At 39.8% G+C, this 72,089-nt stretch overlaps 2 protein-coding genes and 1 long non-coding RNA gene across 4 annotated transcripts; 1 reads left to right on the top strand and 2 right to left on the bottom strand.

Moving 5' to 3' along the window:
* Positions 1-25,658: 25,658 nt before the first annotated feature.
* LOC119243296 (uncharacterized) lies at positions 25,659-51,475 on the bottom strand. Of its 2 annotated transcripts, none has more exons than XR_005124684.2 (3): positions 51,399-51,475; positions 37,269-37,490; positions 25,659-26,147 (listed from the first exon to the last, which is right to left on the bottom strand). It is a non-coding gene; the product is annotated as an uncharacterized LOC119243296 (long non-coding RNA). The 2 variants fall into 2 exon arrangements; XR_008551413.1 differs by lacking the exon at positions 25,659-26,147 and adding an exon at positions 43,521-43,543 and having other exon boundaries at positions 36,853-37,490.
* Positions 33,552-37,515, top strand: CUNH5orf46 (chromosome unknown C5orf46 homolog). The gene is made up of 2 exons (XM_037508998.1): positions 33,552-33,653; positions 37,295-37,515. The coding sequence occupies exons 1-2, from the start codon at positions 33,584-33,586 to the stop codon at positions 37,438-37,440; spliced, it is 216 nt and encodes a 71-aa protein (XP_037364895.1). The 5' UTR covers positions 33,552-33,583; the 3' UTR covers positions 37,441-37,515.
* Positions 51,476-55,776: 4,301 nt separating the features above from the next.
* On the bottom strand, positions 55,777-59,926 carry SCGB3A2 (secretoglobin family 3A member 2). The gene is made up of 3 exons (XM_037508214.2): positions 59,777-59,926; positions 56,326-56,525; positions 55,777-55,936 (listed from the first exon to the last, which is right to left on the bottom strand). The coding sequence occupies exons 1-3, from the start codon at positions 59,829-59,831 to the stop codon at positions 55,913-55,915; spliced, it is 279 nt and encodes a 92-aa protein (XP_037364111.1). The 5' UTR covers positions 59,832-59,926; the 3' UTR covers positions 55,777-55,912.
* Positions 59,927-72,089: the final 12,163 nt, after the last annotated feature.

A 72,089-nucleotide genomic window follows, 5' to 3' on the forward strand; every position in this document is an offset into this window, starting at 1 on the left:
ATAGAAACACCTACTCAATATAGAGAATACTTTTATGGCTCCTCTCAATAAGACACAATTACCTGTACTATCTAACCTAGTATCAGAAGTCTGCTTAGAAAACTCTTACTGAAGACTGTATTATCTCTAAAGGCAGATCTTTCTATTTTGGTAACTCTGGCTATTAGGAAATTATCGTATGTAAATGGGAAAAAATCTATTCACCTAAAACATTGTATTATACTATATTATACTACATTAAGTCATATTATTTTATATAGTATCTGGAATCATCTACAAAGAACATGGTTTTCCTTTTCTATAACAACCATTTAGGAATTTAAAGAATAACCATACCCCCACTGCTCTTCTTCTCTTTGCTCTCTTTAGGTATTGTAATAAACACACTTTGTTTGTCTTCTCCATAAAAAATATGATTTACTCACCTAATTCATTCACAAGCATCTTTAAGAAGACTTCCAACATCAAAATTGGATTGATTTCAATTCTGCCCTTCATTAGATGTACAACTCTGGAAAAAGTTATTTTGTATTATCACTTCCCTCATGAAAATTAAGCATAAGTCTATTCAATACAAAGGACCGTAAAGATTAAGTGGAATATTTTATGGGAAGACTATAGTACAGAATCTGCCACAAATTAGGCAATCAGTAAATGCTAGCCATCATTATCTTAAGGTATTACCAATACTTGTTATTATGATTAATTTTATCTAAAAATCTAGTCTTATTTGAAAATGCCAATGTAATATACAAAGGCAACATGTCAGTAGCTCTATGTGCTTACTATAAAGATGGATCAAGTAGCTTGTCCATGGTAATGGGCTAGTAGGTTGTATGGCAAGAATCTTTTCATCCTTTTTTTTTTTTTCAAAGATTTATCTATTTATGCATACAAGTACTAGGGTATAGGCCAGCAGTGGTGGGGGGGTGAGAGGATTCACCAGAGACAGAGTGGGGAACAGAACAGGCAGATTGACTGAAATACACTGCTGAGAGGAACAACGGGCAAGTCAGGAGTGGTCTGCTGCGCCATGTGGGATGCTCCGTGGCCGGCCAGGGAATCGAACTTATGCTGCAATGGCTGTCAATTGCTTCACAGGTTGCATCTTAACCCCTTTCATCACCAGGGAGGCCCCTCTTTTCATCATTCTTAATTATTTTTATCTTTTTACTGAGATAACATTAGTTTACAACTTGGTTTGTAATTTGGAGGTGTAGGCTCCCCCTTCAGTTGGTGTAACCAGACCTAATCCACCACCCAAACACCCACAGTATCTACCACAGTCCACTGTGCTCCGCCCCCACTTTGTTCTCTCCTTTCCCCCACCCTAGTTGCCTCAGTTTTACACTCAGATCTCTGAAGTTTGTTACTGGCTTGTCTTTACTTGATGCTTGTTTTTCTTTGTATTCCACATATAAGTGACACCATCTGTTATTTGTCTTTCCCCTTTTGACTTTTTTGGTAACATATCCCCTCCATTTCCATCCATTTGTCACAAATGACAAGAGTTTATCTTCTTTTATAGCTGAATAGTATTCCATTGTATGTATGTATGTATGTATGTATGTATGTATGTGTACACACACACAACACAAAACATCTTAGTTCTTTGGGCACTTACGCTGTTTTCATAACTTGGCAACTGTAAATAATGATGCGGTGAACACAGGAGTGCATCTATCCCCTTTGAATTAATGTTTGGGTATTCTGCAGGCAGCTACCTAAGAATAGATTTGCTGAATCATATAGTAGAGTCATCTGTAATATTCTGAGAAATTTTCATACGTTTTTCATAGGGATTGGGCTAGCCTACATTCCCATTAACAGTGTACAAGCGTTCCTTTCTCTTTACATCCTTGTCAAAATTTCAACTGGTCTTTGGATATGGGCCATTGCAGGTGTGAGAGGGTATCTCATTGCAGTTTTGATCTGCATTTGCCTTGTGATAAGTGATGATGAACATTTTGTCATGTTCCTGTTGGCCATCTGTATGGAAGTATACACTCTCAATTTTTTGGCAGAGTTTGCAAAAGACAGGGATTAACTCTACTTTGAAGGTTTGGTAGAACACACTAGTGAAACCATCTAGTCCTGGACTTTTCTTTTTGGGAGACTTTTGATTACATTCAGTTTCCTTGCTTGCAACTGGTCTCTTCAGGTTTTCTATAACTTTTTTATCCAATCTCAGATAGTTGTATGTTTCTAAGAATCTTTCCATTTCTTCTAGATTATTCAATTTACTAGCTTACAAATGTTCATAGTAATCTCTTGTGATCCTCTGAATTTCTGAGTTGTCATAACTTCTATTTAGTTTCTGATTATATTTATTTGAGTTTTCTCCCCGTTTTTTTCTTTGTGAGCTTAGTTAGAGATTTGTCTATTTTGTTTTTGTGCTTTTTTAAAAAATAACCAGCTTTTGGTTTCATGAATCTTTCGGACTGTTTTTTAAATTTATATTTCATTTATTTATGCTCTAATTTTTATTATATTGTTCCTTCTACAGGCTTTTGGTTCTGTTTATTTGACTTTTTCTAGTTCCTTAAGTTGGTAGACAACTTTATTTATTTGAGTTCTTTTTTGTTTCTTGATGTGGGCCTGTATTGCTCTATCTTTCCTTCCTAGTACTGGTTTCACTGTGTCCCATAGGTGTTGGTAGGTTATGTTCTCATTTTCATTTGTTTTGAGGTATTTTTAACTTTTTTCTTTGATTTTCTCATTAATCCAAAAGTCATTCAGTACTGTGTTGTTCAGTAACCACATATTAAAGACTTTTTTTATTCCTAATATTTTTATTTCTAGGTTAAAGCAGATGCTTGGTATAATTTCTGTCTTTATTGACTTTTTGACACTTGCTTTGTGACCTATTATATGGTCAATTCTGGAGAACTGTCCTATGTACAGTTGAGAAGAATGTGTATTATTCATACTGGAGGATGTAGTGACCTATAAATGTCTATTAAGTCCATGTGTTCTAATTCTTTGTCTAAAATTTTTGTGTCCTTGATTATTTTCTGTCTTGTTTATCTGTTCATTGGTGAAAGTGGGGTGCTGAAGTGCCTTTCCACTAATGTTTTATTCCTAATGTCTGTTTTCAGATTTGATAGTAATTGCCTTATATATTTTGATGCTCCCTTGTTTGGTTTGTACATATTGGCAGGGATTATGTCTTCCTGATTTATTATTCCCTTATTCATTATATAGAATCCATCCCTGTCTGTTTTCTTTTTATCTGGAAAGCTTATTAATCTTACATGAGTATGGCTGTCCCTGCCTTCCTTTTGGTCCCATTTGCTTATAGGATTATTTTACATCTCTTTAATCCAAGTCTATATTTATATTTGGAGCTCAGGTGCATTTCCTGGAGACAGAAGAAAGGTAGATTCTGTTTTCTGATGCAACCAGCCATTCTGTGTCTTTTGATTGATGAATTCAGTCCATTTAGAGTAAATATTGATATATGATGGTCTGATATTTCCACTGAGTCTTTAATTTAATGGTTCTATCTATTTCCTTATTCAGTTCTTTGTGGATGTTATTCTCTTTGTCTTAGATATGAAAGCTCTTTTCAACACTTCTTGGAGGGAAGGTGTGGTGTTTGCAAACTCCTTCAGCTTCTGTTTGTGAAGACCCTCATTCTCTCTCATATCTGAAAGGATAGAGTTTCAGTGATGGTAGCTTTTGACTTTAATTATTTTGGTCACAGTTCATGCTCTCCTTGCCTGAGTGTTTCTTCAGAGTACTCCGACGTAAGTCTGATCAGGGTTCCTTTACAGGTTATCTTATGTCTAACCCATAGCCAGCTTCAATAATCTTTTTTTGTCTTGAACTCTTGGAAGTTTCATTATTAAGTATCTTTCTGCAGGTTACATTATATTTAAGTAACCAGATGTTCTTTTAGTTTCAGAGATTTGTATATTTAGTTCCTGCTCAGGCTTGGGAAGTTTTCCCCTATTATTTCTTTTTTTTTTTTTTTTTTTTTTAAATATTAAATTTTATTTTTATATTCCCCCATACAATTGCAAACGCCCCATTCTGACCCCAATCCTTCCCCTCCCGCCCCCCACCCCCCAAAAAGTGTCTCTGTTCATAGTTTTTTGTTGATTTTGATTTTCACTTTCTTATATTCATTTTCCTGGTCCCTTATTTAAGTTTTCTAGATTCCTGCTATGAGTGAGACCATCCGGTATTTTTCTTTTTCTTTTTGGCTTATTTCGCTGAGCATGATCCCTTCCAGTGCCATCCATGTTGCTGCAAATTGCATGTGTTTATCTTTTTTGAATGCTGAGTAATATTCCATGGTATATATGTACCACATCTTCTTGATCCAGTCATCTATTTTTGGGCATTTGGGTTGTTTCCAAAGCTTAGCTATTGTAAACAGTGCTGCTATAAACATAGGAGTGCAGGTGCTCTTTGGAATTGATGTTTCTGTGTCCTTTGGGTAAATACCTAGGAGTGGAATTGCTGGATCATATGGAAGCTCTATGTTTAGTAGGTCCAGAAATCTCCACACAGCTCTCCATAGTGGTTGGACCAATTTGCACTCCCACCAACAGTGCACAAGAGTTCCTTTTTCTATTATTTCTTTAAGTAAGTTCTTTGTTCCCTTCTCTCTCTTTTCCCCTGTTGGGATACCCACTATTCTTACATTGTCTTTCCTAGTGGAGTTAAATAATTCTAAGTGTTTCTTCATTTTTTTTTTCTCTTTGTAATTCTCTTTCTTCATACGCCTAGATTCTTTGTACATGTCATCTTCAAGGTCACTGATTTGAAGTTCAAATTTTGTCTACTCTTCTTCCATAGCTTTTGCCAGAATTTTTTCTCTTATTGATATTTTTACATTATGCATCTCTGCAATTTTCATATCTAAAGTCTCAATTTTGATTTTTTGTTAATTTTATTTCTCAGGACAGCCATTCATTTCTCTGAGTTTTCTTGTATTCTTTAATGAGCTCTTCTGTGTTTTTTCCATTTCTTTGAATGTCTTCATAATGGCAATTTTGAACTCTGTATCTGATAGAAAGAAAAGATCTTCCATGTCTTTGTGGTAGGTTTCTGGAGATTTGTTCTCTCTCTGTGATGAAGCATTCCTTTGAGGACTCAAGAAGCCATTTGTTGTATTTTTCCATCTCCCCATTTTTGGTTTTAAGTTATTATTTTTTCATGTCTTATAGGTGCAGAGAGTTTCCACTTTTCCAGCAGAAGGTACTCTTTGTTAGGAGAACTAATTTGCACCTATCTCTTGTAGAGGTGGGGGAATAAACTGGAGGAATCTCTCACAAGTGAGCATGGTGTAGGGTGCCTGTGGTACCACTGATAGTTCTCCACTTTGGGTTTTTGACCCACATACCCTTTGTGGGCAGTGCTTTCATGTACTTTCAAGTGCAGATTCACTGTGTCAGCTCCAGTCTCAAGGGAGGTTGAGAGAGGGAGTTGTGCCTTTCTGCATTCTGTCTGTTTACTTGGGGCCTTGTTCATCTGGTTTAACCCGCACTTTTGCTTATATCACCTGAAGGTTAGCACCTCACTAAGTAGCTCTCCTCTCTTCAAGACAGCCATATTATGGGAGTGTGGATTTTCTTTGATACCATATTTTCTTTATTAGAATGTTATTAATTAGTGTTAAGGTTTGCTTGATTCTGTTAAACATTAACCAAAGGTTATATTGCAAAAAGATTGTTTTTAATTGTGCAAACAGTTGGTTTACAGCATTGTAGATGTTTCATAAGTACAGATTCACACCTCCTCAAATATATGTTATCAGACCACAGTCACCACCAAAGGAGCAAGGGGGTGCGGGGTCCCACTGGATTTTGGGAGTGTGCTTTTGAATCATGGTTTCTGTCCCTGCTGCTTTCTTCAAGAGCCCATCACCATGTCTCCCCATCCCCCACTGACCTTTTGTCAGTAGAGTTGAATTTCTTTACTATCTCTTTTGTCAAGTGTTGTTAATGTTGATCTCCATTGTTCAGAGAGTGCTGTAGTTTTGCTTCAAGGAACAGGATCTTATGAGTTGAGTGCCTGCCTGAACTTCTTCAGATTATTCTCCTGGGAACAAAGCAGGGACTCTCCTCTGATGCCATCTTCCAGAGCAATTTAATCCTTAATCCAACATCTTCCAGAAAAACTTAATCCAAGAATTCTGGTCCAAACACTGTGGCAACATGCCAATTATGCTATAATAGCTCTTTATTTATCCATAAGGTAGCATTCAGCAATAGAGAGAAGGTTGCCCTGCAAAACCCTCACAAACACAGGGATAAGCAACTCAAAATAATGCACCATGGTGGTGAGTCAGTGCCTATAACAAAGGCATTTTTCTCCTTTGTTAGGAGGAGGAACTAAAGCCCAGTATTTAAGAAGAGTAGCTAGATCATTTAATCAACATGAAGTAAATATGATGAAAAAGAAAACTTCCCCATTGTTTTATAAAGAATTCTGGGTTGCTGTGACTTTTCACTAGCTCTTAATCCCTACCCAACTTTAAAATATGGATTCATTTCATCTTTGGAGAAGTTTCTTTTTAGCTCTTTTGCCCCTTTTTTGACTGGATTATTTACTTTGTTTTTGTTGAGTCTCATCAGCTCTTAGTAGATTTTTGTGATCAGTCCTTTATCATTAGTACTGTGTGCAAAAATTTTCTCCCAATCGGTGGGGTGTCTCTTTGTTTTGGTTACTATCTCTTTTGCTGCACAGAAGCTCTTTAATTTGATGTAGTCCCAGCTGTTTATCTTTGCCTTCACTATCACTGCATTTGGTGATGTGTATTTAAAGATGTTAGTTACTGAGGTGTATGTCATGTAGCATTTGGTCTATATTTCCTTCTATATATTTTATGGTTTCAGGTCTTATGTCTAGTTCTTTAATCCATTTTGAGTTGGTTTTTGTGCATGGTGTGAGGTAGTAGTCAAGCTTGATTCTTTCGCATGTAGCGACCCAATTTTCCCAGCACCATTTATTGAACAAATTTTCTTTGCTCCATTGCATATTCTTTGCTCCTATGTCAAAGATTAATGCAAATGGGCAACAGGCATATGAAAAAAATGTTCAACATCACTTGTAATCAGGGAAATGCAAATCAAAATTACAATGAGATACCATCTTACACCAGTGAGAATGGCACATATTAAAAAAACTAGCAACAACAAATGTTGGTGAGGATGTGGAGAAAAAGGAACTCTCCTGCACTGCTTGTGGGAGTGCAAACTGGTCCAACCACTATGGAAAGCTGTGCGGAGACTCCTCAACCTGCTAAAGTTGGAGCTTCCATATGATGCGGCAATTCCACTCCTTGGTATTTACCCAGAGAACATAGAAACATTAATTCCAAAGGGCACCTGGACCCCTGTTTATAGCAGCACTATTTACAATAGCTAAGCTATGGGAACAACTCAAATGCCCCCAAATAGATGACTAGATAAGAAGATGTGGTACATATACACCATGGAATATATACAATATTACTCAGCAATCAAAAAAGATAAACTCATGCAATTTGCAGCAATATGGATGGAGCTGGAAGGGATCATGCTCAGTGAAATAAGCCAAAAAGTAAATAAACCATATCGCTGGTCTCACTCATAGCAAGAATTTTTTAGAAAACCTAAATAAGGGACCAGGAAAAAGACCATTTTTATAATAAAGTAAAAATCAAAATCAACAAGCAACTATAGACCAGAGACACACTACAGGAGTAGGATCAAAATAAGGGGGGTGGGAATTGTATGGGGACTATAACTAAGACGAAAATACATATATTGTGGAAAAAATGAAAAATGATGTAAAAAATGTATAAAATAAAAAAAAATAAGAAAAAAATTAAAAATTTAACAAAGGAGCTTGAAAACATTTACAAAAATTTAAAAATACGGATTCAGTCCCATATTTTACATAAATGGCGAATGAAAAGACAAATGAATGGAAAAATGAAAAGAGAGTGATTTTATCAGAAAGGCAAATATTTAATCAATTGAGAGCATAATATACAGAAACAAAAGGAAAAGAGAAGAGAGGAAAAGAGTAACTAAGGCTCAGTTTTGTTTTGTTTTTTAATTAGAGTGAATATTTTGGAGGATTTAAAGTGAAGGCTTAAAATAGAAGCTCGGGGAGGTGCGGCTTGTGAGAGAGGAGAATATTAGCAGGAACAAGGAAAAGGAGGTCAGTAGAATAACTGGGTATGAACTAGATTGCTGTTGTTTGCCAAGAGATTGAAGTAAAGATTGGTATTCAATTTCAATTACCTTTGGATTCTGATTTTGGTTTCTCTGAGGATGAATGCACAGAGCACTTCAGCCAACTGGAGTTCTCAAGTCTCTTATGGTTATACTAACATTTGTCAGCTATACCAACTCATCCACGGTTCTTATCCCATCTGCTCCAAGACACAGCATGACAAAGAAATCATTTTCAGAACACTAATAAAGCAGTTTTAAACCAATTATAATCCCTTGCAACTTTAAAGTATGTAAAGGTTTCCACTGTTATCCAAAATTATAGTGTTGCTATGAAACCTTTCAAATGCCAAATGGCTTAGGAAGGAGCTGAGTGGCCAGGTGAAGCTATATTACATGGAAGACAAGTGGGCTCTGGAGCCTCTTCTTTCTCTGGTTTTGACTTGCACCCAGGGACTCTGATGGAGACTTGTGGAGGAGCGATATATAGACACTTGGAAGAGACACATGAATGAGAGACACGGGAGGCTCGAAATGGTAGCCATTATCTTAAGGTGATATCTTCTTTTGTTCCAGCTTTCTGGGCCCCACCTTAACCCTTTCTTGCTGCTTCCCACCAGAAGGTACCTTAGGCTATGGCAAGCTTTTGGGCCTCCGCAGTCCCGATTTGGGTCAAGCCTATCTGGCCAGGAGTTTGCCCACTAGAAGATGGGTAATTTTGAAGCTTTTATTGGAAAACTTTTTTTTAAAGATTTATTTATTTATGCATTCAAGAACTGGGTACAGGCCAGAGATGTGGGGAGTGAGAGGATTCACCAGAGACAGAGTGGGGAAGAGAACAGGCAGACTGGCTGAAATACACTGCTGAGGGAGCAGCGGGCGAGACAGGAGATGTCTGCTGTGCCATGTGGTTGCTCTCCAGCCGGCTGGGGATCGAACTCATGCTGCAGAGGCTGCAGATTGCTTTATAGTGTGGTGCTTAACCCCTTGCACCACCAGGGAGGCCCAGTTCGGAAACTTTATTTATTTATTTATTTTTAAAGATTTATCTATTTATTTTTAAAGATTTATTTATTTATACAAGCACTGGGTACAGTCAGTAGCGAGGGAGGATGAGAGAATTCACCAGAGCCAGATCGGGGAACAGAACAGGCAGACCGACCAAATACACTGCTGAGGGAGCAGTGGGCACAGCAAGAGGGGTCTGTGCGCCATGTGGGACCCTTGTTGGTCCAGGGATCAAACCGGTGCTGCAGAGGCTGCGGGCAGTTTCTCAGCCCAGTGCTCAACCGCTGCGCCACTAGGGGAGGCCACGTAATTTTTTTAGGAATATCCATTCTTCTCCTTCTAATTCTGTTGAAGATCTATCACACTAGAACAGCTGCTATAAAACAAAGCTGAACCCTATTTTTGTTTTATACCTTCTTTAGCAAAAGTAAAAATTCTGTTTAGATTTCTTTGTTTAGCAAAAGAAAAAAAAGTACTAATATTGGTCCTTCATAAAAGCAAAGTGGTATAATGCAAACTTTCCAAAAACAGCTGCTATCTATAATATAAATAGTAACCCTTTACACATCTTTTGCTCTTTACAAACTTCTTTTTCATCTCATTTGAACTACACATTATCCTTGGAAAGCAAGCAAAGGTCACTGTCACCTGTGGGTCTGCTACTCCTAGGCAGCCTTTTCGGCCGCCATTTTGTCACCTAAATAAGGTCAAAGTGGTCCAGCCAGTTAGGAACAGGAGCCCAACCCTTCAGCCCTTCAAATCAAACAAGTGCACAAAGCTGGATCACATTGGGAAGATTATGCATCACAAGGTATGTCCGGAATGCCTGGGGGGCTGAGAACCGATGCATAACATGTGTATCAGGAGGTATGTCCGAAATGCCCAGGGGGCTGAGGACCAATGCATAACACATACTCCCTATTTATACATCATGAGGTATGACCAGGAACGCCGGGGGGCTGAGGACCGATGTATGACAAGGGACCCCAGAAGCTGATCAGTGGACCACCTTGTTGATAAGATTAGAACCATGGCTGGGGATTAGGGCGTATCATCAAGTAGATAAGAAGTGCCTGGAGGGCAGACTCACAATCCCTAATCTTCTACACCCTTCCCCTTTCTTTAATCTCCTTAATCTCCTTACAACCAATTACGTGTGTCAATAAAAGGGCCAGGATCTTGCTCTTCAGCAGCATCCTGCATTCTGTAGCCTGCTCCATGACTCCCATTTGCCAGTGTGGTGTTGTCCGACGCAACAGTCACCGTTTTACAAGATGAGGGAAAGGAGGCTCAGAGAAGTTGCATGGCCTGTGGGAGTTCAACAGCATGTGGTAGAGCTAGATAGTGACTTCAATCTCTGAAAGCAGGTCCACTGAGCTCCATTTTGTCACCAAACTTCACTGTTTGAAATATGCTTCATATACTACTTCATGGAGACTTCTGAATATGTAGAGGCAAAAATATTTGCTTGAAGACCTTGGCTCTGGCCCCTACCAGTCTGTAACTTCAAAAATCAATACATCACTTATCCACTGTGGTCTTTTGTATATTAACTTCTTCATTTATTATACTTTAGAATTCCAATATTCTACTTTAATAATGATAATGCTATTATTGTGGAAGGTTTATATAAGGTAGGCACAAATAATAAGTATCTTCATAACTCTGCAAGGTTTCAGAGAGGTTAAAACTATTTCCCCAAACTGGCAAGTAGCATAAGCAGGTATTGAACATAAGTCAGATTCAGAATATCCATGGTACCACATAGCTTCAAAATTTCTTGTCAGATTATCAAAATATGTGAGTGACCCTGTGACTAATTTCCTTTGATGTATCATGCTCACCTAGTTTATTTAACACCTGTACTAGAATGGTATCTGAAAATTATACTAATAACACTAACATAAAAATAACATCAATAGCAAACTGTATTAAGTATTAACTGTGCATCAGCTGCTAAGCATATTAATGCATATAAAGTACATGCATCATCTTGTTTAATACTTGAAACAACTTTTTGAAGTAGCTATATAAATAATCCACATAATAAAAACAAATCAAGAGCTATAGGGAGTAATTTGTCCTAAACTACCCAATAAACTGTAGAGCTTGGGTTTTGTTGGCTGGCAATCTTGGGGGTTCCCTGGGGGGATTTGAGACTGGCCCATACATGTAGGACAAGGAGAGACCTGAGAAAGAGGCAGACCACTCCAGATTGGTAGCAACCGGTGTTAATGAGGGAAATTATGAGGCTTGTCTTGGGCAGCTGCAAGTCAAGTGCATCTTCACACCCACCTGCCAGAATCTGAAGTGTATTTTATAGAGGCCTTACTGTTTAGTCACATATACAGTCTAAATGGTCTCAGTGACACATGAACCCTCTCAAGGCTTTGTCCTCAAACAACTCCAAGGGTGGGAATGGTGGGCAGAATGTACAATCTGAGCATAGGGGAATGGGAGGGGGGCCTAATTTTCAGCTGCCTTGCAGATGGAGCCATGATTATGTCATCTGGAGAACCTCTTCCAGCGAGTTCAGATCTGTGCTTGTCTTCCTTAGAGGCCATGTTTTGAAAAACTACATTGTTCTACCCAGATAAGTGGAACTTTTGTGTGGTTCCTATACATCTGACTTGAATCTAAGTAGGCAGAACTTTTCCATGAATGTGAAAACATCTGGTGGTGCAGATGTAAAGACACAGTGCTATCAAGCTATTGCCAGCGACTGCAGGATTAGTTTGATCCCTGGCCAAGGAGCAACCCACATGGCACAGCAGACCTCTCCTGTCTTGCCCACTGCTCCCCTCTACTGTGTATTTCAGTAGATCTGCTTGTTCTGCTCCCTGCTCTGTGGCTGGTGAATCATCTCACCCTCTCGCACCTCTGACCTGTACCCCAGTTCTTGTACACATAAATAAAATAAATCTTTAAAAAAGAAAAGAAACATCTTTAATTCCATTTCTTCAGTACCCTTTTCTCCACACCCACTTCTTCTCACCTGCTGAATTCCCTGTCCAAAATTGCAGGTGTGTCACCATCTCCCCTCCTTTCCCACTCCTCTAACGCAGGACATACTCACATATGCCATTTCTACTTAACATTATAGAGGGAAATGAACTTCAGGAAGCAGAACTTATTGAGAGATGCTTCTTTTCCGGTGTTATAATGCTAGTTTTAATGGTGTTATAATGTTAGGTCACTGAGATCTTGTGATTGGATTTTACTAATAATGCAAATATAAAATGTTGTACTCATTTAAAATCCAATTGTTTACCCACTAGGAAATGTTGTACTCTATTTTCTTTATTGATTTCTATTCAGCTATAGAAGATGATAAATTGAGAAAAAATTAGCGATAAACAGTGTTTACTTTCACCATGTATATTTTGACCTGGTCAGGAGGGACTTTCTTGACAATGTATAAAGGTCATTGATTGCTTTCTATATCTTAGTTTGGCTTCCTCTCCTCCTTTGTAGTCCCCTTCCACCTCCCCATGTTGTCTACAGCCTCTGTCCATGGTGGACACTATATTCTTAACTTGTTTTTATATCCAAGTGCAGCTTGTGCAGTGAGTAAAGCTATTTTCCTCAATGGCTTCATGTGAAATTGACTCTTTGTAACTATGTGATCCTGAGCAAGATACTGACCTTTGTGAACCTCAATTTTCCTTTAAATACAAATAATTATTGTATTTTTGTTCTGTTTTTCTTATGGAATTATTACTTTTTTCAGTTGACGTTACGTTACAACATAAGTTTAAGGTACATAGTCTGCTGGCTTGATTTATGTATATTGTGAATTGATTACCACAATAGGTTTAGTTACTATCCATTGTCTCATATAGATTGAAATGCTCCTTTTCTTCACACTAAAGGCTTGGGGATTTATCTGGAAGAATAGACAACCTCAAAGTACCTGTTGGGACAAGCTTCAGGCTTCCTTCCAGATTGTCACTGTATTTCTGAAACCCACATTTTAGCAAGTGGTACAGGTTTGGGCACTTAATCTAAGCTGGTAAGGTTTCTTCAAAACTAATGTAGGACTGTCCAATCTTTACGCTGGGAGAGGAAGGCAGCTTTCACTGGGGAAAACATTGTTTCCAAGTCAAATAAGATGAGCACTAGAATTCACCTCTGAATTTCACTGGGCACCAATACAAACAAATGGGCATTTTCAACTTTAGGCTGGAAAAGTATGAAGGTCAATGTTTGCTTTCTATGTCTTGGTTTGGCTCAAACATAACCCTAGAATTACAGTTCATGACCAAGTTGCCAGGCTGATCCCACACCCTCTTTACAGACACAGAAACTGAGGACCAGACTGGCTCAATGTCGGACGATTCCTAAAGACTGTGTTTCTAATCCATTGCCCTTTTATTAAACCTTGGTATTTCCTTTTGGGAAACCTGATAACCACTGGGCGTTGTCCTGAACAGAAGCTATAGAGTGATGAATGCCTTTGGCAATATTCCTCCTTCCCTCCAAACTTTTCTGATACAGATCCAGAAATTGTCCTATGCAGAAATGCTCTTTGAGAGTCAGTCTAATACCTCCCCCAAGTTACTGTGACAGAGAGTGAAAGAAAGAAAGGGAGAGAAGGATGGAAGGAAGAATGACATGACAAAAAGAAATCTTTGCTAATTAAGAGCCAGAAATGCCGAATGATACCAAGTTAAAGAGTTGTTTTTCTTGGTACTTCTTGAAGTCTTTAATATGTTCAGTGGGTATTGTGATCTCCTAATGGCAAGATTCCCAAATTATTTCACCACAATCTTTCTTCTCAAATTCATTTCTAAGTGTCTCTTTTTACATGTAATCATTTTTTTAAAATTGGTAATCCAGTATGTTCTCTTCAAAACCTTCATCCTCCTTTCAGACATTCTCAATTCCATCCTTCCAGTCCCATTTGCCACCTACCTATGGAGAAACTCCATCTAGATATTGAGGAACCCCTTTATTGTCAATGTTTACCCAACTAAACTTAACATCTTTCCACTGATGTTGTGCCTTTGTTTCCTTTCCATAATGAAGTCACCATCACTCTCCCGTTAATTACCCAGGCTCAAAGCCAAGTCCAGCAAATTCTAGCTTCAAATACCACTACGAGTTATTTCCTCTGCTTATTTCCCATTACAAGATTTTTTTTTTAACTCCTCACATAGTTTTTTTTTTCTGCCTAAGCTAATCAAATAATTTCTTAATTAATTCCTTGTTCTCCCCTCTCTAATCAAGTTCAAACATACCACTATCAGATTAACATTCCAAAAATAGAGTTCTCATCACATCTTTAAAAAAAAAAAATCACTCAAGTCTCTGAACATCCACTGATGGGAAGGAACGTGATTCTGATGGGGACAGGGAGGCCAATTTAGCATTCTACCTCTTTGGACACCACTTGCTATTCTATTCTTTACTCTCTACATTTTTCTGTTGGTGGTAAATGGCAAATTTAACTTCCTTCCATTCATTTTCAAACCTTATGAAAATTTTGGAACTGGAGAGAGTGTGAGAGAAAGAAAGTGAGAGAGTCTAGCTAAGTGCACAAACATTCTGTCTAAATAACTAAATTGGCTCTCAGGCGGCACTGTCCCAGCATCCTGTCTAAATGAGTGGACTAAATTATAGACTAATGGTTCTGCCTTTTACCCTGTTCAAACATTTTGGTCCACAAGACTGAACAAAGGGGCAAAGTGTTAAATCCTGATTAATAATTGTCTCAGATTCTTCAAGGGGAAAGGCTGAGATTCCTGCAAGCACAGTTGGCATGTAGGCAGTCTGCACATGCCCAGGCACAGCCTCACCAAGAGCCAATGATGACATGTCTCTCCTCCACCCCAGCATGTGGGCCTCACCCTTTAAAAAATTTCTTCCTGACTCCCTTCAGGAAGCCGGGCCAAAATTTTCCTTTTCTGGCACTGGTTTCTTCAGGCATGAGCCTCAAATAAAGGCTTGTCTGCTTCATCCAAAACTCTCCAGATAATTCTTTCTCTTAGAGCATCTCCAGACCCATACCTTTTTTCCCAGGGACGGTGGGGGTAATAGAAAAAAAGAAGTGATATCCCTAGCAGGAGAAGGTAATGGAGAGCTGAATGGTCCTTGATAATCATCATTCAATTGTCCTGGGAAATTGAAAGCATGAATGGTTAAAGAACCAGGATTTCTAAGTATGGATAAAGGTAGATATAACATCACCAATCAGTCTTAATAATTACAATGTTATTTCTGAGGGACTTGGAAGTTCTGGAAGGAAAATGCCCAAATCCTACTTATGGAACCAAGATCAAAGTTCTAAGTTCAGTAAATGTTCTGAAAAATGTTAAGAAAGAAAGAAAGAAAGAAAGAAAGAAAGAAAGAAAGAAAGAAAGAAAGAAAGAAAGAAAGAAAGAAAGAGAGAGAGAGAGAAAGAAAGAAAGAAGAAAGAAAGAAAGAAAGAAAGAAAGAAAGAAAGAAAGAAAGAAAGAAAGAAAGAAAGAAAGAAAGAAAGAAAGAAAGAAAGAAAGAAAGAAAGAAAGAAAGAAAGAAAGAAAGAAAGAAAAAGAAAAGTCACGATCTTTTTAACGCTGAGGTCCCAATCCTAAATGTCCTATATTTTTCAACTGCTGCAGCAAAAACAGACTTGGGATTTGATAAGAAAGATAATGAACCTCAACTCTGAAGAGGAAAAGGATAAGGATGGAAATAAAGATAATGAAGATATTGTGGAAGATGGAGTTGGTCCACTCAGAGGACTGAGGAAGGGGGAAGGAAGAAGATGAGATGAAGCCAACTTAGAACTGGGAAAGGGAGAAAAGAAAATAGAAATCTCAAATTCCAAGAAAGAATTTCAAAGTTGTATTATGAATACTATGTTGATAGATTAGAAGTCAAAGGAGAGAGTCCTCCCCTGGTGGCGCAGCGGTTGAGCGCTGGGCTGCAAAACTGCCCGCAGCCTCTGCAGCGCCGGTTCAATCCCTGGCCGCCAGGCTAGGGTCCCACATGGTGCACAGACCTCTCCTGCAGTGCCTGCTGCTACCCTCAGCAGTGTATTTCATCGGTCTGCCTGTTCTGTTCCCCGCTCTGGCTCTGGTGAATTCTCTCACCCTCCTGCACTTCTGACTGTACCCAGTGCTTGTATAAATAAAAATAATATCTTTTAAAAAAAAGTCAAAGGAGAAACTCATCAAGAAGAAAAAAAGAAACAAGTGCCAAGGATAAATGAAAATGTCTAGATCATTCTAAAATGAGACCCCCAATTCTACTGGTTTTGCAATAGAATGGTCATTCAAGTAATTTCGTCATAAAGTAAGATGTCACCTTTTATAGGAAAAATGTGCTTTACTATTTTCACATTATCTTCATTCAAAATAAGCTTTATAAATCTCGTAATGATATGGAAAAAAGTTTTCATTGATCTCATGGTCAAAGTCCATAGAAACATAATTGGAATTTAAAATTTTCTCATCTTATTGTTGTTTGCCATGATTAGCTATCACGATTAACCATCTACATGACTGATATCACACAGGCCATAATATTTTAAGCTTACTTTTAAAATAACTGATATGAAAGTGCTACAATATAAAAAAGCAACAGTTTTTCTTTCCAATGGTTATTTTCTTAGCTGACCAACAGATCTCTAGTATGAGAGCTCTTAGTTTTTATTTGCCTGTTTAGTAAGATTTTTTTAATTCATTTATGTGTTTGATTATGTTGTCACATGAGTAGTTTGGAGGGTAGCAGCATAATAATAAAGATTCTCTTCAACCACATAGATCATGGATTTTAATGCTCTCATGTATGACAGTATATCTATTATGTATTAAGTTCCTCATGATTCTATCCTTGAATCTTTGAAGTTACTACTTTTTGTGCAACCATGGAATTTTTCCAGCTTTAATGAGCTATGATTCACAATTAAAAATTATATATATGTAAAGTGTACAACTTAATGATTTTATATACAGATACAATGTGCAATAATCCTCACCATCAAGCTAAATAATATATCCATAATTCAGTTACCATCATTTTGTTTGTGGTGGGAATACTTAAGATCTGCTCTCTCAGCAGATTTCAAGTATACAATACAGTATTGTTAACTATAGTCACATTGTTGTTAAATTAACTCTCCAGGACTTACTCATCTTATATGTGAAACTTTGTATACTTTGTCAACTTTGTTGACCAACATCTCATTTCCTGCTACCTCCAGCCCCTGCAACCAACCACCATTCGAATCACTCCCCTGTTCAGCAGGTATATTGACCTGTAGTTATCTTTTCTTGTAATGCCTTTGTCTGGTTTTGGTATCAGTGTGATGATGGTCTCATAAAATGAGTTTGGAAGACTTCTCTCTTAAATTTCTTGGAAGACTTTAAGACTTTAAGAAGGATTAGCATTAAACCTTCTTTGGGTGTCTGATAGAATTCATCAAAAAAGAGACCTGGCCTTAGGGTGATCTTTTTTTTTCTCTCTTTAAAGATTTATTTATTTATGCATACAAGAGCTGGGGTACAGGCCAGCGGTGCAGGGCGGGGGGAGACAGGGTGAGAGGATTCACCAGAGACAGAGTGGGGAACAGAACAGGCAGACTGACCGAAATACACTGCTGAAGGGAGCAGTGGGAGAGTCAGGAGAGGTCTGCTGCACCCTGTAGGTTGCTCCCTGGCTGGCCAGGAATTGAACTCATGCTGCAGTGGCTGCAGATTGCCTCATAGATTGCGTCTTAACCCTTGCAACACAAGGGAGGCCCCATTAGGGTGTTCTTTGTTAGTAAATTTTCCATTTCTGATTCAAACTTCTTGTTATTCAGGCTTTCTATTTCTCCTAGATTGAATTTTGGTACATTGTATATTTCTAGGAATGTATTCATTTCTTCTAGGTTATCTATATATAATTGTTCATAGTAATCCTTTCTATTTCTGAGGCATCCACTGTAATGTCTCCTCCTTAATATCTGATTTTATTTCTTTGAGTCCTTTCCTTCTTAGTCAAGGGTTTGTCAATTTCATTTTTTTTAAACATAACTCAGTTTGTTGATTTTTCTATTTTTATTGTTTTTGTTTTATTTCTGCTCCAATCTGTTGTTATTTTCTTCCTTTTGTTAAATTTGGGTTTAGTTTTGTTCTTACTCTCTTAGTTCCTTGAGGGATAAATTTGGGTTGTTTATTTGAGATCTTTCTTCTTTTTTAATGTATATGTCTATTATATGTCTTTTTGTTTAATGTAGAAGTCTAGTATATGAGAAACTTCCCTGTACTGTGGCATCCCATAAATTAGGATATGTTGTCTTTTCCTTGTTTGTTTCAAGTTACCTTTAAAATTCCCTTTGATTTCCTCTTTGACCCAGTGTTGTTCAAGAGTGTGTTCTACAGTTTCTACATAATTTTGTAGCTGGGGTCTGGTGCACAGGCAAGCATGGAGCGGCAGCACAGAGAGCGCTGGGGAGCCAGGATCCAACACAACATGTGGTAGTACTGAGTAAGGCAGTAGGTTCTGGCACCAATGGAACTGGAAGTTTTGACTGCTCTGGCCTGGAGGGATTTGCTCTGGTTTGAACTATAAGTAGCAACACCAGCTTGGGTCAATGTCAGCAAAAATTGCAAGGGTTCCATGTAGCCAAAGCCAATGGTATCTGTAACAGTGACTAAGGTTACTGGGGTCCTCTGTGGTAAATGATGCTAAGATCTTCTTGCTCCCCTTTTTCTCCATGGGAAAAGGAGGGAAAAGACAAGGGGTACCTTTGCTTGTTGAGTTGTGCAAGGCTGGATGATGGGATGATGCAGGTAAAGTGCATCCTACACTTCTCCATGCAGTCATCCTTCATTTTTGTGCTCTACTGATTTGCTATGATTTCATCACTAAGCTTTAGAATTATTTCACAGATAGGTAGTTGTTCAATCATTGTTCATTGTCTCCAAGGATCCAAATATTGGGACCTCTTAGTCCAACATCTTGCTTCTGTGAAGCTATGTTTTCAAAAATTCATGACAGTGTTGTTGTTGTTGTTGTTGTTTTTTAAATACTGGTTATTTTACTATCTAATTTATCTGTGAGTATTAAAACAAAAAAATTAGACCAAATCAAATAAAATACAGTGGTGAGTTGTTTTTTCAAAAAAACACAAATGACAATGGTTTCATATGCTGAACTTCAGTGGGAAGTCTCATTCAGCTCCAGTCCAGGTAGGTGGCAGCCAGGTTACTTCTAGGTAAATGTGACCTCACCCTCAGCTGGAAGGTTCGCCCTGACCAGCCTACATCCATCTACTTCAGCCTGCCTCCCATGCAACACTGACTGTGTCAGGGATAAATGTGCACATGACACTCCCTTCTCCACAATAAAATAGTAGAGGAGTAGTGAGGGGCATAAATGGAGCTAATGTAGGAAAGAACAGGAATTTCCTTTCCTATGGTCCAAAAGACAATAATCTCCTTCTTCTAAATCATGAGATCTAGAATGATGGCGGCCATTTCCCTACATAGGAGGGAAGCCAGCCTGAGGAAAGCCAATACACTGAGGAGAAAACATGGGAGACAATGAAAAAGAACTGAGTGATAGCCCTGAGACAATTATATCTGCATCTGCCCAAGTTATTTCTGGATTTTTCAGGTACTTGAGCTGATAAATTCCATTTATTTTTTAAGCCAGTTTGAGTTGGTCTTTCTACTTCCCCTTGTAACCAAAATCATCCTACATAATACATCAACACAATAAAGTTCAAACTCAAAGTCTGGCATATGTTCACTCTTTGATAGTTAACCTAATATTATTTCTCTATATACATTTTTTAGTCTGACACTCCCAACAGAACTTTCTGCAATTAATGAAACGTTCCATATCTGTGCTGCCCAATACATAGCTACTAGTCACACATAACCACTAAATTCCTAAAATGTGACTAGCACACCTGAAGAATTGAACTTTTAAGTTAATTTAATCTGTCTTGGTGTTTAATGGCTACCATGTTGGACGACACAGATCTAACCTGATAATTCTTCTCTTGACTGTAACCCAGGATTTGCATCTCCCTTAGCTTATTTTGTCCTTTCCACCTGGAGAGCCTTAATGTCTCTTGTCATATACTTGAAACATGGTCGTCAGTTTAAGTCAAGCCTCTTGTTCCGGGAAGCTTTGTAGATCACATTATCCAGAACTGTGCACTTCCCCAATAGTTTTATTTTTTTATTCCCAGAATTTAAAAATAATTTTCACAAATTTAAATGATATTAGTGTACAAATATATGTACAAATATACCCTTACTCTATATTTTAGGAATCAGGGAAAGTTATTATGTTTCCTAATAATAGCTAAATTAGAACCTTACAGTTGTCCTTTCTCCCTCTTCTCAGCTCTAATAGCATTGGTTCTCATGTCACACACAAACACCATTGCCCATTCGCTTTTCCCTTACATTCACCATACTACCATTTCTAGAAAACTGTGCCAAAACGAGCATCTGATCATGGCTCACATTGACCCCAAAACCACAAAGGAATCCCTGTTGTCAACTGAATAGCATTCCTAATAAACTCCTTAAAAGCCATTTAAGCCTCTCCCTGATATGACCCCCTAATCTATAATCTCAAACTTAATTTCAAACCCTTCTCACTCTGTAGCCTCACTGCAGCTTAACTTAACTCTTCACCATCTCTAAATGTATCCCTTCAAGTTCTACCTCAGTGTTTTCTCAACCAGCAAACCCTTACATAATCTCCCACTCCCAAGCCCACATCTAAATTATTTCTTTTGCTATTAGTAATCCTTCAACTATGAGATCAAAAATCATCTCCCCTCTAGAGGAACAGGAACACCTTGCAGTGTTTGTTTTTGTTTTTGTTTTTAAATAGCACAATGATGGAGAGGGGCTTTAAAATCCTATGATAATTGTTTGAAGAAATGGAGATGTTTGTTACAGAGAAGATTTAATGATAAAAAACTACTATGGGGATGTGGATTGGACTTTCTGCTCAGCTCCAAGAGCAAAAACTGGAGTCAGTATCTGGGAATTCGAGGGAAACATTTTAGGCCAAAACAATTAGCTCAGGCCTATGAAGCTAATTGAGTCCTCACTTGTGGTTATGTTCTTTTCTGCCTCTAAATTTTTGCCTAACTCCTACTTTCATGTCTCAGCATGCTTTCTTTTGGAAGGATTTCACTGACCTTTCTTTATCTGCCTATAAAATTTTATTAAAGTGATTGTGGTGCCAAAGTATGATTCCATGATAAGTTTATCCAGGTCCCCACGTGTTTGTGGGTTTCATGGTGGCAGGGGCAGTGCTTATCCCATTTACTGTTTTATCTCTCATGCAGAGTCTGGATCCTGGCACTATATAGGTCAGAAAGCATCTGCTGATAAATGGGCAAAGGCAGGAATGAACAAGCAAGTACATGACAAGTAACCAGGCTGCCATATTTCAGACTAGCACCCATTTAAATGCATTCTTATCACTGGCTTCAGCATCAGATAGAAGTGAGTTCAAGTCCAAGTCCTGTCCCTTAATAGTAGAGTGATGTTAGATTAGTGAATTAAAATGCCCACACCTAGTTTGTTTTATTTTGTCATTGTTGCTATTAGTTTGTTTTTGTTTTTTTCTTTTTAATAATTTATAAAATGAGGATAATTATACCCATCCTGACCTACATTTCAGCTAGGGTAATTGTGAGGAATGCATGAGTTCTCACACGGGAGAGGGCCTCAGGAATGAGAACTATTCTTACTAAACTGCACTGAGCTACTAACGTGTATTGTACAATCAAGACAGGCGCTTGGCAGTGTGCAAGACTGACATCTTGTTTTGTTTTGCCCCCAGGCTCTGTTCACAGCACAGCCATAGTTAGTGAAGAAAACCTGTGAAGGACAAAGGGTGGTGACTGATTAGCTCCGGCCCTAAATGTCCTCCACACACCTACCTGTCATGTATGGTTAATGCCTCAGAACATTGACCCAACCCAGACCAGCCCAAGCACCTGGTCACAGATGGAGGGAATCAGAGATATGGCCTCTTCAACCAGCATACATGCCAAGGCTAGAGACATTCTAGTCATTAGCCCAGTCAACATCCTCATGGAAAAAATGGAGAAATTTGAGTCCAGGAAGGGAAACAGAAATGCCCACAGATCACCCAGCAAGTTAATGAGAGCTGGAAAACAAATTCAAGCCATCTGCCCACTGCATTCAATCTGCTCCCAGCACCACCAACACCCACAGGACTATTGTAGTGATTTTTTCTTTTCCTTTATAAGGGGCTAATTTGCATGGAAAAGTATTAAGGTATGATTTACATGCAGTTTAAATTTATCCTTTTAAATACAAAGTTCTGTAAGTATAGTCAAACAAAATTTTATAATTACAACCATACTCATGACAAAAAATTGTCTACATTTGTGAAAAATTCTCTCATGCATTTCTAGTAAACCCCTCCCTCTCTGCTCAATGCTTGGTACCCAGATTTATTTCCTGTCCCTATAGCTTTGCTGTTTGGGGATGTCACATATATCAGATTAGAATTCTACAGTATGCATTATTTTGAGCTTGGCTCTTTCACTTAGAATCCATTTGAAATTCATCCACACAGTTGCATGGATCAGGAGGTCATTCTTATAATCCTAGGTAATATTCCTTTCTGTGGATGTGCCATAGCATATTATCCATTCCTCGGTTGATGGATACTGCGTTATTTCATACATTTGGAGGCTGCTACCAGTAAAGTCACTACTAACATCCCTGCTGTTTTAGCACGAATATTTTGTATTTCACTTGAGTATACACCTAAGAGTGGGATTGCTGGGTCACATGGTTAACTGTTTTTATTTAACTTTATAGCAAACTGCCAAATTGTAGCAACCTATTAGAGTTTCAGTATGTATATTCTCTAGCATCAATTACAGGTTTTTTTTTTTTTTTACTTTAGTCATTCTAATAGACAGACAGGGATACCTCACTATGGTTTTAATTTGCATTTCTCTTATGACAAATGATGTGGATGTTTTTTCATGTACTTACTTGTCATCAACATATCTATTTTGGAGAAATAGTTTTTGATACATGTTGCCCTTTTTTTCTAATCAGGCTGTTTTCCTATTACCTAGTTTGAGACTAATTTAAATATTCTGGCTATAAATCCTCTAGCAGATAAATAAGTTTTCTCTTCCCCTGTGACTTGTTTTGGCTTTTTCTTGCGTCTTTCATGAGTGCAGATCATGTTTTTGGCATTAAATCTAAAAAAGGCTTTATCTAACCTAAAACACAAAGATTTCCCTTTATATTTTTTCTAGAATTTAAGTTTTTATATTTAGGTCTATACACAATGTTGAATTAATTTTATATATGATATCAGGTATAGATGAAGATCTATTCTGGGGGGGGGGTGGCATATGGATATCCAGTTTTTCAACATCACATGTTGAAAAGACTATCTTTTCTCCATTGCATTGTCTGTGCACTTTTGTTGAAAATCAGTTAACCATGTAAGTGTGAGTATACTTTTCAACTTTATTCTTCCCCAGTGATATGCTATTCTTTCTCCAATATAATACTGCTTTAATTACTGAGCTTTACAGAGGTCTTGGAATCCCGTGACAGTGACTCCTCAAACTTTGAATTTCATACTTTTATTTTTTTTCTTTTGTAACTTTTTTTTAATATTTTAGTTTTTATTTTACATAATTTTTGCATCATTTTTCATTTTTGTACAATGTATGTATTTACATCTTGGTTATATTCCCCATACAATCCCCACCCCCCTTATTTTGACCCTAATCCTTCCTCTCCTGTTCCCCGGCCCCGTAGTGTGTCTCTGATTTATAATTGCTTGTTGATTTTGATTTTTACTTTATTATAATTAGTATTTTTCCTGGTCCCTTATTTAGGTTTGTTCTAACATTTCCCCAAATGTGTCTCAGTACTTCCAATTCTTTGAGCTTTCTAGTTTAAAAAAAAAAAAAAATTATTTTATTTATTTATACAAGCACTGGGTACAGTCAGAAGCACGGGAGGGTGAGAGAATTCACCAGAGCCAGAGCGGGGAACAGAACAGGCAGATTGATGAAGAAATACACTGCTGAGGGGAGCAGCGGGCGCGACAGGAGAGGTCTGTCGCGCCATGTGGGACCCTCGCTGGCAGCTGGGGATCGAACCGGCGCTGGAGAGGCTGAGGGCAGCTTTGCAGCCCAGCGCTCAACCACTGTGCCACCAGGGGAGGCCCATCTAGTTTTTTTTTTAATCCAGTTCTAGTTCTTTTAAAATTTCCATATAAATTTCAAAATCACTTTGTTAGTTCTATACAAGATCACTTTGGGCAGGATTAATATCTTAATATCTCAAACAATGAACATAATAAATTTTATCATTTATCTAGGTGTTTTTTTATTTCTTTCCACAAAATTACAGATACTCAGTTTACATAATTTGCACATATCCTGTTAGATTTATAGCTGAGTACTTTTTTTTTGCACAAATATAAATGGTATATTTGAATTTCAATCTCCAACTGTTGCAATTGATTTTTGTATATTAACTTTGTGTTCTGAAGCCATATTAAATGCTCTTATTAGTTGGAGTAGCATTTTTGTAGATTTATTCAGGTTTTTCTACATAGTTATGTCTTATGTGAACAGAAAAAGCCTCATTTTTTCCTTTCTATCTGTATATACTTAAAGTCTTTTTTGTGACACACTGCATTAGGAAGGACCTACAAAAAAGAGTAATAAGACAAAATCATGTGTCATGTTCCTGATCTTATGGGAAAAGCATTCATCTTCAACAGTAAACGTGATGTTAGCTGTGGGTGTTTTATAGATACCTTGTATCAAGTTGAGGAATTTCAATTCTATTCCGAACTTGCTGAGAACTATATGCATATACTAAATATTAAATTTTGCTAAATGATTTTCAGTATATATTGGGATTATATTTTTCTTCTTTAGTATAGTCATGGTAAATTGCATTTACTGATTTCCATATATTGAATAAGCTTTGCGTTCCAAGTATAAATCTTGCTAAGCTGATTTGCTATAATTTAGCCAATAGGGAATGTAAATAAAAATCAAAATTAGATAGCCCTCTATACCTACTAATACAGTCAAAAGCAAAAAGGCATAATAACAAAAGTTATGATGTAAAGAAACTGAAAATTCTGCTAGTAGTAACGCAAATGGTGCAGTTGTTGGGGGAGAGTCTGGCAGTTCCTCAAAAGATTAAACATAGAATTTATGACATAAACTTATGATGCAGAAATATGCTTATGAGAAATGAAAACATCCATCTGTCCAAACACTTGTACAGGAATGATCACAGCAGCATTATCTATAAGTCCAATAGCAGGCACAACCCAAATTCCCATCAATTGAAGAATGAATAAATAAAATTCAGTATAATCTTACATTAGAATACTATTTGGTAATAAAAAGGAATGACGTACTAATACAGCTCTAGTAAGGAAGAACCTTGAAAACATTACCCTAAGTGAAAGATACTAGAAAAATGTCACAGACTGTATGATTGCATTTATTTATTGTTATTATTTTTTGGAGTTGGCTAACACCTTTATTGCTTGGGGGATGGGGGTGGGCCCAGGAACTCTCCATGGGGCAAGTCCTCCTCTTCACCATCAGGATTCTGGCTGCACAGGCCTGCAGATGGCAGTCATGCACAGGCTGGGGCAGTCTTCGTTCTTGTGGATCATGTGCCAGATGCTGATGGCCTGGGCTGGCTTGTGGGTGGTGGGCCACACAAAGGAGGTGGCAGTCTTCTGCTGGCCAGATTCTGCTGGCCAGATCGCCACATCATGACCACATCCACACCTTTGCCATTCACTTCAGTTCCACATCCACAGTCTCGAGGTCAATCAGCCCATGGTAGCGGAAGGAGTTGAGGATCTTGAGATGATTGGCTCAAGTGCTGCTTGTCTGCTTATTCCTCCTGATGAGGAAACTGGAGCAGTTCCAAACGACCATGCATTGCTGATGTGTGGAAATGGCTGCAGTTTCTCTCGAAGCAACCAGAGGCAGAAAGAAGGCAGGATTACATTTACATGAAATGTCCATATTAGGCAAATCTATAGAGCCTGAAAGCAGATTAATGGGAGCCTAAGGCTGGAGGAGAGGTGGATTAAGAAGAGAGAAGTGCTTGCTAACAAGTATGGGTTCTTTTTGGGGGTGATTAAAGGCTTTAAAATTGATTATGACAATTCACTGAGTATTCCAAAATCTATGTGGTATCTAAATTTTATCTCAATAAAACTCTTCAGCATTGATTCAATGGTGAAGTTATCTTATCCCAGAGTCTCCTCTCTTGAAAACTTCTTAAGTAGGAGTTCGGCCTTTAATAGATAGGGAATTATTCAAATGACCTATTTCTTATTGAATGACCTTTAGTTTGTGTCCAGGAATTTGTCCATTTCACCTAAACTGTCACACTTATGGATAAAGAGTTGGCTGTATTACTATTTATTATTCTTCATTATCTGTAAGATCGATAATGATGCCCCTATTTGATCCTGATATTGGTAATTTGTGTGTTCAATTTCTTTCTCTCTCTCCCTCTTTTTCTCTCTCTCCCACTTCCCCCTCCCTCCTCCTCACTATGCCCTTCAGGTTTGCCTAGATGTTCATCTATTTTATTACTATTTAAAGGGTTAGATTCTGGTTTCATTGGCTTCTCTCTTCTCAATTTAATTGATTCACACTCTGATCTTTATTCTGTTATTTCTGTTTAACTTTCTCTTTTTCTAGTTTCTTAAGGTGGAGGCTGAGGTCACTGATTTAGCTCTGTTTTTTTATACAAGTATTTAATGCTATGAATTGCTGCTAAGCATTGCAATAGCTTCCTCACAAGTTTTCAAATGTTTATTGTTATTAATTTTAACTATGTTTAACTATGGCATGGGATATTATGAATTACTTAAGATTCCATACATTTAATTTCCAAGTATGTGGGGACTTTGACATATTTGATTATTTGATTTCTAGTTTGATTCCATCACAGTTTAAAAAAAAATCCTTTGTATTATTTTAATTCTCTTGTTGAAGCTTATTTAATTACCCAGTAAAGTTCATCTTGAGCAATGTTTCACCACAAATGAAAAAAAACTTGTATTCTGCTGCTTGGGGTACTTTAAAATATTAAATTTAAATTAATTTGGTTAACATTAGAATTCAGGTTTACTGTACCCTTCTATATTTTTTATCTGCTTGTTCTATCAATAACCAAGAGATGATTTTGATAAAGCTACAAATATAATTGTAGATTTATATATTTCTCCTTTCTCATCTGCCAGTTTTTGCTACATACATTTAATTTTGTGGCCCAGTTGTTAAGGGCATATACATACAAGATTGTTATAGTTTATTAATGAACTGATCCCTTCATAATTATACAATGTCCCTCTATCTCTTGTAATATTCATTGTTCTGAATACTATATCTTCTGATATTAAAATAATCATGTTACATTTCTTTTGATTAGTGCTTAATAATAATGTATATTTTGCACTCACGCTTATCTATGTCTTTATATTTAAAGTAAATCTCTGTCTACAGTATAGACTGAAAACCTCTACTTTCAGATTGTTTACATTGAAAGTAATTATCACTATGGTTGTGCTAAATCTATAATGTTGCTTTTGTTTCCACCTATTCCTTATTTACCTCTCTTTTTTGTCTGTTTTTGAATTAAACGACTATTTTCAGAGGTCTATGTTATCACCATTATTGACTTAATAGGTAAGCTGCCTTAAATTAACCAGTTTTTCTTCAATTTATAGTTTAGAAATTTGTATTTTTGAATTGATTCTGTATCTACTACCTCATTTGATACCACAGAAACTTCCGATTATTCAGCACAAATTATATGACTGGCAGAGAACTATTTACATGGTGAATTTAATGCTAAAGTTTTAATAATTTGGGGGGAAGTCACTGTTTCCATGTATTAATTTATGCTAATTTGTGTTTTTAAGTCCCCCTCATCCCATTGCATGCACCCAAGTGAGGCATGAGTCAGTGTCTCTTCTGGAATGTTGCCTCCACCCTCCCCCAAACACTAACTGCTAGAAAAACAAAAGTCACTGGACTCTTAACTGCCTTGCTTGTTTATATCCGCTCTCTTGACCTCAGCTTTGGCCCTCATTTCAGTGGGACTCTGGAATCTTCACCGCTGGCCCCAATTGCCCATTCAACTCAACGGACACTGCATTTATTCAACATTGTCTACTGGCCAGCCATGGTTACCGGCAGAGGGTATCTAAGAATAAATAACGCATGTCTCGTGCTTCGAAGCCTATGGCTTAATGAAGGTGTTATTATGCAGAGTGAGCCCTCGGCCGAAGTGATTAATTCTGCTATGGATTAGGTCAGGGATGTGGTCACAATGTTTTTCTCAAGGATGTAATGTATGAAGGATGAGTTGGTAAGGGTTGGATATTCCAAACAAAACTAAGAGGATGACAGAATACGAAAAAGCCTGGAGATAAACTTGATAAGTATAAGGTCAGAGGGAAGCTATATGCTAAAAGAATGATGGGGTGCAAATGCAAATGATGACGTTTATTAGACACACATTGCGTGTCTTTTTAGTGCTTATAATAAAATTGTATTAAGGTTGATCCTCTTGGTATCATCACATTGAAGATGGAGAACTGAAGTTAGAGAGTATTAACAATTTGCCAAGTGGTATTCTTAGGCACTGGGAGGATGTGTATTATACAGCGAAGGGGTGCAGACACCAATCCTTCATAGCAGACTGGCTATAAACAACCAGTGTGAACATTCTGGTACATGCCCAGATAAACATTAACCTTGATGAAGTCAGAGATGGAATGCAGGCCATCTGTCTACAGACCTTGCACTCTAAGAATCATTCTATACCATGACCTAGATGCTACTGGAACTACTGGTTAAGAATAAAACATGAAGGGAGCCATGGAAATTATTAGAGAAGAGAAATGACAGAGGATGTAAACATAATTATGTTTTAGAAAGATAAAAATGACAGCAACATTGAGATGAGGGAGGCCTATACCAAGAAGACTAAGTTGTTATTGCAACAATCAAGACAAAGTCACAATCTAAGATACTTATTGTGGAAATGAGAAGTTGATAAATGTGAAGACTATATTAGTGGATATGACTTTGTGAGCAAATATGTTCTGTAATAAGAAAAGAGTTAAGGGAAATTTGCATCTTCCTTTATTGGAAGGATGGGTAATTGGATGGACGGCAACATGCTTATATGAAATTATAATAGGAAAAGAAGAACAGAGGAAAATCCAGCTCTGAGCATTAATACCTACTGATTTCCAATTTCTGATTCCCCTTCAATGCTCTCTGTTCTCTTATCCCTTTGTCTTTCTCTCCCCATTATTTCTTCTTAGCATACCCGTTAATTAAAATCGATTTCAAGATTCAATTAGTTCACTTTAATTTTAACTTCTAATATCAAAATTTGAGAACTGGAGGGTTCATTCCTAGAAATAGGCTGTGCTCTTTCAAGCCTTTGTGTCTTCGCAGATGTCCTTCCTTCCATGTAAGGTGTCTTCTCCACATCTGCTTACACAGACACCTACGTGTCCACTTTTCAAAGGACATGAACAAATAATTACCTCCATGACCACCTTCCCAGGTAATGTTAACAATTCCCTGACAGTCTCCCAAAGGAATCTTTCATAACTCCAATAGCATTTCTAATATTTAAATTTTAATTATTGATTACATATTCGCTTCCTCAACAAAAGCAAGGTCAAGGTGTTCCTGTCCCCAGCACTAGGCAACTGGTACAAGTTCAATAAAATGAATAAGCAATTAATTAATAAATTGATCTGTGGCATGAGGATTAGCCAAGTTATAAAATTCTGTGTAGAAAAGTGATTAGTATGACAGGGTATGACCACTCCTCAGTTCACTCACATGCCCCAGCATATAGACACTCCTCCCATATGGGATGGGACCCTTACCTGACGCCACATACACCGTTAGGTTTGAAACATTAGTTGAAAAGAACCAAGAACAAGACAGGGGCTAATTATTTCCTTATAAGGCACAGAGGGTGGAAACACGCTCCAGATGTGATAGTAAACTGTCAAAATATTAACAAGGATGTAACACAACAAATAATATTTTGGAAAAAAAAAAAAAGAGTATCTAGCACTGTTCAGTAATTTCCTCTTGCCACGTATGCTTTTAATTTCTCACATACTACCCTTTATTGACCCCCTAAGTCTTGTTTTTCTCTCTAACCTGAAGTTTAAAACAGGAAAATACTCAGCGGGCTTCTTGAGGTAGGGTGGCCAGATCCAGAAAATAAAAGTGTGGGATCCCATGTTAAATATAAATTTAAGCAACAAAACCTTTTAGCATAAACCTGTCCTGTAAAACAGCTGTGATATACTTATCCTAAAAAAATTACTATTTATCTAAAATTCAAATTTAATGGGTATCCTGTATTTTATTTAACAGTCCTAAGTCCAGTTCACGTTCTGTCAAGGATTAAGAAGATACTTGTAATCTGCATGCTTGATACACCAAACTGAGACAAAACAGAGGTGAATAATGTGGATCAGACCTTCACTCAGAGATCAATGGGAAATCCAGAGACTAATGAGAAAAAACAGAGCAGACACAGGTAAATTTGTGTTCTTCAAGGATTTTTTGCCAGCAGCAGCACTGAGCTCATGCCAGTTCGTAATGTAATTAATTAATACAATTAAGAAGAGGAACTTTATAATTACATGTCCTTAAGTTCGATTCCTTGTTCTGGCACACACAGAATTTGTGACCTTGGGCAAATTACATAATTTCTGAAAGCTTGACTTTCCTTATATAAAGTGAAGATAATAGTGGTAGCCTCCCAATAGCTTTTTTGATATGAACCTTGTTTAATACCTGGTCAGAGGGCCTCCCCGGTGGCGCAGTAGTTGAGCGCAGGGTTGCGAAGCTGCCTGCAGCCTCTGCAGCACCGGTTCAATCCCCGGCTGCTCCCCGGCCACCGGAGGAGGGTCCCACATGGCGTGCAGACCTCTCCTGCCGCCCGCTGCTCCCCTCAGCAGTGTACTTCAGTCTGCCTGCTCTGCTCCCCGCTCTGGCTCTGGTGAATTCTCTCACCCTCCCACGCTTCTGACTGTACCCAGTGCTTGTATAAATAAATAAAAATAAATCTTAAAAAAAAAAAAAAAAACCTGGTCAGAGTGAGCAGCATTAGCATATCATCATCATCGTCTTCGTCGTCATCATCATCATCATTATCTCTAATGCTGCTTGCATGGCTGTCATTCCTCCTCTGGGACAACCAAAGATAAACTGAGTTGAATAGGATAGCGCAGGATAGGTTAGCAAAGACTACGATCACAAGTCTATCACTTATTTTCACATAGTATGTAAACAGTACTGTGCTTTGGGCATGTAATTTTTCATCCAGACCTCACAACAACTCCAGGAGGCATCCTCATTCCTATTTTGTAGATACTGAATCATGGCATATAGAAATGGGAAATATTTCTAACATCACAAATGGCATATATAAAACTCAATCTCAGTTCTGTCTGATTTGAGAACCCATGCTTCTAACACAGCAAAATCTCTCTGAGATTGCCAACCCAAATTTCAATTCTTTCCTACCCTGAGAAAGAATGCTGATGTAGTTATGCAAGGAAATGTCCATAGGAATGAAAGCATCCCCTATTCCTTTCATTCTCATACCTTCTTACCAAGCGAGAATAGCATTATTATTTTTTTTAAAGATTTTTATTTATTTATTTATACAAGAACCAGGGTACAGGCCAGATGTGCTGCAGAGGCTGCAGAGGCTGCGGACAGCTTCACAGTGCTGCTCTCAATCACCTGCGCCACCAGGGGAGGCCCTAGGCATTATTGATGAAGGTCCTCATCGTCCTCTTCCCATCTTCGGTAAAAATGTCTTTCGTCATCTCAGATTCTCCTCTACCTAAAGTAAAATTCATTTGCTTATGCTAATGGAGGATAAGTGGCAGCTTCTTTTTTTTTAACTATTGTACTATCCCTAAGTTCTCCCTTGATTTTATTTTTTTAAATATTTACTTATTTATGCATACAAGAGCTGGGGTAGAGGCCAGAAGTGTGGGGGAATGAGAGGATTCACCAAAGACAGAGTGGGGACAGAACAGACAGAGTGGGAACAGGCAGACTGACCGAAGCACACTGCTGAGGGGAGCAGTGGGTGGCAGCTTCTTAATTAATATCAATACAGCACACATTAAATATCTTTATAGTTATCAGGCATTTTATCTTTATTTGTTGGGTGTTTTCTATATATAAGTGTTGGTCAATGTATAAGTTTAGTGTACCCTGAGTACATATTCCAATTAAATGAGCACATAAAATTCTGAGGATAACCCATATCATCTATAATAGATCTGAACCAAATTTTATCCCCTTGAGTGTATCCAAAAGGATAGGTATTTTACTTTGGCGATACATAGTGACATCTCAAAACCAATATGCCTTTTCACTGAGTGCAAATAATTTAATTGTTTTTTTTTTCTTTTTAAATGTCTGCTCTATGCCTTGGGTACTATGTATTCATCTATGAAAAAGATAATCTCACCCTCGGAGTCTACATCCTATTGCAAGCAACACCTAAACAGGCACCTCACAGGCACAGAGCGCCTATCTCTGCCTAGAAGAATCAGAAGAAGCTTCCTGAGCAGCTAAAGTCAAAGTTGAGGCCAAGGCCAAAACTGTATAAGCTTCCTTGTGGTTTCAGAAGTAAAATGCTCAGTTGTTAAGGTAGCCATAGGCGAAAGCAGAAGACAGCAAGCAAAGTCCTTGGTCCTCAAACATTAGGGCAAGGGCTCTCCATGGCTGAAAGGGCAACTTCTGGGGCAAAATGAGTGGTCTTTTCATGAAGACTCCCCAGAGAAAATGGCATCTGAACACAAGCCCACAAAACAGGGATGAACGCTCCAAGGGGAGATGATAGGGAGGGTACCCCAGGAAAAAGAAAGAGCAAAGGCATGGGGGTGAGAAAGGGCATGCCCAGGTGGGAATGGGTAATTAGCTCAGAGGGTGGGGAAAGAGGCAGGAGAACAGGGAGGGGGCAGGCACACCTCGCCAGTCTGATTTATTGCGTGCTCCTGGGCACCCAACAGTAATTCTGCCTGATGCCCATCTAATTATCAACACGAGCCATGGAATTACTGCCAGAAGAGTTATTCCAGTGCCATTTATAAATACGCATTAGAAAAATGAAAAAGGTTTTTCTTCCCCATATGAAAAACTTTAGGTTTGAATACTAGGGCAGGGCTCGTTATTAGAGATCCAGGAGCAAGCTATCTTGTGCAACAACCTGAATTCCACAGCAGGTGATGTCATCTATACATGACCTATAAATGGAGCGAACAAGGCTTCAGGTGCATCTGGACAATTTATCTACACCAGTACCCAGTGCTACAACATGGCTGTCTCAGTACTTCGGCTGACTGCTGTCCTTGGACTGCTTGTCTTAATCCTGACCTGCCATGCCGGTAAGTACTTCTGCTTTTGGCTTGCCCTGCCTGCTGAGATTGGAGGAAGTTGGTGGCACTAAACCAAAAGATAAAGGGAAGGGGATGCTTTGGGCACTGCAGAAAGAACAGTGGACTGGGAGAAAACATCTCCTAAAAAAGAAAGTAGATTTTTTTTTTTTTAATTGTGCTTCAGTTACGCAATTCAGCCTCTATCTTCAGTGACTGCATGAAGCTTGGAATTACTTTTTTATATATATTACATGATATAGTGACACTATAATATTAAAAATTTCTTGAGATTCGGTGTGGTTTTTTTTTTCAAATCATTTTAACTAATCATGTTCTGTATATACCCTAGAATAAGATTCCTAGCCTGGTTCCATGACTAATCAGAAATGTGACTTCAGGCATTTTATTTAATCTCTCTGGGCCTCACACACAAAAATGAGTATCAATAGTTATATAGTTCTCATAAAGTTATCATGAAAATTAAACAAAAGAGACAAAAGAAATTGGAAAAGCATAATAAGAACCCAGTAAAGATTAACTTATTATTATCACACATTATCAGCTCATTTGATTCTCATAAAATTCCTTTTATAGGTTAATAAAGCTGTAGAAGGAAAGTTACTTGAACTTGGATACAGGTAGACTGAAGTCTTAGTCTCTAGACTCCTTCCATTATAAGTAAACATCTGCTTGCTCATGTCTGTCCCAAGCACACAGGGGGCCACGAGACAGCTTGCAGCACTCTCATTAATTACTCTGGGTTTAGAAGACAGTGAGCTCTTGTCTCTATTCAGAGTGGCAGGTGAGAAAATACAGACAGGTGCAAAAATTTAGTAAATATTTAGTATAATTTGAACTCTTCTAAATGTAAGTTGGCAGAACTCCTACCCTTCAGCCATTTGCTGTCCACCAGCACAACATGCAGGCAGCAATGCAAAAGAATTTCTGTAGAGACAGCCTCAGACTAAACCTAAAGTAATTACCACAGTACACTGGAAGGTGAGACATGCCCTAAAGTCAAATCCAGCTCTCCCTCTCATGAGTGCTGAAATTGGCTAATTCATTTACTGCACTGAACCTCAGTTTCTTCATCTGCAGTGTATCAGCTCACCAGACAGACCAATGAATATGCTTCTGAAATCACTTTGTACATTATAAAAATTTAAATCTATCTATAGCACTATATTTTTTTGAGAATTTGACAATTACATTGACTAGGAAACTCAACCAGGCAGTTAATGTAAATAAAGGCTATCCCATGTTATATTTGGAAAGAGAAAATATTCAACTGTTAGATTTGCTAATTTGTTTCTGGTATGTATAATACCAATACTGGCACATATAACACAATTATATTAGTAGTAGCAGTAATAATAAAACAGAGAACTAACTGCGGGCTTACCTGGCACTGTAATATGCATGTATAGGTATGTATATGATTATATGATATATATGATAAAGATATAGATATATGTATATACATATAGGATATATATGAAAGATATAAAAAATATTTTTTACATTCTGACAATAGCACAATGTGGAAATGAGAGACAGAGTAGTTAGGATGATGTTAAAATATAAATTCAATAAAATGAAATGATTATGCAAGTAGGTGGATAGTAACATAGAAAAAAAGGAGTGTTCGTGCAAGAAATTGCTGCTTCGCACCTGGTAAACGTCTTCAGAGAACAACTGCTTGAAGGCAGTGTGAGTTTACATAAATAATGTGGCCAGTGGAATTAAAGAATAACTAGGTTGAAACCTTGGCTCAGTCACTTTCTAGATTTGTGAGTTTAAGTAAGTCATTCAATTTCTGTTTTCTCTGCTACAATACTATAATACCATCACTGAGCTAAATGAGGATTAAGGCAAATGACAAAAGCGCTGGCCTGGAACCTGCACAATCAGCGCGCCACAAACACCGCCTCCGTGATGAAAACAAAGCAGTTGCCTGAGCTCTGCGGCTGCCTTGCATTGTATGTGAGGGTCTCAACCACATGTGCGCTTTTCTACCGTAACTCCTAACATGGTCTACATACATGAGAGTAGGCTCGAGAAATACTCGTTGAACAAAAGAATCCACAATTGAATGAGTGAATTCTTCATGAGCAGTATATAGATTTTGGTTCTAGATCCCAGACTGGTAACCCTACCCAATCTTTGTTGCAACACAGCAAACAACAAATGTTTGCAGAATTGAAAATCTTTCCTCTTTTTTTTTTAAACTAAGAGTTTCTATTTCAAGAGACAATATAGATGCAAGGTTTAAGACATAATTTGACAATAAATACACAAAACATGCGGTACATTTCAAGAAGTTGGGACATCTTGAGTCAAAATTTGCAGTGGGGTCCCTAGGTAAAATACAGGATATGCAGTATTTTGAATATTAGAGAAAACTTGAATTTGAATTTCAGAAAAACAGTGAGCAATGTTTTAGTATAAGTATGTCTTAAATACTAGTATTTGTTGTTTATCTGAAATTAAAATTTGACTGGGCACTCTGCATTTTTACTTACCAAATCTAGAAATACTTGTGACTCTAGAGTAAAACTAAAAGGTCCCACTTCCATCCCATCACCAGGGTCCACAGGGGAGGCCACATGCAGCTGAAACTGCCACTCTGCCTTTCCTTCCAATCTACTGAAACATTTAGACCACTTAAAAAAACCAAAATCCTTCCAGGGACCTTGCATATAAGCAACCTCATTTTCTGGATCCTTGACCTTCAATCTAAAGGACACTTGATTCTCAGCCAAGAGTAAGCGGCCTGCCGTTACAGTCCCATGCCCTCACTTGGTATTTGTGAGGTCTTCTGCAAGGCAATTAATCTTGTCAGTTTCTTAGACCATAAGCTAATATCTTCATACTCGTTAAGATTGGCAAAGAGTAAATTTATACAATACTTGTTAAATAATTATTTACAGAAGTATGCAACACTAAACAAATGATAAAATGTATCCTTGTCTTTATTATTCTGTTACTGTTGATCTTATAACACAATAGGTTGAATCATAGTTTTCTGTCAGACTTGTGCAACTCATCAGAGGACTTAAGAATACAAATTTTAATATCAGACTGACATGGGGCTGAATTATGTTTCTGCCACTTACTATATCTGTGATTTTGAACCAGCTTCTAAACTTCTCTCAAAAACTTCTGTTTCTTTACCTTTAAATTGAGATTTTAAAAAAGCTGCCTCCTTTGTACAGTTGCTAAGCAAACAATATACGACAATGCATGTAGATTACCTGTCACAGGTATGTGCTCAGTGATTGTGACCCATTATCCTCATCGTTATTATCATTACCATAATTACATGCAGAGACATTAAAACCAGGCAGTCAGTATTCCAATTCTGGAATTGGCATTGACTAGCTGCTTAGCTCTAGACAAGTTACTCAGTTTTCAGGAGATTCAGTTTTCTCCTCCAGAAAGGGAAAAAAAAAGTCTACCTAAGTATCAGAGACTGCCAACCTGTTCATTTATTGGAGAAATAAAGGAGGCAATGAATGTGAGGCTTTCACCAGGCAGGCATCAAGTGTGCAATAAATACAAGAGGCTACATAAGCCGTGAGAGGAGGTACAAAGAAGAAGACTTGCCTTGGTGCTGATAATCACCTCTGAGATTCTGCTCTGTTTTTCAGATGACAAACCAGCAGACAAGCCAGATGACGCTGGCAAAAAACCAGAGCCAGACTCAGGGCTCCCAGGCTTCCTCAACCTCCTGGGCACAGAGATCATTGAGAACGCGGTGGCATTCATCCTCCGCTCCATAACGAGGAGCACGTAAGCATGGGACACATCTTGCTTTTGTCTGGTTCCTTTTGTTAAGTGACTGCACTGCATTAAAATGAATGAGAAACACAATCATGGTGCATACCAAATCTATTATTTTTCATTAAAAAGTCTGCCCTCCCTTAAGATATATTTGTATCTGAATGAATGAATTTGCCTAAATTCTCTGGGTTGAGCAAATTCCATCAAGTGGTTCCTTTTTTTTTTTTTTTTTTCCCTCAGGGCCAAGTAGGGAGGAGGTAGTGCACCAGGTCTGGGGACAGAACATCCGGTTCTGGTCTTGACTCAGGTGCTACTTCACTGAGTGATCTTGGGCAAGGCCCTCCCTCTCTGAGTGTCTCAGTTGGCTCATGGGTATTGCTGAAGAAGTACAGAACCCACGCCAGGCAGACCCTGTAACTCTCTGGCAGTGGTGATGGTTATTGATGAGTTCATTAGTGCTGGGTATGAGACAGGATGAGTCCTGCCTTTATTTTCTAGTTTGGGTACATGAGAGACCTTGCAGAGACCACAGCTAATCCTTTTAGAGACAAGAGAGGAGTGTTTGAGAACCTCTTCATAGGAGCATTTGTGTTCATGAGTAATGGCGTTGGTGGCAGACAACATGGCACAGAGTCTTCCCAAAGTTCTCAACCTACTTCCAAATGGCTGTAACCAACTCCTAACACATCTTCTTCTGCCTGCATAGCTCTTATCTTACACTTCTGCTTCATTCTGTTCTTCATTCTCCCTGCATTAAATACCCTAATTTCAATGCTCTGGGATCAAATTTGCTCTTCTAAATTTCCATGTGCTTTCAGTCTCCAGCCCTCTGAGCTTTTGCTCGCTAATTCTCTTCTTCACAGGCCACTAGGCAGAGATGGAGCATGATCTAGTCCCCACCTGCTTGAGAATCCCCTGAAAAATTTATACAACATGCAGGGCCTCCCTGGTGGCGCAAGGGGTTAAGCACTATGAAGCAATCGGCAGTCTCTGCAGCTCAGCACAGCAGTTCGATCCCCGGCCAGCCAGGGAGCAACCCACATGGCGAGGCAGACCTCTCCTGTCTCGCCCGCTGCTGCTCCCCTCAGCAGTGTATTTCAGTCAATCTGCCTGTTCTGTTCCCCACTCTGTCTCTGGTGGATCCTCTCACCCCCCACATCTCTGGCCTGTGCCCCAGCTCTTATATGCATAAATAAATAAATCTTAAAAAAAATTTATACAACATGCAGGTTCCCATATCATCTTGTACTTTCCTGGGGCAAGGCTAAGGATATGCATATAATAAGCTCTGCAGGTGATTCTGATTTACAATAAAATTTGAAAGTCCTTGATTAGATGCTCTGGGCTATCTGGCTGAACCACAAAGGTCTACATAACCTTTAAATTTTCAGACTCTGTATAGATGTGAATCTTGGCATTTTCTACAGAAAATCTTATTTTACTAGATTTTTTTCTCCTACAAATAATCTTATTTTACTACATTTTCTAAGGGTCTGTGACTAGTAACAGATTAAGAACCACTGCTATAGAGATGTAAGCAGGGGTTATTTTAAAATTTCTGTTTTGCATTAAAAAATATTTTACCATGTGGACAGCCAGGAGCCTTCACATGTACAAAGTGTTGAAACCCACAAATTTTCTTTTTGTAAGGTTATTATTCCCATTGTGATTGCTTTTGCAACTGTTGCATTCTCATGATTGTTAATATAAATAGGGAGGAAACTGACACGCAAACAAGAGTAACACCCACTATGTACAAGGTTCAAATTAGACTAATTGAATTCATAATGTTATTAATTATGCAATCGCAATGTATGGTGTTGAAACAAAAATAGTTCTTTTCAGACCTTTCCTGGGGAGTTTCCCAGATATAAAATAGCTGTTTTTTTTTTCTTTGTTAATCTTGTAAATTGATTTAAAGTTCAAGAATTGCTGTCAGTTCTGGGTTCAGAAATGGCACTTCATCTTCTGTTTTCTCTTTCCCTCATTATATTGTGACTAAATTATATTCCTTCTATTCCTGGAACTTATAACTATCTCAGGCTCTCTGTTCTTGCTTTCGATTCTGCCTAAAATGCCTTTTCCTTTTCTCATGTCTTTGTCCTACGGGATATCCAAATGTTACCTTCTCAGAAAACTATTCTATGACATTTATGAACAATGTCCCTTTCATGCTGTAGTTAATTATTCTCTATCACTTTACCTTGTTAAAGTGCCATTATAACAAATCACTTTCTCAAATACAACCATGGAGTCCAGATCTATGTAGTTTATTGCATACACAGTACCTTGTACTCAGTACTTAAGCATTGTCTAAGTAATTATTGAATTAAGTCAGGAAAGGAAACTTACAGATCCGATCCAACACCCATCTAACCTAATTTGATTGAGGAATCCTTGTGCAGAGACTTAGCAATTCTTGTTCAAGGGAACAAATCTAACTGTTCTCCCTCGGCTCAAGGGAGACCACAAAGACCACAGATATAACAAGGAATCGAGGAAGGGCAGACACCATCACATGCAATGATGGAAACCAAAGTTACTTCAATGAAAGAAATAAATAATGCTGAGTGAAATTGTACAAAAGGAGAAAGATAAATACTGGATGGTGTCACTAATATGTGGAATATAAAATAACTAGTCTGACACAGATGGTTGAAAAACTAACCCTTGACAGCTGACCACAGAACTGACACCAAGGGGGAAGAGGGTGGGGAAGCGGAATGAACAGGGAGGGAGGGAGGCATAATGGTCTGTGGTGATGGAGTCTGCGTGAGTTGGTGGTGGATGCAGTGTGGTGGTAATACTTGATGGGGATAGCCCAATATTATCTCAGTTAAAAATTTATTAATTAATTAAAAATAAGTTAATGGCCAAAAAAAATAAAGTGTCCCTAAAGACTTAATATGTACAAAGTAGAGGCAAAGCTTGTGGAGGAAAAAATCTAGACTGTAAATCCCTTCTCCTCAAAGAATTTACAGTCCTTATGGTAAGATGTGAGCAAATTCAAGGGTCATGAAAAACCATGCAAAATAAATGTCAACCAAGCATCACAGAGAAAAGTGCTAGTCATTGGGACCAGAAGGTTTAAGGGAGTATTTATGGTAAAGGTAAGGTGCAATCCGGGCCTTAAAGGATTGACCGGGATTTGATCAAATTGAGATAATGACAGAAATGGTGGGACCTCATAAAGAAGGAAATCTTGCTTTATTTACCCTGGTTAGATTTGATGCCTAAGAGTTGTGTCAGGCACACAAGATAGGCTAGATAATGTACTTTTCTTTCAGGAGAGTGAATAGACCAGCTTGCTCGCTCCACTTGCCTTTTGGGCAACCTCAGAACTATGAACTGCATGCGACTCACCATTATTCTAAAAAAAATCTACATATTCTTAATTCCTCTGATCCTCTAAGAAGTCACCAATTCTTGTGAATCCCCCACTCCCACCTTGGGATTCTACTTCACTACATTCATGGAATGTTCCCATAGATCTGTCACTACTTCTGGTCATTCTATTCTTTTTTTTTTTTTTTTAACTTTTCCTCATGCTCCTGCCCCTTAAACATCATTATTGCTTCTCAAAGCTCCAAATGTAGCCTGCCTGATTTTTCAGAATTTCCACATTTGGAAAATTACATATAAGTTAATGAACTGCAAATTCAGAATTGCAAATCTAAACACTGCAATTTTTTCCTGAGATACTAACTGAAATACTAATTACTCATAAAAAATTTCACCTAGGGCCTCCCCGGTGGCGCAGCGGTTGAGCTCTGGGTTGCGAAACTGCCTGCAGCCTCTGCAGCACCGGTTCGATCCCCGGCTGCTCCCCGGCCACCAGAGGAGGGTACACATGGCGCGCAGACCTCTCCTGCCGCCTGCTGCTCCCCTCAGCAGTGTGCTTCGGTCCTTCTGCCTGCTCTGCTCCCCGCTCTGGCTCTGGTGAAATCTCTCACCCTCCCGCGCTTCTGACTGTACCCAGTGCTTGTATAAATAAATAAATAAATAAATAAATAAATAAATAAATAAATAAATAAATCTTTAAAAAAAAAAAATTTTACCTAGGTTTTCCACCAATACCTCAAATTCAGCTGATCTAAATCCAAGCCCACATCTCATTTACAAACCTTCTCTTTTTCCCAAGTTCCTTATCTTAGTCACATCTTCATTCATTCAGAATCCAAAAACCTCAACATCTTCTTCGAGCCTTCTTGACATTCACTGTCTTCATCTAATTGTTAAATATTCTCCTTATAAATATTTTTCTTATGCCATTCTTTTCTTCAACTCAGCTGACTAATTGGTCTACTTGAGCCCATCATCTCTTTCCTGAGCTCTTTCTATTAGATTTATAGTTTATTTCACTGATTCTGTCTCTTCTCACTCTAACCCATCCTCTGTACCTACAATCAAAGTTATTTAACAAAACCATGAATTTGGTTCTATTATTGCCAAGCTTCATATCCTTTCACAAATTTCCATGGCCTGGGCCTCCCCGGTGGCGCAGCGGTTGAGCGCTGGGTTGCAAAGCTGCCTGCGGCCTCTGCGGCACCGGTTCGATCCCCGGCTGCTCCCCGGCCACCAGAGGAGGGTCCCACATGGCGCGCAGACCTCTCCTGCCGCCCGCTGCTCCCCTCAGCAGTGTACTTTGGTCCTTCTGCCTGCTCTGCTCCCCGTTCTGGCTCTGGTGAATTCTCTCACCCTCCCACGCTTCTGACTGTACCCAGTGCATGTATAAACAAACAAACAAATAAATAAATAAAACATGCCTCTATAAAAAAATAATAAAAAAATAAAATAAAATAAAACACAAATTTCCATGGCCTATATAGCAAATGCACTTCGTGATGCTAAAAATTCTTCCCTAGTGTCAACATATCCTTCAATGACATCACTCACTCATGAAGCCAAACACCTAATGCTCCAATGACACATGATTTTTGTTTCAGAGTAGGTCATGCTCATATATCTCTCAGGATCTCTGCACATGCTTTCTGCCAGCAATGCCAGTCCCCAGAACCTCAACTCCACAGCTCCCCACTACCCAATTTCTGGACAGCAGAGTATCGTGGTCCTGGCATTAATTTCTGATTCTGCAATTTTTAATTTTAGACTTTGCTCTGAAATTCACCACTCGTATGACTTGGACAAATTGTTTAATCTCCTTGATCTTCAGAGGTTCATTCCATGTGCAAGGGAATACAAAAAAATCATTCATGTATCCATTCAAAAAATATTTATAATTCACACTATATATCAGCTACTGTTCTAGTTGCTGGAATACATCACTGAACAAGTATATCAAAATATCTGCCTTCAAAGAGTTTACATATGAATAAATACCTAACTAATATGTTTGCCTGCAGATTCAATGAGGTAATGGTTTGCGAACTGTGAACTGTTATAAAAACCTTAGATCTTAACTTCTTTCTGACAAAGCAGAATTTAGAAATGAAAAGTGTAGCTCAAACATCTGAGACACTTTAGTGATCATTCCAGCATTCCTTTTCAGTCTAATTCACACTTCATTTTTTCTTTTTCTTTTTTCAAGAGGATTTATGGAATTTGGTGATAAACAAGGAGAACATTCATCAAAGTGACCCCTCCAGGTGATTTTTAACTTACAATTTACAACCAGAATAGTAGTATATCAGACAAAGCACAAAGAGCTTGTCTGATTTTATTTAATGAATTTGCCATGCTTATCTATAAGAAGAAAGGGGTTTTGGTTTGTTTGTTTTGCTTTTGCTATAGTTTTAAACATGGTTTTAAGTAGATGTGTTTGTATCATCTTAAAGCCATTGACTTAAGATTCTCTTAAGGGAAGAGATGCAGTTACCAGGTGAAACAAGTATACAGTGGAAAGTAGAAGAGTTGATCCCTGTCACAACTCTGCCAGGAATGGGCTTTATGTGAGTCTGGCCTATAAAATGAGGGGGCGTGTACTGACAATAAGAACACGTGTAATCATGCAGTTAGTTACTCAGAAGAGCGAAATTTGCTAAATCTCACTATGGGAGAAAGGTCTTTCATCTCTCTAATCTCACATAGTTAGATTTATGTACAAATGATTATGGTTTAAGTGCTCAGACATACCTGTTATTTCTTTATTCAGGTCTCTCCCAAGATATTGAAATATAAAAGCAGAAATGTTAGTGCTGACAAGGTAATTATATAGCAATAGCTAGCATGAACTGAGTCTTACTCTGTAAAGTGATATATTAGTGGTATTTAATTTCAGTCTAGCAATCTTAAGAAAAATAAGTATTCTTAATTTTAAAAATAATAAAACCAGGGTTTAGAGAGATTCATTAATGTGGTCAAGTTATAATAATGGAGAAGGAATGGGTTGCACTCAACCAGCCTGATTCCAGAGCCTGTGCTCCATCACTAAGTGAGAGTACTACTGGAAAACAGAGAATAGTGGAGGAGGAGGCAGGAGAGAATAGTGACTAAGCTATGTGATCTTAGATATGCCTTGAGGTACCCACAGAAATAAAACACTATCCCTCTAGTTAACTGAGTTACCATACACGCATCTCCAGGAAGCATGGCCTTTCCCAACTTCTATTTCATATCCGATCTGGGAAAGCTCCTTTGTCCTACTGACTATTTCATAACTTGGGTGTGATTAACATAAGCTCAGAAAGTCATTATCATTTATCCCCAAACTTAGCCCATCCTTTTCTGTAAGCTTCTTTGTATGAAAATCAGGACCAAGCTTTGGAATCAAGACATGTCCAATCCAGACACACCTGATTCTCACCCCAAAGCCAGCCATTAAACTTCTAAAAACATTCACTTGTGTATATATTCTTGCATTTCTATCTTTTCAGGGAGCAGCCCACCTTTTGTTGCAGGTATCCTAACCTTTTGTCTTCATTCAGGCAGTGGTAGAAAGCGCTCCCCATTGGTACCCATGCCCCAAATCCAAATCGATTCAGTGGATGGGACAAAGGAATAGGCAATGCAACATGATGGAGTTAGGAAGAGCAAAAGGCAATGCAATATATACACAAGATATAAGTTCAGCTTCTGACCTGGCTGCTTAGTGTTTGTGTGACCATCAGGAGATCACTTGGCCTCCTTGAGCCTTATTTTACTCCTTATTGATATCAAAAGTATGAAGGATTAATTGTTCCAGATTTTAAAGACAGAATTTTTTTAACTGCACCTAAAAATGAATTCATGAACCAATGGGCCTTAATGGGCAGGGAGGAATGGTTCAATTTAGGATGTGGAAAAAAAAAATGGGCAGAGAGTAGAAAACTTCTAAGGCACAGATTAAAATTTGGATGGTTTGATCAGTATATATCTTTAAACACCAGTAACCATCCTTTTAATAAAGAGCTTTAAAAGTTGTGTTTGTATGACAATCACCTCTTTTAATGAAAAGTAAGACTGACTTTTTAGAATTAATTTTAAAATTAAATGATTCAACAGTATGCCTGTTTCCTCAGAATAGAAAATAGAAAGTGTGGTCCAAGTTCTGGGTATTTCCTAAATTTAGATAGACAGACAGACAGACCATAGATAGATGACAGATCGACCCCATCTGCCTGCTACAACTTATTCATCTTTCTTATGCATTTCTTTAATGCTTGTTTAATTCATGCCTGTGATGGGACAGATTCTGTCAGTGCTACCAAGATGAGTAGGACTCTCCATCCACTGAGAAATGTATAGTCTAAATTATCACCTAGCACAGTGTATCCCAGGACTGCAGAGAAAAAGATAAAGTTATGTATAAAAATGCCTTGGCCATGTCTAGGAGAAAAGAAATAAAAAGAAGCATCTAGAGGAAGGGGTGGGCATTAGGGCTTTACAAAGAAGGTGAACTGCACACAATCTCAGATGATGAGCAAAGCAGGCAAGATCTCAAAATAACAAGATCTCAAACAAAAAAAAACCTTTCTAATAATTAGAAAACTAATTGGTCTGTGCCCCCCCCCCTTCCCTGACCCTCTGCTCAATGAAACTGGCATGGTTTCCTTATGTTAAAAGACTTACAATCTTCACTTGTATGAAATCAAGTCCCTCTGCATCTTAAACCATATTACATCTTAAAGTATAAATTTCCTTTTTTCTTGAAAAGAAATATGATGAAAATCACTAGATTATTCAGGTTAACAGAGAAATAAAAGATGGGAAAGTATGAATTCTTAATTTCTAAATGTGTTTATTGAATAAATAAAAAACACACATGGTTAGCTTGCTGAGTCAGAACTACCTGGGGAAGGACCTAGGAATAAGAAGTATCTAGGGATAAAAAGGATCTAGCTGGTGGACAAAAGTGCAGTTGGGCATGCTATCAATTTCCACTCCATGAAGTTTTATGAGGGAAGTTTTGTTCAGAATTTAAGCAACAAAAATAAAATGTGCCTTCCCTAAGGATTGCTTACTCTTTTCTGATTATAAGAATTAATTGTTCTGTTTCTGTCATCGTCTTTCTATGTGGAAACCCAGTGAAACTGATGACTCAATGAAGCTATGTGCATTCTCACTTCATGCCTGTTACTGATTCTCCTTACATAGCTTACATATTTGGTCTTGTTCTCCTTGCTTATTTCCTCAAATATATATTGCAATTCACTTCATTATAAGCCATCTTATATTTTATGCAGCAGCGCAAAAATGTTAAAGGAAGGACTAAAAGATCTTAGTATTTTTCGAAGTCTTAAGCACTCTCTCCCTGAATTGTGTTTCTAAGGACACACCTACATGGCTCCAGAATAATCCAAAGGCAGCCAAATCCTGTTTTTCCGGTTCTTCTGCTTCTCAAGTCCTCCAGGACAGAGGCTTCAAAGCACCTCCTAGCAAGTTCTCAGGATTCTTAAGCCCTGAATTCAACTAAACACAGCTTCTTTTGAACACCCCGACTTCGCATTTTTGTTTTTAGAAATCACAATGTGTCCTTTCTGGGATCACATAGCCTAGCTACTGAAGTCCACACAAAGCAAAAAGTCCAAAGTTTCAGAATAAAAAAAACAGAAAGCTGTTTTGCACCTGACTTGAGAGAACAAACTATTAACCCTAAAAATGTATGAAGTTTTATACATCCTTTCTGGAAAGTCTCTCAAAAATATATGAGCCCATTTTCTTGGGCTAGCAAACCTAAAAACTGACCGTTTTTGAAATTAACAGGTAACTGCTATTCATGGACTAGCAGAGTGAAAGGGAAGGAAGAATCCTCAAATAGGCTAATGCAGCCCCAAGGCAGGTCTTCGGTGGCATGCTGCTGTTATTTCCCACGGGGTCTCAGGACTGAACCACTGTGAAACCTGACCCAGCTGAGTCACAAGATTCTCCCAAAAGTATTTAATGTGGACAGCAAGACAAGAATGAAATCATGCAGCCTGGTACCATCATGGCTGTGCTCTGGTCTAGAATAAAAGATGGATGTGCTTCTGCCATGGAGTGCATAAGAGCTGTCCTAGGTCCTGTCCTCCACAAGCACTTTTCAAAAGCAATGCCAGTGTATTCTCAATAAACCTTGTGTTTGTTCATCTGTCTCCCTGTTCTTTACTTAAGCAGAATAAGTCTGCATGAAATACAAAGAACTTTTAATACTACAGAAGGCTACAAAGAAAAGGAATACCTACTAAACACTGAACAGTTCCTAGTACTTTCCACAATACCAGGCAAATCACCCTCTGCATTTTCAGAACCTCTGCTTCCTTTCCTTCCTTCCTTCCTTCCTTTCCCCATCTTTTCTTCCTTCTTTTCTTTGGTTTAAAGACAGAATTGACACTAACATTGTGCTAGCTGAAGGTGTATGTGATGACTTAATATATATTTATATTGTGAAATGACATCACAATAAGGTTAGTTAACACATCCATTACCTCACATAGTTACCTTTTTTTTGTAGGGTTGTGAGAAATTTTAATATCTATTCTCTTAGCAAGTTCTAAGTACAAGATATAATTAACTACACTCACCGTGCTGTACATTACATCTCCAAAACTTAATGATTTTATAATTGGAAGTTCGAAACACTGAACCAACTTCACAATTTTTCTCACCACCTCCTTAAGTGTCTGGCAACCAATCTACTCTGTATTTCCATGTGGTTTTCTCCACATATAAGTGAAATTGTACAGTTTTGTCTTTGTCTGACTTATTTCACTGAGTAAAATGCCCTCAAGATTTCAAGGTTCATCCATATTGTTGCAAATGGCAGGGGTTCCCTATTTTCTAAGGTTTAGTAATTGTATTTACCCTTAACATTGAATTGTATATACAGACACACACACAAACTCTCTCTCTCTCTCTCTCTCTCTCACACACACACACACACACACACACACACACACGCACGCACATATCCATTCCAGTCTTGATGCAGAAGATATGCATACCCCATGAACTAAGCACCTTCAGCGTGGAATGGAGTAAGAGAGACACAGATGTGGTGGTGCAGTAACCCAGACAAGGGGCCATTAATGCTCCTTTGGGCTACCTGGGAAGACTCCTCAGATGAAATACTATTTTAGTCATGTCTTGATATATGAAAAAGCTGGGAGGCACACAGAGGGATGGAGGGGCAAATTAGTCACAGGAAAGCATTTGACCAAGGGTGAGAATATGTGAGCCTATGACAATGCCTGGAATTCAAGGGTGGCCCTTCAAAGCTGCCTAACTGATCTGGATGACCATTTTGGATGCTTTGTTAGCTCTCTGATATCTAGAGAGTCTGAACCTTTTCCTGTGATTTCTGGCTGCAATTAGTTCTCTTCAATAATTTGAAAAGCTACATTGAAAAACCATGAAGTTTGGGCCTCCCTGGTGACGCAAGGGGTTAAGCACAGCACTGTAAAGCTATCTGCAGCTGTTTTTTACCTCTTCAAAGGATGCTGCAATAAATATGCTTATACATATAAAACTTGTGCACTGGTGTTTTTATTCCTTTATAAGACTTCCAAAAATGGAATTGTTAAAGGACATTTTTAAAATTTGTAATAGATATTATCAGAAAACTTTCAAAATATAACAATCCTCTTATTGGCCTAAATAGACAATGCATTGGCAAAAATTAGCTTAGATCTGTAACTCAAAGCATAGGAGTGATACCTTACAATTTTACTGAGGCATAACTGATGTGTGATAAACTGCATCTATTTAAAGTGTACAATTTAAAGAGTTTTTACAGATGCATATTCCCACAAAAACATCACTACAATCAAGATAATGAGCATATCCACTACCTCCAAAAGTTTTCACTTGACATTCCTCCCTTTCACTATGCCCTCCAGTCACAGGCAACTGCTGATTTGCATTTGACGCTGCAGATTAACTTGGATTTTCTAGAATTATGAGATTAATTTTCACGTACTTGTTGGTTCCTTACCATTCAATCCTGTCTCAGGCACTGAGACAATACTTGGCAACATTACGTAGCATCAAGTACCTGAACTGCCTTGTGAAAATCAAAATGATTATCGATCCACTATAGCTCCAGATAAAGTGGAAAGGAAATCAGGGGGACATCTGGCTTTCTACAACGTCAATGCAATCTCCCCACCATTGTGGGTGGAGGATGTATCATTATAACTGAAGGTCAGACCAAGACTAGAAACCTAACTTGAGAGTAATGCAGTTTCCTTTCTTCTTTATATATAACACCTTTTAGAATATGTAGAACATGGATCATCTAATAGATGTATGTTAATTCATACCACTTATTTACTCATAAAACACTTAGCAGAGATTACTATGCACTATTTGAGGTGTTGGATTCTGGTCTCTGGGAGCTTGCAAACAAGTGGAAAAGATAAATAATAATCAAGTAATCATACATAATTATTTTTGAGTGATATATGTGGGCAGGAGGGAGCATGATTCTCTTAGTGCCTATAGCAAAGGTGACTCACCTGCACAGGGGACATGTCTGCCTAAGTTAGTGAGACTTAAGTGGAGATCTGGGGAAAAAATGAGATAAAATAGGAGAAATTCAGAAGAAAATGAAGAAGGGGTATTTATAGTTGAGTGACCTGCATTTGCAAGAGCCCTGTATTAGGTATCCTGTGGTCGAGCAATGAAAGGCGGCCAAGGTGACAGGAAAGCCAATGCGAATAGGAGAAAAGCAAGAGCTAGGCTTTATGAGAGCTCCTAGGCACGGCAGAATTTTACCCTTAACTAAGCAAACTATGTACAATCCTTCACCAAAGGATTGTAAGTATTACAGTGAGAATGATCAATGCTGCATTTTGAGAAGATGGTTTGGCTGCTGTGCAGGCCACACTGAGGGGAGCAGCGCAGGATGCCTGCCTGGAAGTACTTGCAGAGCTGAGAGAGACTTGGATAAGGAGGTTCAGTGAGGGGGGCCATGTGGAAGGATTCATGACAAGGGGACGTGGGTGGTGCACAGATGGATGTCCCCAGGAGCCTGATGGGACTGTGAGATGCGTGCCGGTGCCACTCATGGAGAGCAGGAATGCTGCACAGAGCAGCGGGAACTTTGCTGGGCTCTAGGGCAAGACAGTGCCCACCACCCCAACCCCCAGGGCACAGTTACTGGAAAGAGCACCAGATGATCTTTATTTACTTGTGTTTCCCAGTGAACATTTCAACAAAATAGAAGGTGCAGATATTTCTTATTAAATATCTTGAAGAAACACATAAGCAGAATGAAGGGCTTCTCTGGATTTGCTAACCACCTATGAGTGCCCCCTGCTGTCTTTAATCTGCTTCAACAGCCTGAGTTTTGCAACTGGCTCCTTTCTAAAAAAAAAAAAAAATGCAGCAAATAAATATTATTTATTTACCTGTGTGTTTGTATTATGTGATTCAAGCACAGAGATCAGAAATAAAATAATTTAGAGGCCTCTCTGGTGGTGCAGGGGTTAAAGACACAGTGTTATCAAGCTATTGCCAGCCATTGCAAACACTAGTTCGATCCCTGGCCAGCCAAGGGAGCTGACCCACATGGCGCAGCAGACCTTTCCTGTCTCGCCTACTGCTCCCCTCATCAGTGTGTTTCAGTGGATCTGCCTGTTATGCTCCCCAGTTTGTCTCTGGTGAATCCTCTTACTCCCCCTCCCCGTACCTCTAGGCTTATACCCCAGTTCTTGTATGCATAAAAAAATCTTTAAAAAAAGAAAGAAAATAATTTATACACTACCTCCTGAGCTCCAACACATAGTAAGAAGGGATTTATTGCTTTCACAAGCAGAATAACACTCGGCATTGTCTTGGGCCCCTAATCCCATCTTTGGAAATGGAATGTCCATAATCTCAATGATCTCAGGTCCAAACTGCTCTTTCCAGTGGAATTTTATCAGAAACTCTCAAAATTTCAATATTAAATAATTCTTAGCATCACATTTCCACTTCTGTATGAAGTTCATTGTAGCACTCTTTACAATAGCAAAAAACATTACTATAAATAATTTAAATATTTATATAGGTAAAATGATAGATTCTGATTCATGAGAATAAAATATGGTTCATTCATATAGGCAAGTTTTTAATGTCCAGGAAATGTCTAAATTGTTAAATATTTTCCACTACTTACTGTGATTGATGGAGGAAAAATTTGAAAATTACATATATTATTCTATATCACTGTAAATATAAATTACATATAATTTTGTGTAATATGTATTTTTACATTCTAATTATCTTCACAATATTTTTAAGTTTTTATTTTATTAGTCATAGAGTCATATGCAGTTGTAAGAAATCATACAGGAGATAAGGCATATTTTCCAGTTTCCCCTAATGGTTAGCATCTTGGAAAGCTATACTACAATATCAACACCAATATACTAACATTGATACAGACACGACAAAAATGCTTCCTCCATCTGACCACTCTCACACAGCACACTCACTTCCCTCATTCCCACCTTCCTCCTCAACACTTTGAAGTCACAAATCTCTCCATTTCTAAAATTTTGTCACCTTGAGAATGTTATATAAATGGACTTATACACTATTTAACCTTTGAGGACTGACTTTTTCACACAGTACCATTATCTGAAAACCCATGCAGCTTGTGTGTATCCATGATCCATGAGTTGTCCGTCCTATAGGACATGAGGACAGAGAGGATTGTTGAGTCATTGCTTCCTCGGAATACTGAGGATGAGTGCCCGGAGCGAGCAACCCCATCTAGAACAGAGCTGGGGAGAAGACCAGAGTCTCAGCAAGGAGGAGAGCCAAAAGGAACAAACAAAAAACCACTGGAAAGGGAAGGAAAGATTGAGAAGCAGGAAGTCAGGAATGGTGCCACTTCACTGCAAGGGCTATAAGCCTTTCCCCCAACAGCCACCCGGGTTCTCCTGCTGGCCTGGAGAAGACCATAATTCACAGTGACAGCAAAGCCTCTGGAGAGTTCAACAAGAGACACCCCAGTGACTGGGGACTGGGTTCCCCAGTGGAGTGAGCTACACCGCTATTCCTGGCATGGTCTCTGGGCTCTGGGGAGTGCCTACGGGTGCCCAAGAACTTGAACATACATCATTTCTATTAATCTCAGTACAATTATTGGCTCATATGGTCATTGTATGTTTAGATTTTTTAAAAACTGTCAAAATGTTGCTCCAGAGTAGTTGTACCATTTTACATTCATATCAGTATGAATGTTTCTACAGAATCCACTTGTTCTACATACTCATCAGCATTTGGTGTTGTCACTTTCATAGTAAGTTTTATCATGAATTTCTACCATGCTCAGCATCAATTTCTGTCTATGTTCCCCAAAATAGCTCATCCTCAGATACATTCTTAACTCACTCTCTTTGATACACCCCCAGGAAAAACCTCCAGCCCCGAAAGAATGTCATATTATATCAATTACTCAGAGCTTGATGACACAAACTCTGTCCCACAGGTTTCTCCACTTAGCATGTTGAGTGAAAACATACTGTGTCATCCTTTTCAACTATGCAAAATACACCAAGCTCGGAGAGCAGTGAATAGTTTCATAAAGTAGATGGGTGAGAACAAAAAGTCAACTCACCAAGATAAAATTAACAGAATGAATATGAATACTACACTATCTTCAGGCTCTAAACTCTGTGCTGAGGATGAAGACCTAAATATGTTCAGGTCCCTATCCATCTGACATTGTTAGGGGGAAAGGATGTCCTGAGCAAACTCCATACAGGCTTTGTGGACTCCACCCCCACTCCAGACCAAAGTCATCAGGACATTGGGAAAGACAAATCCCATCACCACCAAAGGGAAGGTTGCTGGAACCTGAGGGTGGAGTTAAGCAGCCAGGTTTGGTATAAAAACCGGACACTTAGGCCTTGGGGGGGCGCCCTTTTGGCTCTCTGCCAGCTCGCGGCTCTCGGCCAGCTCTGAGTGCCATTGGGTTTCCAGGTCGGCGGATCGGGTAGGATGCATTTAAGACTTTATTTCCCTATTTTCTCCCTGAATTGTACATTCCTTCATTTCCCCTTCCCTTGTAAATAAACCTTTTATTAACCTTTTGTGTGTGCCTGCAGTGGAGTATTAAGTCCCTTTAAGCGCACAGGTGGGGACCCACAGCCAGGCAACCCGTTTTATATAGGGGCTGCCCTGTAACAATATCACAGTCTAGAGGGGAGACCTTAAAATAAGCATGGGGCCTCCCTGGTGGCACGGGGTAAAGTCTCAGTGCTATCAAGCTATCGCCAGCCACTGCAGCCTGAGTTCAATCCCAGCCAGGGAGCTGACCATCATGGCACAGCAGACCTCTCCTGTCTCTCCTGCCGCTCCCCTCAGCAGTGTATTTCAGTAGATTTGCCTATTTGCTCCCTACCCTGACTCTGGTGACCCTCTCACCCCCTGTATCTCTGGCCTACACCCCACTTCTTGTATGCATCAATAAATAAAAATAAATCTTACAAAATAAATAAATAAGTATGTCTAAATCTGTTATGAATATGCTTGTTGGTTTAAAATAATGTCAGTTTTCAATCAACATTGAAAAACTAGTGAAGAGTTTGAAGCTGAATAATGATTCTCGTGTTTTAAGAAACACCCTTTCTGTTTTGTGGCTGATGGATTGGAAGGGATCAGCTTTGGGCATACTGAGGCCATTTGTGAGACTTACACAGTAGGCTGGTGATAAATGTAAAGGGTTTGAAAAGAGCAGTAGCAGCAGTCATAATAAAAAAAGTTTAAGATGGATATGAAAAGGTTTATAATAAAAAGACAGGGCATGTTTCCCAATTAGAAGTAAGGCTGAGAAGGAGGAGAACATAGGATTATCTCAAGTTTCTGACTTAGGCAACCAGGACAATTTTTGTGTTATATGTACTGAGGTAGGCAATTAGAACACAAGACCATGTTCTGAAATAAAAATGATGAATCCAGGTAGAGGTCTGATAAGTTGAGCGTTAAAAAATGGCACCTACTGAAGATGTCCTATAGATAAGTAAATTGTTTATTCTCAAAGAGATATAGACTACCCCTACAGATTTCAGAGTTCCTAACATAAGGGTTACACTGGCAGCAGTGGGAGCACATGAGATCCCTAAAAGCAGGATATCTACAAAGAGAAAAGGAATCAACTTCAGAATCTTTGAAGGCATCAACAGTCAGGAGAAATCAGGATAATAAGGCAAGTTATGGAAACAATCTGTTTTCTAGGACAGAGGAGTGGACTGGAAAAAAAAAATATATATATATAATGAAATAGTACTCAGCTATAAAAAAAAGATGAACTCTTGCTATTTGTGACAACATGGATGGAACTGGAGGGGTTAATGTTAAGCAAAATAAATCAGAAGGAAAAAGACAAATTCCGCATGGTTTTATTTATATATGGAATGAATAGAAACAAAACAAAGGGTCAGACAAAATCAAAACAACAACGAACCCTAGAAATATGACTGTGGAATTGAGGCCACATGAGTGGGTAGAGAGTAAGGTGGGTGGGGCACAATGGATGCTGGTGGAGGACTATGGGTACCTTGGTGGTGTGGTGACATGTACCTGAGGAGGTGTGATCCTAAGTCTCTGAATCACATACAGTGTTGTAAACCAATGCTGTCTCAATTAAAAAAAAATAAATTTTAAAAAATAAATCAAAATTATAAAACACACCAAAAACTGGGAGCTAAAAGAGTAGAAGTCAAGATAATCGTCACAGAAGAAATAGCATGTGACACTGTATTAATTGGGAACCAACCAAGAACCAGAATCTATTTTAATTCTTAGAACAGAGGGAATGTACCGCACAGAATTGATTCAACAGATGCTAGAGGGCCTAGAGTCACACAGGCAGTGGTGAGACAACTTGAAACTCATAACAGCATGAGGCTGCTACCATGTGAGAAAAACAAGAGAGACCGTGTAGCCAGACCCCGAGTCACCTGCCAAAGCTGAACCAGTGCAGACCTATGGCAGGGTATGGCAGCTCAGACATGGCGCAGGGACTTCCAGAGACTTCTCCTAAACAGCAAGGAAGAGGAGGCCACACTCTGGCTTCCCCCTTTCTCCACTTCCTATTTGGGGCCTAGGTCTTCTGAGAGCAGATGTCAGCTAGGTGAGAACCTGAGAAAAACCACCTGCAGGAGGCAGCATTGTGCCCCTTGCATTCCCCTAAAGAGCAGCAGAGCGGGGATGTAGGAAACGGGGTCTGAGGGCAAAGGGTCCCAAGACTAGGACAAGCCCAAGTCTGAAGGCAGGCTGTGGCAAATTTTCTAAGTGGGAAGAAACCTGATTTTTCGTGAAGACAAAGGTGTAAGCAGCAAAGATATCTCGTCATTCGCTCAGTGTGACTGGAGCTAGAACACATGTGGAGAAAAGACCATTGATGAGAATAGACATGTAAGCCCTCAGGTCACATCTTGAGGGCCTTGTGTGGCCAACTGAGGAGCCTGGATCCTATTTCATACGTGATCATACTAAATCAGAATGTCTTTGAAAGTTAATTCTGGCATCACTGTAGATGGTAGCATCGGGGAGAGAAAAAGATAGTTCAGAGCCCATTTGCAAAGAATGATGGAATAAAGGCCTAACTTGGTGGAGGGGTTTGTGAAGGCTCCTGAGTGGCCCCAGGATGACCACAGACTTAACGGAAACACATTCTGGTGACACAGTCTCTAGGCCAACATGGTTTGTAAGACCTCTTAGTCTTATCAGATAAAACTGAATTTTTTTTTTACTCAAAATTTTCTTTAGAAGTAGGGGAATAGAAAATGGAGGGAACACTGTCAGAAAAAAGAGGAGTCAAGAAAATGGGGATATTTAACTTGGAGAAAAGGAAAGGAGAGGGAAGACTGGCAGATTCTAAGCAATTGGCTCTCTAAAGTTTCTGACCCAAGGCCAGAAAAGATTCTAGTTAATAAGTCCTTCGGAACAGGACCCCCCACACACACAGAGAGAGAAATAGCAAATATGACAAACTGGAATCTATTCATTGCTTTATTCGTTGTTTTCAGGAGTTACATGCTTTAGGGTGGTTTGCTTATAACTGGATGGAATGAGTTACAGCCAGGGGGAAGGGAAGCGCTCCCCTCCTCCATCTCCACTCTCACTTCATCTTGCTGTCACACCAAATGTGAGAGGGCCTCCTGAAAGGCAGAAGGACAGATATAAAAATAAGAGATGTTTACACATATGTGATTAGCACGTTTCTAAAAACATCATTCTCACCATCCTACTTAGCCACTATTTTACTCTGAAGAAGCAAAGGCTCGGAGTAACTAAGTCCCATCCTGAATGGCAACTGGTAAAGTCACAACTGGAATACAGGTGTCTTTCATTCAAACATTCCCATTGAAGTGGAATTACTGCACTTTCCGTGAGATTCAGAACATGTGACTTTATGAGGCACAGTCAGTAACGGGGAAATACATCTTCACAAGTGAGGATGGGACGGGGCGGGACAGAGTGGGAAAGTGGGTGTTCAGGGAGACAAAGCTCTGCCCTTCAACAAATTCGCCCCATAAGCTGTAGTTACCAGCAGTTTCTTCACAGATTCAGAGGCCTCTGGTCCAAGCTCATTCACACACTTCCTCAGCCCTTCCACAAGGTGCTCAACAGAAATGCCCAGAGTTTTCAGAAGCTGTTTTAATGGATCCAGGAAAGGGAGCACGCTGTCCAGAGGTAAAGGTAAATTGTTGGCGGGAAGTGGTAACTTGGGGAAAAGGAACGCAGTAGCTGCAGAGCAAAAAAGAAAGCAAGTGAAACGGGCACATCTTGTTCCTGTGTGACCTCAACACCTTCCACTCAGCCCATTAATGGCAGTTTTCCAGTCCCACTCATCTTGATTTCTCATGAAAACTGCTGCCTCAGGTCCTTTGCACCTACTGGCATTACCCCCTGCCATCCCCCTATATCTCTTTTACTCACAGTATTTTATCCCTTCTCAAATGTAATTCTCAGAGAAAGACTGCCAGTTACCCTCTATATTTTTTTTTACAATTACCTAAAACATTAAAACTTTTTTTGCTTTCATCTGCTTTCTAGAATTCAGGCTTCATCAGAACAGGGAATCTGAATTTATTATTTTACCCCATGCCTAACACAGATTGGCAAGTAGCAAGGACTCAACAGATAGCAGTAGTTGATTTGTAGGGATGCACTCTGAGCACAGCTATATCCACAGCCCACGACTGGGAAGCCAAAGGGGAGATGCCACAATGAAGCGGCACTTGAGGATATGGATGGACCCAACCACAGCCCTGGACCCTGCTTCCAACCACAGTCCTGGACCCTGCTTCCAACCAATTCACCTCCAGGCTACAAACATAACTAAGCACTGACTACACCAGCTGGTGCAGCTATGGAGATGAATCAGACAAGGATACAATCAGAAAATTCAGCTTGTAGCAGACAATGAAGACCTGTGCATGCCACAGTACAACATGTTGTGCTACATCATGGACACAGCTGGGAAGGAACACAAAAGGATGACTAATCCAAGTGTGGAAAATGTGGCAGGCATCTTCCCAGAAAAGGTACTGCTGAAGCTGTGCCTGAGGCAACCATCAGGATCACAGGTAAAGAAGAGGAGAAGCATTGTAAAAAGGGAAAAAAAATTAACATAGACACTGAGATATTAACATGAAAGTACACACACAGGGGGACAACCCTTCTGTCCAGTGTCTGGAGGACAGAATTCCAGTGGCACATGCTAAGGAGTTCAGGCTGCAAAACTCAAGTGAGGTCAGACTTTTCAAAGTCTTGAATGCCATACTAAAGAGTTTGTTGTTTGTTTATTTTTCCCCTGAGGGCAGTGGGACACTAACCATGCTTTCATACTGGACAACTGCATTTTAATTTGGCTTTAGAAAGATCACGTAGGCAGCTCTCCTGCAGCCTGTGCCTGTGTAGATGTCGCTCTTCACCAACCTTCTCCCTTTCTAAAGCGGCAGAAGCAGCTCTCCTCCCAAGACTGCCCACCTGTGACCATGCAGGCCTCTCGTCTAACAAATCTGCCCCTTCGGGGAACACCTCCTTCCACCTGTTTGTGTGTGTGCAAGCATCCTTTACTTCCCTTCTCTTTTTATAATAAACATGCCCTTGTGAATACAAAAGAAAGATCACATAGATGAATCAAAAGGAAAGAATAGAGAATGAGAGAAAAACATATTATACATATTTTTACCAAAAACACTGGCACATTGTCAGGAAGGGGAAGTTTTTACCATATTTCTCTTGGTTCTTTTGGCAGGTCTAATAATTAAATTGATAAAAGACAGATTAATGGAATATAATACAGTTAATTTTGTCTGTGCAGGTCCCAATAAAGCAGTCAATACATATTTTAAACAAAGAAACAAAAAATTTGTGAAGAACTAACAAAACAAAAAAACTTTAGTCTTGAGTCTTAGTAGCAAGCAGCTAAGCACAGTGTTTACAATGCTTTCTCAGGCCTGACACCCCATCTCTGGAGCTGGATGTCCCTGCCCCGCCATGCTCAGGGAGGATACCTGTCACATGGAAAATTTAGTTTTCAGGATGGAGAGAAGCTTCAGAGGGTTTCACCTTACTGGCCAATTAGTTGAAATGCTCGATGTGCCACTTAGGCGTATTTGGGTAGAGGGCCAAACATCACAATACACAATATGCAAGAGAGCACACATGAAAGCACGCATCCTCCTGCCAGCAAAGACCTTGCCATATATAGTTCATTTTCCTTCGGAACTCCTTTTATTTCCCTTTCAAATCTTTCAAATGAGGCCTATACTTCTACCTTCTCTTTATCTTCTACCACATATATCCCCTCCAGAATCCTACCCCAGCAGGGGGATATTTATTTCCTTCCAACAAGTTTCTGCTGCCGACACTGACCACAGATACTTACCCCTGGACACTCAAGAATGACAAAACAGCTAAAAATGGTGAAGTCACAAATTTGTCCAAAAGTTCAAAAAAGTCACAAGTCAAACTGCCAATGTAGGTAGGTGTGGGCAACACCCAGCTTCTCCCAATTTTTAATTTAAGCACTTTGGTGAATGTCTTCCCTGCAAGTACTTACACATTCCTGGGAGGAAGACCCTCAAAGCTTTCCGTTGTTTGAAAAAGCAGTGACCACGATGATGTACTTTGTTAGATGTGCCCATATACATCTTGCTGATAGTTGCAATGACTCCCTCTCAAAAGAGTGGATCTGTCCCCATTTTTCTCTAAGAAGCCAGTTCTACATCCCACCTGGAAACTGAAATGTGCCCCTCAGTACGCCTAAGCTGTGTGCCTCCACTGAGGGGCCAGAAGCACCTTGAGAGCAACAGGAAGGTCTGATTGAAGTCTGAAAGTCAGAGGGAGGGAGGGAGGAGCCCAGGGGACTGTGGTGATGGTGCACAGGTGCGTTGGGGAAGGAAATTCCATGGGTACTGCAGCTGCAAGTGAGGGGGAGCAAACATTGTTTAAAAAAATGAACAATGATGTAAAATATATACAAATAAAAAAAAGTCTGAATGCCCCGATGCTTACCCAGTGTCCAACACACCACAGCCACATAGTAAATATCCACTGGCTTGGTGAACAGATAAATGTTGCTCTATCTCAGGAGAACCAATTTGGCAACCGGACTTATTAGAAATGATAACAAGAATAACTCCATCGAGTTTCAAGAGCATGAAAGAAAGAAGTTACAAAGTAAGATTTAGACTCAAAATTAAGGAAGACAGGAAACTATGGCGGCCAATATCTGGCAGGGAAATGTGCTTTGCTGCCCCTCCGTGGAAGGTGGTTAGCTTCTTGTTCGGCAGCACTGGCAGTAGTCTTTGCATTGGGTTGTGCTTGAAGGTCGGCAACAGGGAAGGGATCTGAAATCCCTTTCAACCTTATCATTCTGTGATGCTAAAACTTCCTACACCCTCGGCTTCCACTGGGAGCCGAGGCTTACTAGTTGTGTGTCTATTAACAGAAAAGTAGAGAAATATCATTCGTTCCAGGCTACTTACCAGAGTAACTGCAAATGCTGAGGGCCACCAGCAGGAAGACAGTTACCAGCTTCATGATAGGCTGCCTGTGATATTTACCTGGAGTTTAAAATTGAACTGGAAAGCCCAGGGAAGCCACAGAGCCAGCGGTTCCCTTGCTGTGCCCAGCGTGACAGCTGCTTTTGCACGAGCATGTATTTATACTCCAGCTGGGGAAGACCTGAGTTTTAGTCACCACCACTTGATGAGGCCCAGTGAAGAAGAATAGGAAGGTCATGTTTCCTCACTAAACAATCTGGAGGTTTTTCCGCTTTCCCTCATGTTCCCATGAGAAAAAAATTCTAACTTAAAGCATTCTCAAGGGCCTCTCACAAGCCCTTCCTGCACACAGCTGCCCGTGGAAGACAAAGAGCTCTAAGGGTCCTTCTCCTGGAATAACAATGAAAAGAAGGGAAGGTTTTCTATTGGGATTAAAGGAATGTGTGCTCTGTTGCTTTTCTCCAGCTTTCTATTCAAATTTCCAAGAAGCACATAACCTGAGAGAAATCCAACTGCAGAAGCGATCCTGGGGTACCAGTCACCCAGGCACAACAGACTCATCTTAATGTGCTTCTCTGCCCACCCTCTCCCCACACATCCCCACATCCCCCGTAGCAAGACCTCTTACCTTTCCTAGTCTCGCAGCTACCCTGAAATCTTCTGGGTGTGCCTTCCCTGTTCTTATAAAGAGTAAGATTTTAAATCAAAATGCTATCTCAAAGACCTAGAATTCGGGCCTCCCCCGGTGGCGCAGCAGTTGAGCGCTGGGCTGCAAAGCTGCACGCAGCCTCAGCAGTGCCGGTTCGATCTCTGGTCACCAGGCGAGGGTCCCACATGGTGTGCAGACCTCTCCTGCCGCCCGCTGCTCCCCTCAGCAGTGTATTTCGTCAGTCTACCTGCTCTGCTCCCCGCTCTGGCTCTGGTGAATTCTCTCACCCTCCCGCGCTTCTGACTGTACCCAGTGCTTGTATAAATAAATAAATAAATCTTAAAAAAAAAAAAAAAAGACCTAGAATTCAACATTTGCTAATTACGCAATCTTCAGTTGGCCTTTTGTTTTTTTACAGTACTGGTATTAGTATCGAGAATGATGACGTTAATAGGATGTTTCCTAAGATGCGTGACCCTGAAGGGAAATTTATTTTCAAGTCTCAGTCTGCATAAACAATTTGACTCAGCAGAATACAGACTGCAGAACCATTCTGCCAGCCCTGCCCCATGCAGTCATGCGAAAGAGACACGGTGCCAGTCTTGGCATAGTGTGCCAGGAGGCCGCCGTTCTATAGCCAGGACGCAGTCAGGGCCCTGACACCCTCTGATTTGTAAGCACAATTCCTGGAGCCCCTCAGGGTATCTGGTGCCCCGTGTGCCAGCAAAAGGGAAGACAAATTTGAAGGGGAGAAACAGGGCCCAGGGCTCAGATGGGTGCCAGACCAGGTGTGGGATTCCAGCCAAATGGCGCTGCTGGCTCCTGCCACCCCATCACTAAAGAGGGACCAGAACCTCTTGAGGAAGATACACCAGGGAATGGGCCCCTTAAGACACAAGGTCAGTTGGTGGGGAACCACTGGAGTGTGTGCTATTGTTATGTGGACTTGATAAAATTATGTAGACAGAGTATGTCGCTACAGCAACCCAAGATTAATACTTAATGTGTCACCTGTAACTCACTGTAATAAATGACTGTGTTGTGACTGCATGTCTTTATTTTTTCGCTACTTTATAAATTGCATGAAAGAGATCATCCATGACTGCCACGCATACTTGAGCATGCCACTTCTGCTTCCATCAGCATGGAGTCAGGGATGTTGATGGGCCAAACCCACAAAGGACCCAGACTGTGGTAAAGAGGAACTGAGCTGATTCCACCCTGTATTTTTATGACATGATCTCTTTCTGGCTACTGAACCAGCAGGGCCCTCATCTGTGCTTGTCATTTGTCATTTTGCTCTTAAATCCTTTCTCTGCATTCCTTCTTCTGCGCTCTGTAGTACAGGAAGTTAGGTTTTCCAAACTGTGGCTTCCAGGCTTCCTTACTAACTGTTTACAGTAAAGGTTGACCAGTGAAAGGCACTGGCAGAAGACTGGACAGGAGAGAAAGGGAGAAGCCGGGGTATTTTTCCTGCTCTCTACATCAGGAGACGTCTTGGGCAGTGACTCTTTTTCGAGGCTCCAGCTCCTTCCAGAAAGATCCTTCATCTGCGGTCCCCCCAAGGCGGGCAGACCCACCGCTGTTCCAGCTTCTAGTGGATGGCCCCATCTTTGGCCCGAGCTATTCACTCAGCCCTCCTGGCCAAGAAACAGGAACAGTTTCCTGAATTTCTTCATCTCAGCGTCGACTCCTATCTCCCCTGGTTCCTTTTACAAGGTGCATTCCTAGCACCCTGCAAATGATCCTCTAAGTTAAATTTTTCATATTTCATCAACTGGTGTGGTTTTGATTTTCTGGCCCAACTAATATAGCATCTTAAAATATTGTCGAGCTCTCAGTAAAAACAGATCTTTCCATTTTGAAATGCAGGTCTGTCTCCAACAAGTGCCAAATTCTAAGCTCACAAGGAAGAGAGCCAAGACTCACCCAAAAGAAATACAACCTTACATACAAGATGCTGCTTCCTTCCACCATCTGAAGATATCAAGTGGGCCTGCTAGTCCAGAGGGTGAGTTCTTTCCTGGGAAGCTCCTCAAACCCTGTGTCAACAGACAGCTGATGAGCCTACCTAGTCATCTGGCAGACGTGCAGTCCTGGCCAAAACCCAGTAGCAGAAACAGATGATTTACACTAAAGGCTGCAACCTGCTCCTCACAAATCAAACATTCACATATCTACACATATATGACAATAACATGTACCCGCACACACAAAATCACACACAGAATGATCAAGTCTACCGTTCTCACTCATTTGTTCAACTAATGTTTATTAAACATCTAGTATATGCCAGGCATGGTATCAAACAGATCAAACATCATCATGGTCTAGAGCAGTAAACAAGACTGGCCAATTTCTTGCCTTCATGGAGCTCCCCTAGTAGAATAAGCATACAACACATAACAAAGAACATAACTAGTGGTCAGTGCTAAGACGACGCAAATAGGGAGCAGGGATAAGAGAGAAGAGGCTTGGAGATACAATCACACTTAAAAGGAGACTTGGACTTGGATATTTCCTTGCATCCTGCATCCTAAGCTATTTATTGACTATATTTTTTTAATTCCATATTTTTGATACTTTGACATCTTGGGGTCTTGCTAATTCTGTAGGGAGCACCCCTCCCTGTGGCTAATCCCTAGAGACAGCTAACAAGTAACCTGGGATTGGACCTCTCATATGCAAACCATCCACTCCAGAGCCCACACTACCAACCCCTTCCTCGATGGACTCTCAACAGTCTGGGCCACTATGGCCCTGCACTGGTCACCCCAGGTACCAGACTAGAGACAACCCCTACCCCCCAGAATTCACTGAAATTACTCAAACTTGCCTGTCTTAAACCAGCTTACCCTGTCTCACCCATCACATTCCAAGAAACCACAATAAAGGCTCCAGCCCATCCACCCTCTGCCCCGACCCTTTTGCATAGCCTGTCTTTTTCTCTTGGGATATGTGAGTCTAACAAACTGCCTTCTCAATGACAGTCACCTCTTGATCTGCTGGCCTTAGTAATAATAAAAATTATATTTAAAAGCAGTCATCTAGCCTTTTTTTGTGCTTTTGTTATGCTAGTGATATTGTTTCTCTTTGCAGCATAACTAATTACTATCTTCTTTCTCAGCACTAATTTGTAAACATCTTGGGGGGCATGTCTTATACATGTTTGGGTCCTATCACAGAGCCCCACATACTTGATAATATTATTAAAAACACTAATTGGGGGCAGACACTACATTCTGCATATAGGGTCCATTTCATTTTCACAGAATCCCTGATGATAAAAGTTTTTAACTCATTTTATAAATGTGAAGTCTGGAGCTGGAAGCAATGAATGAACAGCCAACGTCACTTAGATAAAAAATAATAAAGCCAGAATTTGAGTCCTTTCTTCCCTGATTTCTATTTCTTTATCTTTAAAATAATTAATAGGGCCTCGAAACACTACATGATATGCACATCAAAGACATCTTTACAGACACATCACCCAAAGCAGTGATAGTGAAGGCAAAGATAAACAGCTGGGACTACATCAAATTAAAGAGCTTCTGCACAGCAAAAGAGACAATAACAAAAACAAAGAGAAACCCCACCAACTGGGAGATCATTTTTGCACCCAACACTAATGATAAAGGACTGATCACAAAAATCTGCAAAGAGCTGATGAGACTCAACAAAAACAAAGAAAATAATCCAGTCAAAAAATGGGCAGAAGAGCTAAAAAGAAACTTCTCTGAAGAGGAAATGCAAATGGCCAACAGGCATATGAAAAAATGTTCAACATCACTTGTAATCAGGGAAATGCAAATCAAAACTACCATGAGATACCATCTTACACCAGTGAGAATGGCACATATTAAAAAAACTAGCAACAACAGATGTTGGCGAGGTTGTGGAGAAAAAGGAACTCTCCTGCACTGTTGGCGGGAGTGCAAACTGATCCAACCACTATGGATTGCTGTGTGGAGATTTCTGGACCTACTAAACATAGAGCTTCCATAGGATCCAGCAATTCCACTCCTAGGTATTTACCCAAAGGACACAGAAACATCAATTCCAAAGAACACCTGCACCCCTATGTTTATAGCAGCACTGTTTACAATAGCTAAGCTTTGGAAACAACCCAAATGCCCAAAAATAGATGACTGGATCAAGAAGATGTGGTACATATACACCATGGAATATTACTCAGCGTTCAAAAAAGATAAACACATGCAATTTGCAGCAACATGGATGGCGCTGGAAGGGATCATGCTCAGCGAAATAAGCCAGAAAGAAAAAGAAAAATACCGGATGGTCTCACTCATAGCAGGAATCTAGAAAACTTAAATAAGGGACCAGGAAAATGAATATAAGAAAGTGAAAATCAAAATCAACAAAAAACTATGAACCAGAGACACTTTTGGGGGTGGGGGGCGGGAGGGGAAGGATTGGGGTCAGAATGGGGCGTTTGCAATTGTATGGGGGAATATAAAAATAAAATTTAATATTAAAAAAAAAAAGCAATTGTTTCTAAATTGATTCTGAATGTGCTTTTCGAATTTTTTTGTGTGAAGATTAAATTTATAATCAGGAACGGAAATTCATTTAGTCATTCAAGTATTTATTGTGCACGTCTGGCAGATCCAGCTCTGTGAATTCTAGGGATACAGCAGCACAATAAGCATGACTCTCATCTCATTTAGAAGCAATATGGATTTTTTCTTTCTCTATAAGAGGAATGACAATTATAAACCAACCAACTGAATGTAGATGCAAAACTGATGAGGAAAAGAAAAGAAGCACTCTGAGACTTCACCTAACACTCTGCCTTCAATACTGAAAAGGACAGAGGCGCTGCAAGTCACATTAGACACATCAAGCTGAAGTCTGTTATTTTCTCTCTTCCACGTGCTGCAACCTGAATGGTCAAAAGTGGCCTAAACTTCAGTCTATAGAAGAGGAAGTCTTAAAATGTGTCTTTACAAACACAAGCCAATAGGATATAATCAAACATCACAGTTCGTTATGTCAACCTGATAAGGCCTGGAGAAAAGCAAAATCCAATCTCTGTCTCGCTGCCTTCCATATTGATCAAATCCTATTTAATGAAAATCAGTCCTTTGCCATTTGAGGCTAACTCTAGCTACTGCAGGGAATGTGGCCTGGGGGAATAAAACACAGGAAATGGCCTGTAAACCATGAACAAAAGGAAGCAAAATCCAGAGAGTATCAGAAGAGAAGATAAATGATAGGTCTAGGCTTGATTTCTAGATGGAGACTTCATGAATTCTACTGATTCTGGAATTCAAAGATTTGGGTAATCAGAGAAGATCTGGTCATAAGTGTCTATAAAGCAGATTAATATAGAGTGTGGCAGAAAGGCCTGCCAGTAACGAGGACTCTGGGTCCAGATGGCCACATACCATCAATGCAAGGCGCCGCCTGCATTCACAGCTAACGTCACTATCTTTTTAGGGGACCAGATGCTGTACGTTACTTCCACAAGAATGTCAAGCCCTCACAGAGAACTGCTCCTCTGTGTCTGGCAGGCAGCCTCCACACCAAGGTCCTATCCTAAGTCCTGCCTTTTAATTGCTCTTTGTAAGGGAATGACTTCACCATGGTATTCTGGAAATCGCACAAGGATCCACACAGGCAAAGGGCTGAACGTAGCTTACTGAGTCTTAGGAACACTTCCTAAGGGGATAGGAGGTATGTAAGAGCAGCCACAGGCGATCTCCCCCTCACCTTCCTATCTCACCTGGGAGGCTGTCCTCTCTCATTTCCTCCCAGGTTCTACGAGAGTGGAGTTTTCTGTCCTCCCTCCTTCAACAGAGCTGCAGAATATAAAGCCCAAATCTCCCAGCGACAGTCTAGAATCGGCCCCTCAACAACAGGGTACCCTAAAACCCACGGTATAGTCACTCAGCCCCTTCTGTTTCAGTGGTACATCTTTGACATGTAGCACAAAGATGAGAGTGAACTGGCCCTTGAGGTTATTCTTTTCTTTACCATCTAGGCAAGTAATAAACTGTCCAAATCTAAAAGTGGCTCAATTTATCTTCAGTAGTTCTACCAGTGAAGGCCTTGGCCTTGCCTTGTCTTGTATGTGTGTGCCTGACACTCTTCCAAGAAACAGCCAAACTGCACGTTCACAGGCGTGGTACAAAGAAAACCATTAACAGTTCACTGTGCACTTTGCCAAGTTGTAGGTCTTCACTTAGTGCCTCAGGTGTAACTCACTTCCCCATTTCCATCTGTTTACACTATGACTGTTGAGCAGCAGGACAGGGTGGGGGACACCCTTCTGTTAAGTCACTGGGCACTTGGCAAGCCTCAAGCCAATGGGCCAAGTGAATGAAGTTTGCTCACAAATTCCTTACCTTCTCCACATCATGATTCACCAGAGACAAAGTGGGGAGCAGAACAGGCAGATTGACTGAAATACACTGCTGAGGGAGTAGCGGCGAAACAGGAGAGGTCTGCTGTGCCATGTGGGTCACCTCCCTGGCTGGGGATCGAACTTGTGCTGCAGTGGCTGAGGATAGCTTCATAGTGCTGATGCTTAACCCTTGTACCACCAGGGAGGCCCCGAGATGGCTCTTTTGTTCCTTGAATACTCTTACTCTTACTTAGTGATTAAGATCTCGGGCATTCTGATTAACCACCTGGATTAAATTATATCTGACACACCTCCAACTCTAGTAGTCCCCATCTGTACATTTCATTTTTTCAGGGTGTAATAATAAGTGTAAGTAAGTCATGAAAAACCAAGAGAAACTGCAAAATTTGAAGTTAAACAAAAATCGCTTTTAAAATGTTTCACAAGTACCCTCTTGTGGCCATTCAGAGATTCCGCCGTAGTTTCTAGGACATAAAACAAAAGCAAAACAACTGAACAGACAGTAAGTTAGTAAATATCGTCTTCATGCCAGGCCCTGTGCTAGATGGAGAGAAAAAATAAATTGCAAAGTTAAAGAGCTGGGGGTGCAAGAGAGGGGTATTAACTGTTTGTGCTTTTTGTTTCACTTATCAGATGATAAACCAGGTAAAAGAAACATTATCTCAAAGTAGTAGGTGTGAAAATTATTATACTGACAAAAATTATGCCAGGCATCAACCACAGATCCAGGAAGTTCAAAGAAAACCAAGCAAGACAAACGCAGGGGCGGGGGCGGGAGAAAATATCTGGGCTCCACTTTCAAATTACAGAAAACCAAAATAAGGAAAAATAGCCTAAAAGAAGTTGGAGGAAAAAAAAACACCTCACTTAAAAAGGAACAAAGATAAGAATAACATCTGATTTGATGTCTCCTCAGAAAGCACACACACAAGAAGAGACTGGATTGAAACATTAAAGTGTTGGAAGGGGAAAAAATCCACCAGCCTAGTATTCTGGACTATGAAGGAAAACACTCTCAAACAAAAATTAAGAGAATGTGTTGCCAATACACCCACCTTTCAAGAAATGCTAAAAAGCCCTTTAGAGTGAAAGAAAATAACATAGATCAGAAACTCATCTACATAAATTACGTTCAAGAAGATGAAAATAAAGGTATAATAAAAACTTTTATTATTTTTATTCTTAATTATCTATCGAATAACAGTTTATTCAAAACGATAATCACAGCAATGTATTGGGCTATGTATGACACTGGGAAGGCGAAGACATTCAGGCAGGGAGAAAAGTTTTTCTGCTTTTTGTTTCACTTATCAGATGATATACTGGAGGCATTAAACTGTCCTCACAGTTTCAGTTACTTAAAAAAATCAAAAAGAGGAAAACAAAATAGAAGTAGGTCGCAATACCAACAATGCGAGGCGGAAGTTATTCTATCAGTCCCACTGTTGGTGGGAAAGTAAAACTGTGCAGTCACTCTGGAAAACTCTATGGAGCTTCCTCAAAAAGTTAAAAATAGAAATACCCTATGATATTGCACATACCATAGCTATTCCACTTCTGGATATTTATTAGAAGAAAATGAAACACCAACTCAAAAAGACATCTGTAGCTGCATGATCATCATAGCATCATTCACAGTAGTCAAGACATGGAAACATCTTAAGTGCCCATCAAGACATGAAGGGATAAGGAAAATATGGGGTGTGTGTACGCTTTCTAGTTCTCTTCTGTGTTTGGTGCCTCCTAATTCTAATCCTCTCAAATCACCACCAAAGCAATATTCCCAAAATATAACTTTGAATACGTCTCTCTCCCTCTTAAATACCTTCAATATATGTTCCTTTATACTTAAAGTGAAGTCCCAAAGTTTTAATCTCGCAATGAAGCAATATCTGGTGTGTGGGATTTTGTTGTTCTCCTTATTCTCTTATTACATGCACTTTTTTAGGCATCACAATTTAGGACAAAATATGTCTCATTCATTTTCACATTCTCCCAACAGACAGTAAATACTCAACTGACGGTAGCTATGTGAAAATCTTTTGTATAAACTTGAGGGCTTTTCCACTGTTCTGAGCTACCTCTAACACACTCTGAATGGCAAGTCTGCATTTCAACACAGTACAAAAGCCAGAAAGCAAATTTCCCTTTGTAACAGGAGCCTACTAATTTAAAGCACTAATAATAACAGCTTGAAAAAGTACAGGTACAAAGGGGCGGAGCAACATGGCGGCGAGGAGACGCTGCGAGTAAGATCTCCCATGAAAAAAAGTTAATAGGGAGGGTAAGTGGCAGGTCCCAGTGAGAACCGGGACACGGAAGATAAACGGGTGACGCCAGCGAACTGCCCGAAGAAGAAAGTGGCCATAAAAGAGGACCAGAAGGGAGGGAAGCGCAGAACCCTGCTCCCCTCCCCCGCCCACAGAGGCGGCACTCTCCGACCGGCAGAGAGGAGGAAACAACAAACCAAAACGGCCAACAAGAAAAACGGACACAGCAAGCGGGACTGTGAGTGGAAAGGAACTATTGCAGCCACCACACCCCGTGAACGGGAGCTGTGGAGAACCCTGCAGGAATCCCCGCGGAGGTGAGCTCCAGGCGCCATTAAAGAGAGACCGCGCCCCCCAGGAGGAGGCCAGGACCAGCACACAGCCCCAGGCCGCTCGGTAAGCTTGTGCGGAAAAGCGGCAAGCTGGAAAAGCAGACGCGGATCTGGATCGGGATTGCGCGGAAAAGCGGTGCGAATCGGAATCGGATCGCGCGGAAAAGCAGTGCGATTGAAAAGCAAACACGGATCCAGATCGCAGCTGCCCAGGTCCCGCGCCTGCGACCTAGGCTTGCGGGGAGACGCACGGAGGCCCTCACTGAGTGAGCAGGAACCAGGCGCCCAGGCACGGGAGCGGGATTCAAAAGGCGCCATTCCCGCGCCACTGAACTGGGCTACAGCCCGCGTCCTGGAACTGAGGGCTTTGGAACTGACACCCGGGGCACGAAATTAGGGGCGTGGGTTCCCCACGACGGTGGGGCACAAGGCAAGTACAGCACCCCAAAGCCGTTGAGGTTTACCCTACCATTCCCGCTCTGTTCCTGACCCACAGGGTGGAAATCAGCTCCCCAAGGGCTCTAGGAGAGATCTCTGGCACCACCTAGCGACTTGAAACCAGCAGAGGCTCCTGGAGGAGCCAGTGGCCAGCTGGGGAGTTAGCCCACGCCGGCCCCTTCCGACCAGTAGTCTGAGCCCACAGGGGAGCGAGCACCCACAGCCGGGGTAGACCAGGCGCGCAGAAGATTGTGCCTGAGACTGGACGCGCAGGGAGGGTGTCCCACATCACCATTTTAGAACAGGGAAGTTTCTTCAGTAAAGACTACCTGCAGAAGGCTTCCTCAGGAGCCAGAGGTGAGCGGGGGAAGTTCGCCCACGCCAGACCCCCTCTGGCCTACAGTCCAAGCCCAGAGGGGGAGCAGGAACCCACCGCCGGGGCAGACCAGGCGCACAGGGGAGTGTGTCCCCACATCGGCATTTTAGAACAGGGACCTTTCTCCAGTAAAGACTGCTTGAAAACTGACAGATGGCTCCTGGAGGAACCAGAGGGGAGCAGAGAAGCTCACCCAAGATGCCGGCCAGTCCCAACAACACAGTGTCGCAACGCATACGGCAATTAGAAAACAGACAGTAGGGAGTAGAAGAACCACACGCAACCTAGCAACTCCCCAGGGAAAAGCACACCACAAAAAGAAAACCAGCCCCCAGATGCAACGACAGTAACTTGGAAGAACTTCTGAGCCTTCCAGAAAGAGAATTTAAAATTGCCGTGATTAAAAAACTGACAGAAGTCATAAAGGAAAACATGATAAGGGAAAAATAATCAACGATCAGAAGAATGAAATTGAGTCCCTAAAGAGGGAAAACAATGGTCAGAAGAATGAAATTGAGTCCCTAAAGAGGGAAGTAAAGAAATGCAGGAGATCAAAGAATCAAAGGAGGAACTAAAGAATTCTGGGAAAAACAATGAAAGCAGAATAGATGAAATGGAAGAACGAATAAGTACTCTTGAAGACACAGAAATAAAAAGAACCAAAACAGAAAAGGAAAGAGAAGTACGAAGGAAAAAGAACGAAGAAAGACTTCGGGAACTATCTGACTCCATGAGGAAAGGAAATATAAGTTTATAGGAATACCAGAAGGAGAGGAGAGAGATGTAGGAACAGAGAAATATTCAAAGAGATAATTGAAGAGAACTTCCCAAATGTGAAGAAGGAGCTGAAAATTGATATACAAGAAGCAAGAAGAACACCAAACTTCCACGACGAAAGAAAAATACAGCAAGACACATAATAGTAAAGCTCCCAAGAATCCAGGACAAGGAAAAAATTAATGAAGCTGGCAAGAGGGAAGAAACATATAACATTCAAAGGAAAGCCAATCAGGCTGACATCAGACTTCTCTGAAGAAACACTACGGGCAAGGAGAGAGTGGAGGAAATAGTCAACAGACTCCAAGAAAACAGATGCCAACCAAGAATACTCTATCCCGCAAAGCTCTCCTTCCTTTTGAAGAAAGAATATGGACCTTCCCAGACAAACAGAAACTCCGGAATTTCATTACAACTAAACCCCCACTCCAAAAATACTACAAGGAGTCCTAAAGCCAGAACCTCAGAGGGACGAATAACATGAAAGAAGGCCAAAAAAAAAAGTTATTAAAAGAATAAATAAATAAAATCAAAGGAAAGACAACACAATGGCAAATACAGATGCTAACATATCAATATTAACTCTAATGTAAATGGACTAAACTCTTCAATAAAAAGACACAGAGCTGCAGCCTGGATTAAGAAACAAAACCCACCTTTTGCTGTCTCCAGGAAACACATTTAGCTACAAAAGATAAAAATAGGCTCAAAGTTAAAGGATGGAACACAATCCTACAAGCAAATGGACCAAAAAAGAAAGCAGGAACAGCTATACTTATATCAGATAAAACAGATTTCAAACTCAAAAGATAAAAAGAGACCCCAATGGTCACTACATTATGATCAAGGGACAATACTTCAAGAAAAATAACACTCATTAACATATACTCACCAAACGAAGGAGCACCAAAATATATCAGACAACTGTTGTCCTCTCTGAAAACAGACATCAGAGAAACACATACGTAGTGGGAGACTTCAACACACCACTATCAACAATGGATAGATCAACAAGACAAAAAATAAGTAAAGAAACCAAAGCTCTAAATAAGGACCTAGAGCAAT

Source organism: Talpa occidentalis, unplaced genomic scaffold, assembly GCF_014898055.3.
Source record: "Talpa occidentalis isolate TD23 unplaced genomic scaffold, MPIMG_talOcc4v2.1 talOcc4.13, whole genome shotgun sequence".
NCBI classification, from domain to species: domain Eukaryota; kingdom Metazoa; phylum Chordata; class Mammalia; order Eulipotyphla; family Talpidae; genus Talpa; species Talpa occidentalis.

Bases quoted from the DNA above. Each gene is read 5' to 3' on its own strand.
- CUNH5orf46 (XM_037508998.1), top strand. From the start codon at position 33,584: ATGGCTGTCTCAGTACTTCGGCTGACTGCTGTCCTTGGACTGCTTGTC. The intron at 33,654-37,294 runs GTAAGTACTTCT...TCTGTTTTTCAG, and splicing joins AATCCTGACCTGCCATGCCG to ATGACAAACCAGCAGACAAG.
- SCGB3A2 (XM_037508214.2), bottom strand. From the start codon at position 59,831: ATGAAGCTGGTAACTGTCTTCCTGCTGGTGGCCCTCAGCATTTGCAGT. The intron at 56,526-59,776 runs GTAAGTAGCCTG...TTTGCTCTGCAG, and splicing joins CAGCATTTGCAGTTACTCTG to CTACTGCGTTCCTTTTCCCC. The intron at 55,937-56,325 runs GTAACTACAGCT...TCTGCCTTTCAG, and splicing joins AATCTGTGAAGAAACTGCTG to GAGGCCCTCTCACATTTGGT.